The 71,848-nt window shown below is 47.1% G+C and overlaps 1 protein-coding gene across 1 annotated transcript; it reads left to right on the top strand.

Moving 5' to 3' along the window:
- The first annotated feature begins 22,878 nt into the window (after positions 1-22,878).
- On the top strand, positions 22,879-37,129 carry MEOX1 (mesenchyme homeobox 1). The gene is made up of 3 exons (XM_082194538.1): positions 22,879-23,621; positions 31,745-31,944; positions 34,166-37,129. Exons 1-3 carry the CDS (start codon positions 23,168-23,170, stop codon positions 34,286-34,288), a joined length of 777 nt encoding a protein of 258 aa, XP_082050664.1. The 5' UTR covers positions 22,879-23,167; the 3' UTR covers positions 34,289-37,129.
- The last annotated feature ends 34,719 nt before the right edge of the window (positions 37,130-71,848 follow it).

Raw genomic sequence — 71,848 nt, 5'->3', positions numbered from 1 at the left:
TCAGACAGTTAGGCAGGAAGACCAACAGTAGGGGGAGCCAGAACCAACAGCGGCTAGAGCACCGGTGGGCCCAGCCCATTGCTTGAGAAACACTGTGCTAGTGCAAATGTAAGAATTATAGACATGCCGACTTGACTGCTCTGATTTGCAGAGCCAGCACTGTTACTGGTGAAGTATGGCACCCATGTTACAGCTACAGGAAATCAGTCTTTCAGCATGATGGCACCCACACTTGGGAGCCCTGCCTATTGACATCAGGTAGGAAATCAATCTTCGGAACTCCCTGCCTATTGACACCAGGAAGACACTGTCACTGGGTTCTTTTTTGGTGCCTGCTCAAAACATTTTTGTTTTTCAAGCAGAATTTGACAGAAGCAACCCTCGAGTACCGCGTTTGGCAGCAAACATGACTATTCATTTATTTTTTAGCTGGGGCAATTAGAATTAGATCTACCATCTGACCAACCTGTTTGATGCCTAGTAAAGAAAGCCCAGGGATGAGGTTGGCGCTGTGGGTTAAACCACAAAGCCTAGGACTTGCCGATCAGAAGGTTGGCAGTTCGAATCCCCGCAATGGGGCAAGCTCCCATTGCTCTGTCCCTGCTGCTGCCAAGCTAGCAGTTCGAAAGCATGTCAAAGTGCAAGTAGATAAATAGGTACTGCTCTGGTGGGAAGGTAGACGGTGCTTCCGTGCACTGCTCTGGTTCGCCAGAAGCGGCTTAGTCTTGCTGGCGACATGACCCGGAAACTGCACGCCGGCTCCCTCGGCCATTAAAGCGAGATGAGCGCCACAACCCCAGAGTCGGCCACGACTGGACCTTTACCTTAAAGAAAGCACACTCGTCCATATGTTGTTGTTTTTTGTGGTCAAGGACAGTTATTCACTCTTTTATTTGTATCGTTGTGAACTTTCAGAACGCATTTTGTCTAGCCAACCCTCTAGCTATATCTGTATTTTATTGTATCTGATTCCTTTGCTACAGTGTGCGGCAGACGCAAATAAAGATTTTATCTCTCTCAAACATTTTTGTTTAGGCAAGTCTATCCAGCCACATCAATGCCAAGGAGCTTTAATCTTTTTTATTGTTAATTTTAATGACCTTTAAATGTTTTAAATCGGTTTTTAAACTGTTGTTATTGATGATTTTAATATTTCTTGTAAACACACTTGGAGGTTTTACAACAATCAACTGGCATATACGGTACATTTTGTGAAATAAAATGAAAGTTTCCCCTCTCATTTTTTCCATAGAGAAGTGCGGTATCTGTCCTAGATTAGAAAACCATTTACTGAGAGCACAAAGCAGTCTCTTGATGAAATTGCCTTCTTTATCCTACTTCTTTATCCTTTCCTGTGTGTGTGTGTGTGTGTGTGTGTGTGGAGGGGAGAATCAAGATAATTATTCCACGCTATCTAGGATGCTGTAAATCATCTCTATGCTCACAAAGCAATCCAGTTATTATCCAACATTTTCTCTTAATTTTCTCAAGTATCTTCAGTGGCACAAATGCACAAAGCCTCTGACTGTTCTACAGGCAAATTAGTAAATTGCCTTTATAAAATTTGTGCAAATTTAATCAGCTCTTGGGAGAGAAAAGCTGTTTTATACCAGGCGGCATATGGAGGCAGTGTGGTGTAGTGGTTCGGGTGTCGGACTAGGACCTGTGGAAACTACACACATATTTAAAAAATGCTGTGAAAATGCTTTTTAAAAAAAGTTCTGAAAAATACATTGAGTTTTGTGTAGCTCACAGTTGCCATCTAGTGTCACATTTGTACATTGCACGTTGTTGTTTAGTCATTTAGTCGTGTCCTACTCTTCATGACCCCATGGACACCTGGCACCCCTGTCTTCCACTGCCTCCCACAGCTTGGTCAAATTCATGTTCATAGCTTCAAGAACACTGTCCAATCATCTCGTCCTCTGTCGTCCCCTTCTCCTTGTGCCCTCCATCTTTCCCGACATCAGGGTCTTTTCCAGGGAGTCTTCTCTTCTTATGAGGTGGCCTCAGCTTCAGGATCTGTCCTTCCAGTGACCACTCAGGGCTGATTTCCTTCAGAATGGAGAGGTTTGATCTTCTTGTAGTCCATGGGACTCTCAAGAGTCTCCTCCAGCACCAGAATTCAAAAGCATCAATTCTTCGGCGATCCGCCTTCTTTATGGTCCAGCTCTCACTTCCATACATCACTACTGGGAAAACCATAGCTTTAACTATACGGACCTTTGTTGGCAAGGTGATGTCTCTGCTTTTTAAGATGCTGTCTAGGTTTGTCATCGCTTTTCTCCCAAGAAGCAGGCGTCTTTTAATTTCGTTGCTGCTGTCACCATCTGCAGCGATCTTGGAACCCAAGAAAGTAAAATCTCTCACTGCCTCCATTTCTTCCCCTTCTTTTTGGCAGGAGGTGATGGGCCCAGTGGCCATGATCTTCGTTTTGTTGATGTTGAGCTTCAGACCAAATTTTGCGCTCTCCTCTTTCACCCTCATTAAAAGGTTATTTGCACCTTAGAGGACATTTAAAACGTTTTATTTGCAACTGTGCAGCTGAGGACCAGGGTTTGAATCCCCACTCAGCCATGAAGTTCACTGGGTGGCTTTTTTGAACTGCTGACCCAGAGGAGGACTTGCAGGAGTAGTTTGGCGCAGGGATACTGAAGAAGAGCGGTCAGTTCTGATGCTTTATTAAAGAAAGGTGTAGACTTACAGCCTGCCAGGTCTCCTAGGCTTTGCAGATGCAAGACAGGCACTGCAGCAAGGAGAAGGCTTGTCTGCACTCAAGCAAACATTTGCACATTCTTTGTACACAAAGCAGCATACGTTACTTTGCCCAGGACTTCCTTTCACTCCACCTGCCAAGATGAGGGCATAGGATTTACATATAAGCTAAAAAGCCAGTCTCTTGGCCCCCCCCAAAAAAAATGTAAAGGAAAAAAACACCTGGATGAACATTTCCAAAATATAAGATAAAAAACAAATAAAATAAAGCCTACATACAGCAACAGTGTTTTGTGTTGTGTAGTGGTGTAGGATGCGGGTGGCGCTGTGGGTTAAACCACAGAGCCTAGGACTTGCCAATCAGAAGGTCGGCGGTTTGAATCCCCGCGATGGTGTGAGCTCCCATTGCTCAGTCCCTGCTCCTGCCAACCTAGCAGTTCGAAAGTACGTCAAAGTGCAAGTAGATAAATAGGTACCGCTCTGGCGGGAAGGTAAACGGCGTTTCCGTGCGCTGCTCTGGTTCTCCAGAAGCGGCTTAGTCATGCTGGCCACATGACCCGGAAGCTGTATGCCGGCTCCCTTGGCCAATAAAGCGAGATGAGCGCCACAACCCCAGAGTCGGCCACGACTCGACCTAATGGTCAGGGGTCCCTTTACCTTTACCTTTAGTGGTACCTTGGTTCTCAAACTTAATCCATTCTGGAAGTCTGTTTGTTGTAGACAAAGGACAGCTGGACATATAAAGGGCCCCATTACCTTCAGTAGCTTAGGGCCTTATCAAACCTAAATCCAGCCCTGGTGGCAATGCCCAAATCTTACAGTTTCCCTTTTCAGGGCTCAGAGCACGTTTCTCCCTTGCGTATTGAGGAAAGCATCCACACACGAAAATGTGCACATTAGTGCAAAATCAACTTGGCAAAATGAGAAAAGCTAGGAAGTGGAAGGGGGCAAGCAGAATATAAAATGGAAGAATGGTATAAAGTGTTGTGGGAAATAGCTATTCACGATAAATTAACATGTGCCATTAAGGTAAGATGGGGAATATGCAGGAGAAATGATTTTGAGGAGATATGGAAGGCTTTTGTAGGATTTGCACTGTTAAAACGGAAAGGGGCCAAACCATCACAGGTGGTGTTGAAATTCTGGGAGGTTGGATAGTTACAATGGAATGGTCTTGGGGGTGGGGTGCACATTTTTATTCCTTCTTATTTATGATTATTACTTTGCCAAAATAAAATAATAAAATAAAACATGGAAAAGGAAAAAAAAATGAGAAAGTGAGAGAGACCGACGTTGACAGGTCCTTCCATCCCTGTGTCTGTGTAAAATGCATAAGATTGCTCTGTAAGCCTGCACTTCCAAAACCCAATTGCTTTTAAAATCCTTTTCCCAAGCAAAGCCTCGCTTGTTAGATTTCCTAACACCCCCCTTGACATTCCTTGGATGACCTGCCCAGGCTGGAACACCCAGGTTTTCCTCAAGTTTCATTGTAGGCGAAGCTCGCTGGCAACTCTAGATCTTTCCCAGCCCACGGCCTGCGATCCTTTAACGGGAGGCAGTGCCAGAACTCCCAGTCTGGGACTTGGAATTGCAGAGCCAAGCCACAGAACGTTTGCTCTGCTGCTGATCCATAGGGACCCACCTCCAGGCCCTTTTAAAGTCTCCCATCACTTCACCCATAAGCAGATAGCAGTCGAGCATGAGACTATTAATCTCAGGGTCGTGGGTTCAAGCCCTATGTTGAACAAAAGATTCCTGCAGCGGGTTGGGCTAGATGACCCTAAGAATCAGGAAAGCAGGCTAGACTTTTAAAAAGTCACATTCATCTCTTCTGGGTTTCGCCGCTCACGCATGCGCAGACGCTCAAAATGACATCACACGCATGCGCGGAAGCGGCGCGACCTGCGTACGCACAGAAGCGTGTTACGTTCGCTTCAGGATGCGAATGGGGCTCCGGAACGGATCCCATTCGCATCCAGAGGTACCACCGTACATCATTTAAAAAAATAAAAGAGAATTCTCAAACAGGCCAAAGCATTCTAAAAGCAGTCACAACCGTTCTTGGTCTCTCTCTCTCTCTCTCTCTCTCTCTCTCTCTCTCTCTTTCTGAGAGACAATGGAGTGCGCCCTCTGGGAGCCAAGTCAAACCCACTGCATTAGCAGCACCGAAAGGACCTCTCCAAGGCACAAGCCTAGGCAGGGTGTGTGGACAACAACAAGACCTCCCTCTCGGCCTCGCTGACATGGTCCAAAGGAAAACAGAGCAATACGTTTGGCACCAGGTTGGAGTTGCCGGAAGGAGGCGTACAAGGTGCCACCCAACCATCTTAGTGAGTAGAGTTAACTCCTTAGCCTTTTCTTCTCATGAAGACATCCCACAAGGCAGCAGAGGTTTAGGATCAGAGTTTCACTTCAGATAAGTGCTGGAGATGCAATGAGGTTGAGGGAATGTTCTTTCATATGAAGTGGACCTGCAAAAGGGTAAGAGAGTATTGGAAAATGATCCATAATGAATTGGAAAAAAAATGTTTAAAAGCACTTTTCCAAAAAAACAAAACAAAACAGAGGCCATTTTGTTGGGGATAATTCAGACGGAAATTTACAAGTGTCAAAAAAGGTTATTTATGTATGCCACTACTGCGGCCTGTGTTGTGTTAGCCCCCAAATGGAAAAGGAGTGAGGTCCCAACCAAAGAAGAATGGCAACTTAAACTGATTGAATATGTGCAGCTTGTGGACCTAACGTATAGAATAAGAGAACAAGAAGAACATACATTTGAAGACGATTGGAAAATGTTTTTTGACTGTATGGGGGGTGGGAATTGTGTACACTTGAAAACGTTGGCAGCATTAAGATAAATTCAACAGTGTAAACAAGTGTTGATGGATGTAATAATGGAATACTGAATGGTATAGTTTATGTAAAATATGCAGGGATTTATGATATGCAAAATGAACCATGGGAAGAGAAGAAGGGAAGTCATTGATATTTCAAGGTTGCTTAAATGAATATTCTAAATTGTAAAACAGAACATTTAATAAAAATTACACACACACACACAATTTTATTTATACCCCGCCCTTCCCAGTTTAAAAACCAGGCTCAGGGCGGCGAACAGCAAATATAAAACATTGATTAAAATGCAACTTAAAAACAGCATAGAATACAACATAAAATGCAGCATCAATATCAATAAAATTCAAAAATTCAGGGGTCATTAATTTTTTTTGAGGGGAGAACCCCAGTCAGTCAAATTGAGCCCCCCTGACGATCGTTAGCGTTTTCTATGGGGAGGAGGTTTGGAGGCCAAAGCGATTGGGGTTTATGCGCGAGGCAGTCACATCCATTATCTTCATATCTCCACATTAGACATTTCATTATGTCTGTCCTTTTACTCTCTCTCTCGCTCTCCCCTCTCTGCTCAGAAACACTGGGATAATGATTTCTCTGAAGTGATGGCTTTAATGGAAGTGACCCATATGTCTCATTAATCAAGTTAACATCATTCTGTTAAAAAAAATAAAAATCTGGGTTCGGTTTGCCAATGTTATGATCTTCTTTTCAGATGTATTTTTAGCAAATGTTCCAACCATTACAAAAAAAAAAAAAGAGGGGGGAGGGAGAGGAAACATCCACCACATTTTTATTTTCCATCTCCCTTGCTTGAGTCTACTTGATACAAATAGTTCAGTTTTTCCTGCCCTCTACAGCTCTGTGACAAGAGAATTGTGGGCGCAGGAACCTGTTTGGTCTCTTGTAAAAGGTCAAGGTCAAGGACCCCTGGACGGTTACGTCCAGTCAAAGGCAACTATAGGGTTGCGGCGCTCATTTCGCATTTAGGTCGAAGGAGCCGGCATTTGTCCACAGACAGCTTTTCGAGTCATGCAGCCAGCTTCTGGCACAACAAGACACCATGACGGAAACCAGAGTGCATGGAAACATCGTTTACCTTCCCGCCAGAGTGGTTACCTATTTATCTACTTGCACTGGTGTGCTTTCGAACTGCTGGGTTGGCAGGAGCAGGGACCGAGCAACGGGAGCTCACCCCGTCGTGGGGATTTGAACTGCTGACCTTCCGATCGGCAAGCCCTAGGCTCAGTGGTTTAGACCACAGTGCCACCCGCATCCCTTGGCCTCTTGTACGCACCAAGGAACCCCCCGTGGTGAGGGGGAAGGGAAGGTGCTCTTCTGCACAGCCTGGATAGCTCAGTTGGTTAGAGTATGGTGCTGGCAATGCGAATGTTGCAAGTTCGATCCTCGCACGAGATGGCTGCATTGCAAGGGAGTTGGATTAGACAATTCTCTTCCAACTCTACAGTTCTACGATTCCAAGAGCTGCCACACGGCAAAATCATTGAGTGGGGTTCATCTGCATAGCGGTACCAGGTTACAGGATGCTGCCCACGTGACAGGGTTCGGATAGCCAAAGAGAGAAGCAACTCCGTGTGCAGAAATCCGGCTTGTATTTCCTGGCTTAGGGCAAATGGAGTAAGAGGAGACAAAGAAGGAGGGCATGTTGCAGGCAGGTGTGGCATGAGTGCATGGAATCCTTTTTAATAATAATAATAATAATAATAATAATAATAATAATATTTTTGTTTTGTTTTACAAGTTTATAATTATAATCATACCACATCAAATCCATGATTAAGATATTCCTCCGAATCTCTGGACTTCCCTGCTTCCCATCCGTAGGTTCTGTTATCACCCCTTTTCTGCTGCATCTTTTTCCAATAACCCAAATATTATTTTTTTTGTAATCCCATTACAGTGGTACCTCAGGTTAAGAACTTAATTCGTTCCAGAGGTCTGTTCTTAACCTGAAACTGTTCTAAACCTGAAGCACCACTTTAGCTAATGGGGCCTCCTGCTGCTGCTGTGCTGCACAAATTCTGTTCTCATCCTGAAGCAAAGGTCTTAACCCGAGGTACTATTTCTGGGTTAGCGGAGTCTGTAACCTGAAGCGTATGTAACCTGAGGTACCACTGTATGTCCATAGTTCTCGTAACATTACAAGTGTTATTGCAGTCCTGCTAATGTTTTCGACTGCTTGCAGTGGTCTTCTAGGTAAGTTACAATTTTTTCCCCATTCTGTATTAGAGTTTTGGTTTTCCTGGTTTCTGAGCTTTCCGGTCCGTTTTGCCATTTTGAGAGCATGGACCACATCAGTGAGTCCGAGAGGGGTGTCTTGTCGACTGGGCAGCCCAGGACTTCTAGACACACTGCCCTGACTTGGGCCCTGGGGAGGTCACTATTAACATAGCAAGAGCAATGCAGGAGGCAGCAGTCATGAGTTACTGGTTTCTGCAGCTGTGGCAGATGCCGTGATTCTCCAACCATTTGATTGCACCTCCAGAAGTTCACTCCATTGTTTCTCGAGACTGGCAGATGCCAACTGGGCCGGATTTAGGTTTGGTGAGGCCCTAAATTACTGAAGGCAATATGGCCTTTTATATGTCCAGCTGTCCTTTGTCAACAACAAATTGTCGTTGTTTTTTGTGTTGAATATACAGTGGTACCTCGGGTTAAGTACTTAATTTGTTCTGGAGGTCCGTTCTTAACCTGAAACTGTTCTTAACCTGAAGCACTACTTTAGCTAATGGGGCCTCCTGCTGCCACCCTGCCGCCGGAGCCCGATTTCTGTTCTCATCCTGAAGCAAAGTTCTTAACCTGAAGCACTATTTCTGGGTTAGCGGAGTGTGTAACCCGATGTACCACTGTATGATGCATTGTAATTTATGGACCTAGTAGGTATCTAAAGCCATTTGCACATAACAAAATATGTATTTTATCAAAGTAATTGTTGAACTGAAATACAATTAAGAAGAAGTATTTTAATAGTGAAATAATTATTAAGTTCTAACTTAAAACAATTGGGGGCCCATTACTTACATCATAGGAGCCTACACAACACAAAACAGAAACTGGGATGGCTACTGTAAATCTGGGACTGCCCCAGGAAAATTGGGACACTTGGACAATCTGGAGTTGACCAAGGATGAATCCAACCTGTAGGTAAAAAAATGTCACCTACAAACACACCTTAGAAGACTGAATCTGAACGCTTCATTGCAAAATGATTTCAGGAGAAAATGATGGTTTCCCATCCCACTCTGTCTCACACTGACTGAACTAAATTGAAACCCCCCTCACTCCCCCCCCAGTCCACCAGACATCGCCTCCCTGCCTAGACGGTCAGATGCACAAAGGAGCTCAGCTGTTTTGTCTTGAGTCACCAAAGTCTGGAAATCTTCCCCACATGCAGAAAAAGAAATACAATAATAATCTCAGCCCCTCCTCCCACAATTACAGAATAGGACAGAGTCACTCAGTATTAAGAGTGCATTTTGAAATCTGATACCGGTTGACTAAGCCAGGGGAGAACAGGAGGGCTTTTGGGCTGCAAGACAAAAACCATTATAAAATCCAACAGCTGGGAGGTGAAGTCAGACGAAAATGAGCCCTGAAATAAACCCCACTTCCTGGTGGAGGAGAATACATTCGCTCTGGAGCGTCTTACTTAAGGAAAGAGCGAGGGGGCGGGGGGAATATGCACGCCACCGGCCAATTTTTACATGACTCGCACCTGAAAGACTGCAAATGGAAGCTTAAGAAGTCCACACTCCATCCTGTGTCCTGTTCGGCTTAATACCATCGTTTCTGCACTTCCTAGGCCTCCCTCTCCAGACTGGTTTTTGTGTGTGTATGTGGGTGTATTGTGCAATATGCCATTGGCTGTGTACACCCCAAAGTTTTATGTGCATGTGGGTCACGCAGATCCAATTTCTCCATGTGCAGATCCGGCTGAACACAAATGCTTTCAGTTGCCACATCCCGGTGTTTTCCATCCAAACCATAGCTGTCAACCTTCCCTTTTTTTTGCGGGAAATTCCCTTATTCCAGCGCCATTTCCCGCTGCTTCCTGCTGCTATTCCGGATTGTTAGATATCCCATAGACTGTCCCCGGAACAGGTGAGGCTGCTGATCCCTTAATTTCGAGGCTACTGATCCCTTATTTTCAAATCTGATGTTGACAGCTATGATCTAAACCTGTGGGTAGTGCTTAAATGGGAAGTATTCACACTGCACGCTGTTACCCCCAATCAGTACTCCCTGAGTTTTGAAGCCTAAGGTGAATTGTGGGCATGCACACAAATATTTGTTTACCTGTGTGCATGGCAATTATTATTTTTTTAACTGTGATACCAAGCTTTCCACTATACCTGGGATGCGAGCGGCGCTGCGGTCTAAACCACTAAGCCTCTTGGGCTTGCTGATCAGAAGGTCAGTGGTTTGAAACCCCGTGACGGGGCGAGCTCCTGTTGCTCTGTCCCAGCTCCTGCCAACCTAGCAGTTCGAAAGCACGCCAGTGCAAGTAGATAAATAGGTACCACTGTGGAGGGAAGGTAAACGGTGTTTCCGTGCGCTCTGGTTTCTGTCATGGTGTCCTGTTGCACCAGAAGTGGTTTAGTCCTGCTGGCCCCATGACCCAGAATGCTGTCTAGCGTACTTTCGAACTGCTAGGTTGGCAGGAGCTGGGACAGAGCAACGGAAGCTCATCCAATTGCGGGGGTTCAAACTGCCGACCTTCTGATCAGCAAAGCCTAAGAGGCTCAGTGGTTTAGACCACAGTGCCACCTGCATCCCATTTTATTGTGCTATAGCACAACACAAGCAGGGCAAAACAAGCAAGCAACCAGAGGATTTGTGGTATGAAAAGTTACATGATTTCAGCAGGAAGCTGATTTCAGCGATTGAAAATGAAGCAGTACGTCTGCCCCAGAGCTTTGGCAGGAGAAAAACCTCTTAGAAGCGGGACTGCGCATGACTGCACCAATACCATCATAGCCACAGATTATCATGGATGTGCAAGGAAAAAGAAATTTGGAAGTGCCCTTGGTATGTATCATCAGTGGCGTAGCGTGGGGGGTGCAGGGGGGCCGGCCGCACCGGGCGCAACATCTGGGGGGGGCGCGCTCGCACTCGCAGCTCTCTGCCCCTACCTGGCTCACTCACTCTCTCTCACTGCAGTGCTGGCTGTGCGAATCCGATCCGAGCTGCTGGGTCGCCACCCACTGTAGAGGGGGGGTGCCAGGTGTGCGGTGCGGAGAGAGAGCGAGGGACTATCTGGGGGAGGGACAGTGCAGCGGCCGCCCAGCGCAGCGCTGAGCGCGGGAGAGAACCACACCAGACCAGACCAGGCAGCAGCAAGAAGAAGCTGGCAGCGGCGGCAGGTTAGGGGTTAGGGGGCGCAAATTACTTGCCTTGCCCCGGGTTAGGGGGCGCAAATTACTTGCCTTGCCCCGGGTGCTGACAACCCACGCTACGCCGCTGTGTATCATGACGAGGAGTGGCAAACCAGGCAACTGTTTAGGGTACCAAAATCCTAGGGATGCCTAACTTGGCTGCATCATATGAAAGTTGGATTGATTGTATCTGCATTTTACTTTTTAAACTTTGCACGCAAGCCACCTTGCATAATCATCATGAAAAGAGGATAGTGATTTGCATGTATATGTATAGACACACACTTCATACCCTCCAACATTTCTGTGATAAAATAGGGGTGCCCTATTTAATAATAATAATAATAATAATAATAATAATAATAATAATAATAATACCTTGTCCATCTGACTGGGTTGCCCCAGCCACTCTGGGCAGCTTCCAACATATATAAAAACAATATAAAACACTAAACATTAAAAAGCTTCCCTATACAGGGCTGCCTTCAGATGTCTTCTAAAGGTTGTATAGTTACTTATCTCCTTGACTCCATACCTTCCAACATTTCTCCAATGAAAATAGGGATATCTTAAAGAAAAGTGGGACGTTCAGAAACTGGGATGGCTTCTGTAAATCCAGGACTATCCCAGGAAAATAGGGACACTTGGAGGGTCTGCACACTTGTAAATATCACCATTATTTAAACAGAAATATAATGCATTCCATCATAGTGGGGAAGACGCCAGGGGACTCGAGTGCTCAGCTTGCAGGCCTGGTGCTTCAAACTGCTGGTGGGCAACTTCTGAGCACCTGCTCTCTCCATTGTAGCTCCTTATACAGTGGTGCCTCGCAAGACGAAATTAATTTGTTCCGCGAGTTTTTTCGTCTAGCGAATTTTTCGTCTTGCGAAGCACGGTGTCGGAAAAGTTTTGGAAAAGCTTCAAAAATCACCAAAAACCTCAAAAAAGGCTACCACACCGCGTTCTATGAGTTGCTCCTCGAAGTCAAGTCGCAACTGTATTAAGGGTGTTAAGAAAAAAGAAACAAACTTGCAAAAAAGCAAGACGTTTTCGTCTTGCGAAGCAAGCCCATAGGGAAATTCGTCTTGCGAAGCAGCTCAAAAACCGCAAAACCCTTTCGTCTAGCGAGTTTTTTGTCTTGCGAGGCATTCGTCTTGCGGGGCACCACTGTACAGTGGTACCTTGGGTTAAGTACTTAATTCATTCTACAGGTCCGTTCTTAACCTGAAACTGTTCTTAACCTGCAGCACCACTTTAGCTAATGGGGCCTCCCGCTGCCGCCATGCCGCTGGAGCACGATTTCTGTTCTCATCCTGAAGCAAAGTTCTTAACCCGAGGTACTATTTCTGGGTGAGCGGAGTCTGTAACCTGAAGCGTATGTAATCTGAAGCATCTGTAACCCGAGGTACCACTGTATTTAAACCAATTTGGGACTAGACAGCCCTTCAAACAGAAAAATAAGGAGTGTCCTCCTTTATAAAGGAGTGTCCTCTTGCAGGAATCTCAACTAAGGCATCCGTGACAGACAGCCATTTGATACCTTTAAAACAGAGGAAGCTAGGGGACAAGGGCAGATTGGAAATGAAGTAGAATGTCTACCCCAAAACCTTTTGCAGGTACAAACAGTATACCTGAAGGAGCGTCTCCACCCCATCGTTCAGCCCGGACACTGAAGTCAAGCTCCGAGGGCCTTCTGGTGGTTTCCTCCCTGCGAGAAGTGAGGTTGCAGGGAACCAGGCAGAGGGCCTTCTCAGTGGTGGCACCCGTCCTGTGGAATGCCCTCCTGCCAGATGTCAAGGAAATAAACAACTATCTCACATTTGGGAGACATCTGAAGGCTATATAGGGAAGTTTTTAATGTTTGATGTTTTATTATGTGTTTAATATTCTGTTGTGAGCCGCCCATAGCGGCTGGGGAAACCCAGCCAGATGGGTGGGGTATAAATAATAAAAAATTATTATTATTATTATTATTATTATTATTATTATTATTATTATTATTGTTATTATTTGCATGTGACCGCCCCAATAGCGTCCTGAGCACAAATCATCACAAATGCACAATAACAAAGGATGCCGGGAAATATCCTTGTTTCTTTGCTCTCTGTTCTCCAGCGAAGAAGACCCTCTCATGAACTTAAACTGTATTTCCATGTTTCCTGTGACTTTGGGGGTGTGGGAGGAGTGGAGAGAGAAAGGGAATTATAAACCCAAGCACATTTCATCAGCGTCGGAAGCAGTAATCCTGTGCGATAAGACGCACTGCCATAAAATTAGCAATATAGAAATATGATGTCAGAAAACTTAACAAGAGCCAAAGAGATCAGCTTGGGGTTGGAAGGGAAAGCAGGCGAGGATCCGGTTGTGGATGGGCTTGGGAAACGGAGCGTTATTCTTTTCTAAGAAAATGTGGGATTCTGGAGTGCTGAACATGCTGGGGGGAAGAATGAAGATTCAGGATCTCCCAGAATCTGAAAAGCAGCCTTTTATAAACACACTCAGTCGCCTTAAACAGGACATTCCCATTTTCAGTGCCACCCCATCTGTCAAATGTTGATGGTGCTACTGACTTACCTTGCAGAGTTGCTATGAGGGTTGAAACAAGAGACAGTTGTATCTCAGAAGTCGAATGGAATCTGTTCCGGAAGTCCGTTCGGTTTCCAAAACATTTGAAAACCAAAGCGCAGCTTCTGATTGGCCGCAGGAAGCTCCTGCAGCCAGTCGGAAGCCCAGTCAGATGTTCAGCTTCCAAAAGAATGTTCGGAAACTGGAACAGTCACTTCCGGGTTTCGATCGTTTGGGAGCTGAAACGTTTGAGAACTAGGCTGTTCGAAAACCAAGGTACGGCTGTAATGCCCAGGAACCACTTGGAAGATTTGAAAGCATTCTGTAAATGCCGAAGTACTGATACTGAGAAATGCTGCCTACAGCTGAAAACGCTGGCAGCATGACGATAAAATCGGCAGTGTAAATGAGTTCTGGTGGATGTAATAATGGAGTACTGAATGGTTTAGTTTACGTAAAATATGCAGGGATTTATGATATGTAAAATGAACCATGGAAAGAGAAGAAGGGAAGTCACTGATATCTTAAGGATGTAGAAATGAGTGCTTTAAATTGTAAAACAGAAAATGTAATAAAAATTATTCTCATATATATATATATATATATATATATATATATATATATATATATATATGCAGGTTTTGGTGTCTTCGGGTGTCTTCCCGTGTAAGAGTCGGGGTGTCTGTGCGACGTTTCGACGAGGTCTCACTCGTCATCTTCAGGCTGGTGCTTTCGGCTTCTTGTTACTGGAACAGAGCAGAGTCTGGTGTTTGAGTTCCTATAAATACTGTTGAGGGGTGTGGTGTATAGCCTCCAACGTTCTGGGCAGAGAGGAAGTTCCTAGATTAGTGTGCCTTTTCTTCTTTTGTTCCTTAATTACTTGAGGGATATCTTGAGTGATTTCATGAGTGATATTCTGAATACCACTGGGTGGGTCATTAAGTGTAGATTAGTTGCTAAAGCTTTCGTGTCTTGACCTCTTGAGCTTGTGAAGAGTTTTTCTGAGAAGATGGCTGTGCTGCATTTAGTTGTGCTCTGGCTTGGCTTCGTGTATAGGGGCGAGCTGTGGTTTTGTGCCTTGTGCCAGCCAGATCTGTGTAGGGATTGCAGGGGGGTGCAGCATCCGGAGGTGCCACTATAGTTTGGCTACTGGATGGAGTCTGTAATATGTCTGTGGAGAGGGTCTGGGTTTGGGTCTGGTGTGGTTGATTGGTGACGGCGTTCAGTGTGCCTCTGGTTCTGGTGTCGGTTTTTGTGGGGAGGAAATCTGGAAATTAGCCCTCCCCACAAAAACCGACACCAGAACCAGAGGCACACTGAACGCCGTCACCAATCAACCACACCAGACCCAAACCCAGACCCTCTCCACAGACATATTACAGACTCCATCCAGTAGCCAAACTATAGTGGCACCTCCGGATGCTGCACCCCCCTGCAATCCCCCCTGCAATCCCTACACAGATCTGGCTGGCACAAGGCACAAAACCACAGCTCGCCCCTATACACGAAGCCAAGCCAGAGCACAACTAAATGCAGCACAGCCATCTTCTCAGAAAAACTCTTCACAAGCTCAAGAGGTCAAGACACGAAAGCTTTAGCAACTAATCTACACTTAATGACCCACCCAGTGGTATTCAGAATATCACTCATGAAATCACTCAAGATATCCCTCAAGTAATTAAGGAACAAAAGAAGAAAAGGCACACTAATCTAGGAACTTCCTCTCTGCCCAGAACGTTGGAGGCTATACACCACACCCCTCAACAGTATTTATAGGAACTCAAACACCAGATTCTGCTCTGTTCCAGTAACAAGAAGCCGAAAGCACCAGCCTGAAGATGACGAGTGAGACCTCGTCGAAACGTCGCCCAGACACCCCGACTCTTACACGGGAAGACACCCGAAGACACCAAAACCTGCATATATATATATATATATATATATATATAACTTAATTAAGTAATTAAGTACTTAACCTGAGTGGTACCTCAGGTTAAGTACTTAATTCGTTCTGGAGGTCCGTTCTTAACCTGAAACTGTTCTTAACCTGAGGTACCACTTTAGCTAATGGGGCCTCCTGCTGCCGCCGCATGATTTCTGTTCTCATCCTGAAGCAAAGTTCTTAACCTGAAGCACTATTTCAGGGTTAGCGGAGTCTGTAACCTGAAGCATATGTAACCTGAAGTGTATGTAACCTGAGGTACCACTGTGTGTACATATATATATATATATATATATATATATATATATATATATGATACTGAGAAACGCTAACAAGTGGCGGGGACACAGGGAGCTGCTATATACTGAGTTAGCCAGGCGCCAGCAAACTTTTTCAGCAGGGGGCCGGTCCACTGTCCCTCAGACCTTGTGGGGGCCCGGACTATATTTTAAAGGGGGGGGGAACGAACGAATTCCTATGCCCCACAAATAACCCAGAGATGCATTTTAAATAAATGCACACATTCAACTCATGTAGAAACATGCTGATTCCCGGACCGTCCGCAGGCTGGATTGAGAAGGCAATTGGGCCGAATTTGGCCCCCGGGCCTTAGTTTGCCCACCCGTGAGTTAGACCATTGTTCCATCAAGATCAGTACTGTCTACACTGATTGGCAGCATAACTCTTGAGTTTTCATACAGGGGACCCTCCCAGCCCTGCTTGGGATGGAGCCAAGGGCCTTCGACACCCAAAGCAGGTGCTCTGCTAACTGAGCCCTGGAAAGAAACCGCAAAGGGGCATTCCTCTTCCCTTTGCTGTGAGCTTTGCCTACTAACAGAAAAGCAAAACAAACCTTAAAGGGCAAGCTTTGTCACATACAAACACACAGGGAGCGCAAAGCCAGGATCTGGCGTTCACGCTTGACCAGAAGAACGACTTCCAGCTGTCCTGCCGTGAACGCGGGAGATGGTGACTTTTCGGAGGTTAAAGGTGCCTATCTCTTAATGACAAATTGCTTTGCGCGAGTAAGGAGGAGAGGGGGAGGCCGTTTCTCCCCCCTGCCCCCCAACCACCCCCCAGAGAAAAGCGCTGCCCCCCTGCAGAGGAGATGCCTGACAACAGCAGCTGTGGAAGGGGTCATGGCCGGAAGGGGTCACGGGTTCCCATTACTGAAGAATGTGAACTGCCCTGTGTAGCCCTAAAGAGAAGCATAGGGCGGCAGAGGACATGTGTGTTTGTGTTTTCTGTGGAATGGCGTTTGCTCTGATTCAGGGGTAAACAGTGAGTTTTCCCAGGGAAAGAAGCAGGGAGAACACATACCCTCCAACATTTCTCTGATGAAAAACCTCTTGGACCAGAGGCGTCGTCTTCGCAAGGTGATCGAGGGGCCCCAGTGTGATGTCCTGATGTTAAGCGATGTTCTGATGCTGTGTGTGCAGTGCCAGATTTACGTACAGTGGTACCTCAGGTTACATACGCTTCAGCTTACAGACTCCTCTAACCCAGAAATAGTGCTTCAGGTTAAGAACTTTGCTTCAGGATGAGAACAGAAATTGTGCTCCGGCGGTGCGGCGGCAGTGGGAGGCCCCATTAGCTAAAGTGGTGCTTCAGGTTAAGAACAGTTTCAGCTTAAGAACGAACCTCCGGAACGAATTAAGTACTTAACCCGAGGTACCACTGTATAAGCTAAACAAGCTATAGCTGAGGGCCCCACTCTCTTGGAGGCCCACAAAAAAATTAAAGGATAAAAACACCTGGATGTACATTTCCAAAATATAAGATAAAAAACAAATAAGATAAAACCTACATACATCAGCTGTGTTTTGTGTTGTGTAGGCTCCTATTTGTTATGTGCAAATAGCTTTAGATACCTATTAGGTCCATAAATTACCATATAGCATATATACAACACCAAAAGAGTGACAATTTGTTGTTGACAAAGGACAGCTGGACATATAAAGGGCCCCATTACCTTCAGTAGCTTAGGGCCTCATCAAACCTAAATCCGGCCCTGTGTGTATGCAACATCTGAGGAGCCGGGTGGGTGGGTGTGGAGCTGAACGCCCTCTGAACATTGAGGAGGCCAAAACTGCCTCAGCCCGTAGGAGTTGATGTGTACGTCTTGGACCTGTGCCTATAAAGCAGCAGGGCGGACGAGCCTGATGTTGCATCAAAGCAAGCACTATACCGCATGTTCCAGTACATTTCTGCTTCACTTTCCTTACAGCAAAAAGTCCCAATCAACTATTCCAATCAACTATCGTCCTCCTCCTGGCGATGCAGCAATAAAATTGCTAGCACATTTGGAAAGCTAAGCAGAGTCCGGTATGGTTTCAAATTGGATGGGTGACATCCTGTTGAGATTACTGCATTGCTGCATTGCGGGTGTGTGTGTGTGTGTTTGTGTTTGGACTGGATGACCCTTGGGGACCCTTCCAAGTTACGGAGTCATAGAGTTGTAAGAGTATGTGATTAAATACCACCCAGAAATAGCGACAATCTGGAAGTGCCCTTATTCTCTCTGTGTGATTAAGCCCCTGCATTCAACACCCTCTTGTAATACAGATAATGTTTGTCCCGGGGTTGCCATCGGGCACGGATCATGTTCGCAACCCAAGTGCCCACTGTATAGAATTATAACAATACAAAAAACATATCCGTATTTAGAGATTTCTCCGAATCTCTGGACTTCCCACCTTCTCCTCCATGGGTCCTATTGTCAACTTTTTCAATTGCATATTATTTAGTAATCCATATTTTCTGTCTCTCCATTTTGCCCATAATATTTGCTACGTTACAAGCGTTATTGCAATCCTCCTAATCTTTCCTTCCATCTGCTTACAGTGGTCTCCCAGGTAAATTATAAATTTTCCCCATTCTTTATTAAAGTTTTGGTCTTCTTGGTTCATGAGCTTTCCGGTCAGTTTTGCCATTTCGGCATAGTGCGTCAGCTTGGTTTTCCATTCCTCTCTGGTAGGGACCTTGTCTTCTTTCCATCTCTGGGCAAGTAGTATCCGCGCGGCTGTCGTCGCATACATAAAAAGTCTTTTCTGCTTTGTAATCTCGGTCCGTACAATCAGTTGGCCTTTTTGTGTGTGCAACCCGGGCCATGGAGAAGCTTATACTCCTAATTTCTGCACACCAAGGCCTTGGGGATCGTCTTGTCTAGATCCCTGCCCGATGCAAGGATATTGACAAAGTCTTGGGAGGTGTGTTTTGCTGGTCAGTGGGCAAGCCTATTAAGGATTGGATTTTGCTGCTCAGTGAAGAGGTGACTCACGTCAAAGATCCTTCCCAGGGGCAGAGGTCAGACGATGAGCTCCTGGTTCCTTTCAGATCCTTTAATCTCGTTTGGATGGCTAGCAAGAGCGGATAATTCAGGGCACCTCAGTCAGCAGAGCATGAGACTCTTGATCTCAGGGTCGTGGGTTTGAGCCCCATTTTGGGTGAAAGATTCTTGCATTTGTCCTAGATGCCCATCGTGGTCCCTTCCAACTCTGCAATTCTATGAGATTCTATCATTCTTCCCTTGTTCTTGACTCCACTTCTTGGATTGCCCCGGGGCTCTCCTTGCCCCAGCCTCCTCTTCTAAGCCCGTGTTTACAAAAACAGACACGACTTCATAAATCAACTATCGATGTCTTGCCAGTGGGAACCATTTGGCGTGAGAATCCCAACAGAGAAGGAAAACAGGTTGTGTGAGGTTTATTTATTTTTTATTTTTTTTATTTTCAGGTTCAGCCACAGAGGGCTCAGCTTGGGACTACAGTGGCACCTTGGGTTACATACGCTTCAGGTTATAGATGCTTCAGGTTACAGACTCCGCTAACCCGGAAATAATACCTCAGGTCAAGAACTTTGCTTCAGGATGAGAACAGAAATCGTGCTCCGGCGGTGTGGCTGAAGTGGTGCTTCAGGTTAAGAACAGTTTCAGGTTAAGAACGGACCTCCAGACCTCCAAATAAAAAGTACTTAACCCGAGGTACCATTGTACAACTTTTACGCTGCAGATTGAATATTGCGGAAGGCAGAGAGGTCAGCGGTCACTAGAAGAATCAGGGAAGAGTTGTGGTCCCCTGCTTGCTGCCTCTGTGATTTTACTTGGGTGGGAATAGGGGCGCTGCTGTTTGATTTCTCTTGCAGGATCAATCCTTCCCCTGCCCTCCCAGTTTTGAGAATGTTCTCTCCAAAGGGATATGAAAAGAGTTCATTCAAATAACACTTGTAGGGAGGGTTGCTGAATTCTGATTTTAAAACCCCCCAAAACAGGCTCTCCAAGCAGGGACAGGAGCTAAAGCTACATTTAAATTGTAGGATGAGGACAAGCAGTTTAAAAAATACTTCTCTATATAATTTTCAGCAATAACACACATCATTATGCAAGCTTTACCCCCGCAGGTACATTTTTATACATACAGTGGTACCTCGGGTTACAGACGCTTCAGGTTACAGACTCCGCTAACCCAGAAATATTACCTCAGGTTAAGAACTTTGCTTCAGGATGAGAACAGAAATCGTGCTGTGGCGGTGCGGCGGCAGCAGGAGGCCCCATTAGCTAATGTGGTACTTCAGGTTAAGAACAGTTTCAGGTTAAGAACGGACCTCCAGAACGAATTAAGTTCTTTACCCGAGGTACCACTGAATTGCTTGGGTGGGGAATCGGACTGCAAAATTTGGAGAAGTGAATTTCAATGGATGGCTGTGTTTCAGTGTTTGCATACTGGTTTTAGGAAGTGTGAATTATGTAGGTTTGCCTTGAAATGTGAAATAAATCAAATTTCTCCCCAGTCCCTAGATGGAAACAACATTTCCCCAGTACAGTTAGCATCTGACGGGACATGGTTTTATAGCTCAGGCTCATGAAATATTGGCTAGCGGTCAACCTTAATCCGCAAGTGATTTGCACAATATTCAGTTTCCAGAAAGCGAGATGTTGCGTCTCAAATGTACCTAGAAGATCATATGAAATATTGTACTCTGCGCATGCTCAGGAGCTAGGGTGGCACAATGGCTCAGTGCGTAAACAGAAGGTTGGTGGTTTGAGTCCACCCAGGAACAGCTGTGGGCAGGAATACTGCATTGCATGGGGTTGGTGTATAAGGTGATGTTTTTTCATAAATCTCTTCATTCAAAAATTGGGGGTTGTCTTACATATGGATGGTGAATCCATAGGGGTTCAGTTTCGGGTCTCGGGCTCTTGAAATATGGCGACCTCCACAAACTCAACAACTTTGAACTTTGGCCAACTTCCCTCAAAAAAGCTCAACAGCTCTGGGCGACCTCCCTACAAAAAGCTCGACGTTGTTCCGTTTGATGTTTAAAATATTGATTTCTTAAATTTGGGTTCAAAAAAAATAGGGGCCGTCTTATACAAGGGGGCATCTTATATACAGAAAAATATGGTATATCTAAATTTGCACCTATTTAAGGTAGCATATGAAAATTACATGCAAATCTCAGTCCCATTTCATCTTCTTGTTTGGAGATGCATAAGTGACTACCCTAACAGAAGCTCTTTTCTTTGTGTGATTACATTAGATTTTGTAAGGCCAAACTGTAGCACTGCCGGCAAATGCTGGGGGACTGAGCCCTCAATCCAAGTATATCCCGCATTCATTTGAACAAAGCCGCAATACTTCCAGGCTTATGAATTCAGCTCAGGGCTCTTAGCAAAAGAATATGAGTTCAAGGGTTTATGGATGCTTTAATGAATGCTTCTGGTTTGGGTAATGTTATGACAAAGGATTCAATAAAACAGTTATCCAGTACAGAAACATCCACTGAATTTAAAATGCCTTTGTAAGATAACCAGAAAAGAAAGTTAAGCATATATATATATGTGTGTGTGTGTGTGTGTGTGTGTATATAGGCCTGTGACTGTCACAGACCCTCCAAGTTGCCCTATTTTCCAGGGATTTACAAAAGCTGTCCCGGTTTCTGATTTGATCCCAGAATGACCTGCTTTCCCTTAGGACGTCCCTCTTTTCATCGGAGAAGTTTTGGAGGTTATGGAGTCATACAGCCCCTTGAGCCAAGGAGATAAGTAACTAGACAACCTATAGAAGACATCTGGAGGCAGTCCTGTATAGGGAAGCTTTTTAATGTTTAATGTGTTATTATGTTTTTATATGTATGTTGGAAGCCGCCCAGAGTGGCTACGGCAACCCTTTCAGATAGGCGTGCTATAAATGATATTATCATTATTATTATTGAATAGGACTATTTTCATCGGAGGAATATTGGAGGGTATGGGGGACACCCACACACCTGTAGGTATTGAGAGGCAAACAGCCTTTCACAGAAGAGGCAAGTACATAACAGGTAAAGGTAAAGGATGTCTGGACGGTTAAGTCTAGTCAAAGGCGACTATGGGGTTGTGGCTCTCATCTCGCTTTCAGGCTGAGAGAGCCGGCGTTTGTCCACAGACAGCTTTCCAGGTCATGTGGCCAGCAGGACTAAACCACTTCCGGTGCAACAGAACACCATGACGGAAGCCAGAGCTCACGGAAACGCCATTTACCTTTCCGCCACAGTGGTACCTATTTATCTACTTGTACTGGCATGCTTTTGAACTGCTAGGTTGGCAGGAGCTGGGACAGAGCAACGGGAGCTCACTCCATTGCAGGGATTCGAACCACCAACCTTCTGATCAGCAAGCCCAAGAGGCTCAGTGGTTTAGACCACAGCGCCACCCGCGTCCCTTTTGGCAAGTATATAGGCTGCACACACACAATACTTTTAAAGGGAATTTGAAACACATTTCCGCCCTCAAAGAATTCTGGGTACTGTAGTTTCTTAAGGGTTGCTGGGCATTGTGACTCTATGGGAGGTAAACTACGGTGCCCAGAATTCTTTGAAGGAAAGCAAGTGCTTCATACTCAGCTGGAGCCATCACGGCTAGCAGTCCTTGTTAGCCCAAACCCTCCGTGTAGCAATTAAATTTACAAAGCAACTCAGGATTTCCGCTCTGCAGCTTTGCTTAGACCACTCCTGCAGTCTTTGCGCTTCACTCTCCGCATAAGCTTTCAAACTTTTAGGTCACGGCTCGAATTTTTAAATATCTCCCCTCTTTACCTGACTTCTTCTTATCTTGTCCCCCTTTGGACTGGCTCGTGGATCCTTTTCTGAAAATGGAAGATGGTTTTCTTTACCAGGGCAATAAAAATAACTCCAGTGTGTGAGAAGGAAACATTAAACCCTCCTTTTGTGTGCGTGTGTACATTTCTCTCCCGCCCCCTCCACACACACAAAAAGTGCAGACAATGTTTCTTTAAAAGTCTCCATCTGCAGTTCCCATTAGATGCGCCTCTAAGGTTTCGGGTGATTAATAGCTTGCATGCTTGGCTTGGGTTGGAGGGGTTGTGCAGGCAGGTTAAGCCCTCCCCCTCGCTCCTCTCTCACATTTCCCTTCCTAAGCTTGTCACTCACACCCCAGCAAAGTATTTAAAAAGTGTTTTCTGGGCTTCAGCACTTCACAGCAAGGAAGCTTCGGGCTTCAAACGCAACAGATGTGAAGTTTCTCCTGTGAAAGCTATGGAGAATTCTGCAGGGTTCCCCCTCACCGGCAAAGCCATGGCGGCGAGCTGGAGAGCTGTCTAACTGCAGAGGACCGGTTTCTTTTCCTGGGCAGAAAGTTAGACCACCGGGCTCCCTTTGCAACTGCGTTTGAAGAGCATCTCAAGAAACAAGGCACTCCTAGATGGATCCACCTGCTGCCAGTAGTTGCATGAGAAGCTCTCACCCGACCAATGCGCTCTGGGGTTGCCTGCGAAACCAGCATGCCGAAGGTGGAGGGACCACTGGGCCACACCATTACCCACAAGCCCCCTTTTCGTTCCACCACAAGCCGGACTTTGGCATCTACTCGGACTTCTCCAACTCCTGCCTGGCTGCAGCCCCCCAGAGCCTTCCCCGTGACGAGCGAGCTTTCGACGAGCACCACTCTTCCTTCCAGCACCCCGCGTGGCATTTTGCAGCCGCCGAAGGCAGGCGACGTTTGGCGGCTGAACTGGCTTTGGTCTCTGGAGAGCCAGAGGGCAGCGGCCCAAATGTGGTGGATGGCGCCATTGGCACGAGCGAAGACTACGTCCTGGCAGGGAACGTGGTGAGCGAAACGGAAAAGAAGACATCCAGAAGGAAAAAAGGGAGCGCAGGTAAGGTGGCGTTTAAGAATCCTAGGCTGGTAGAGTTACGTTTCCTCTGAAGGGGCAGGTTCATAGCTTGAGGGGTACTCCTGGGTCCTTTGCTGTTGCTCGAGGCTCAGGGGGCCTGGAGTGCCTTCGGCTGGTGGCCCAGTTATGCCCCTATCTGGACTTTGTTTGTTTGCTTAGTCGCATCTGACTCTTCGTGACCCCATGGACCCGAGCACACCAGGAACTCCTGTCTTCCACTGCCTCCCGCAGTTTGGTCAAACTCATGCTGGTAGCTTCGAGAACACTGTCCAACCATCTTGTCCTCTGTCGTCCCCTTCTCCTTGTGCCCTCCATCTTTCCCAACATCTTTTCCAGGGAGTCTGCTCTTCTCATGAGGTGGCCAAAGTATTGGAGCCTCAGCTTCAGGATCTGCCTATCTGGACAGGGATAGCCTAACTACTGTTGTCTGTGCTCTGGTAACCTCAAGGTTAGATTACTGCAATGCGTTATACGTAGGGCTGCATCTGAAGACGGTTTGGAAACTTCAGCTGGTGCAGAATTCAGCGGCCAGGTTGCTCACCGGAGCAAGATGGTTTGAAGATATTACACCGATCCTGGTCTGACTGCCCTGGCTACCAATTAGTTTCCGGGCCAAATTCAAAGTGCTGGTTTTGACCTATAAAGCCTTAAATGGCTCAGGACTGCAATGCCTCAAGGACCGCCTCTTTCCATATAAACCTACCTGGACCCTGAGGTCATCTTCTGCGGCCCTCCTTTGTGTGCCTCCTCCCTGAGAGGTCCGGAGGGTGGCAACACAAGAACGGGGCCTTCTCTGCAGTGGCTCCCCCTCTGTGGAATGCTCTCCCCAGGGAAGTTCACCTGGCGCCTTCATTATACACCTTTATGCACCAGGCAAAAACGTTCCTTTTTAACCAGGCCTTTGGTTGATCCAATTTACATCCTATGCCCTTTTAAAATGTGGCTCTTGGGGGGGGTATTATTGGGTTATTGTTTTTATTTTGAGTTTATATATTGTGATCTGTTTTGTGAACTGCTCTGAGACCTCCGGGTATAGGGCAGTATATAAACAACAACAACAACAACAACAATAGTTGGAAGGTACCCCAAGGGTCAACAACAACAACAACAATAGTTGGAAGGTACCCCAAGGGTCTTCTAGTCCAACCCCCTGCATTGCAGGAAACTCAGGTCCATGACAGATGGCCACCTGACCTCTGCTTAAAAATTTCCAAGGAAGCAGCCCCCAAGTATATAAATATCTATGTGTGATTCCAGTTATGCATCACAGAAAAATGTGGACCACAAAAGGACAGATTTGCATAATTTACATGCATTTGCTAATTTATATGTAGAGATGCGAGTTCAGAAATGATTACTGTGCTTTGAGTGGAAATACATCTCACCCTGGCAGAGAAGACAGGGACCCCATCTGCCTGCTCTGTCTGCTGTCCACCTCAGCCCACAAACAGAGGAATTTGCTGCATACTGTCAGACCACTGGTCCAACTCATAGCTGTCAACTTTCAGATTTGAAAATAAGGGATCAGCAGCCTCACCTGTCCTGGGGATCTAACAATCCGGGATAGCAGTGGGAAGCAGCGGGAAACGGCACTGGAATAAGGGAATTTCCTGCAAAAAAAGGGAAGGTTGACAGCTATGGTCCATCTAGCTCAGTAGTGTATACAGTGTTTCAGACTTAGGTTCTCTCCCAGCCTTTCCTGAAGAGACCAGGGATCGAACCTGTGGCCTTCTGCTTGCAAAGGTGTGTGATCTGCCACTGAGCTATGTCCTTTCCTCTGATTTCCCTTCCTGTTGTTCTTTATCTTTAAGGTGCCCTTGGACTGGACGGTCCTTCAAAGAGAGGGCTGTTCTCTGTGAAGTAGGTCACATGGCCACTCTAGTATCTATTATTGATTTGTTTTCATCTGGTCCAGGAACCTTCCTTTCAAAAATAAAATATTTTTTTAAATTCATTTTTGCCTTTAACGATTACCATCGCAAATGAATCATAATCATAAACACATAGGCTTCTCTGAATCCCCTGACTCCCTTCCACCCCTTGTTACTCTTTTCCAACTGCATCTTATAATGTTCTCTATATTTTCTTAGTACTCTGTTCTCACCATAGTTCTCGCTACATTGCAAGTGTTTTCTAAAATCCTGCCAGTGTATTTAATTGTTTACACAGTGTTCTTTTAAGCACCGTATTTTTCGCTCTATAAGACGCACCAGACCACAAGACGCACCTAGTTTTTGGAGGAGGAAAACAAGAAGAAGAAAAAATCTGAATCTCAGAAGCCAGAACAGCAAGAGGGATCGCTGCGCAGCGATCCCTCTTGCTGTTCTGGCTTCTAGGATAGCTGTGCAGCCTCCATTCGCTCCATAAGACGCACACACATTTCCCCTTACTTTTTAGGAGGGAAAAAGTGAGTCTTATAGAGCAAAAATATGGTAACTTATAAATTTTCCCCCATTCTTTATTAAACTTGTTATCTTCTTGATTTTTGATCTTCCCGGTCATTTTCGCCACTTCAGCATAGTCCATTATCTTTGTCATTCTTCTCTTGTAGATACTTTATCTTCCTTCCATCTTTGGGCAGAAACCTTCCAAACAGTTTGGAATGTAGACAAAAAACTCTCTGGCATATTAATCATGGTGATGATGAAAGGAAACAAGACATCATAGAACAGAGATTAAGCAAAACAAGTGGTGGGAAATGCACTGAAATGAATTCCAAGGTGGGGAATCCTGCAGTCCTTCAGATTTTGCTGGACTCCATCTCCCATCATTCCTGACTGCAGCTGATGGGACCTGGAGTCCAAGAATGTCTTGAGGGCTCCAGGTTCCCTCAGCCCTGGCTCATGATGGAACAACAAGATTTATTTCAACAGGCCCATCTAAACGCCAGTCATAAGAGGAGGTGGACTAACGAGCTTCTTGGGGGAAAGGGAATTCCACAATGTGGGTCCCCTACATAGCTGTCAATGTTTCCCTTTTTTAAAGGGAAATTCCCTTATTCCGAATAGGATTCCTCGCAAGAAAAGGGAAACGTTGACAGCTATGGTCCCCTACAGAAAAGGGCTCTTTCTGGCAGCCCAGCCAGCCAATTGGATGGCAATGGGAAGCAGAGCAAGGCCTGCAGTGTCCAATGGACCACAAGGGGTGGGCCAGTTCCTGTGAGAGAAGGTAGCCCTGCCCGGCTTTGGACTGGTGTTGATATTGAGTCAAAGCGACCGGGCACCTCTTCGCGACAAACTGAAACAATTGTGAAATGGATTTCAAATGTGATGGCTTCTCTCCCACCAAGAGTCTTGGAAAGTGTAACTCTGAGATTATGCTCAGGTGTCCTTTCTAGAAGGTTCTAGAAAGGCGAATCTTCCTCTGTGAAATAGCTGCCATTGCAGATGTTGTTTCACATCGTGGAGATGATCGCAACTCCAGATTTTGCATACAAAGTCTAGTTAAAAGACAACAATAATAAAGCACAGAGTTCGGCTTATGAGCCAAAGGAGCAAGAAAGGAAGGAATTTTATTTTATCTAAAATAAAAACATCCCTGATTCCTTCTGGAGATGAGAGTGTGACCATCTCCAGCCTGCAGTCATTACAAATAAGCTTCCCAGGTTGCAACTCAAAGATGGTGTGTAACGTCCTTTAAATGTCACATGTTTTCAAGAGACCATGCAACCTTGGCTGGCCCTCCCCTCTTTTCCCATTGGTTCCCTTCCTTGCCTACTCCCTGTGCCTCCTTTGGGATGGAATCAGATTCCCGCTTGCTATAGCAGGCCCAGGAAGAGTGTGGGCAAGGGGACTAATGGCTGAGGAACCAGGTGCTGCTGGACTACAAGGTCCCGACTTCACTGACTATTGGCCATGCTAGCTGGGGCTGATGGGAATTGGAGTCCATCAACATCTGGAGGGCTGCAAAGCTTCCCCATCCCTGGGATAATGCATCAGCAGGACCAACAGCTGCACCATCCTACAAAGCCTCATGAATCATCCCCACCAGAATATGAGACATCCTTAGACCACAACTTGGCAACTCTAGTTACAGTACTCAATGCACACAGATAGATGCTGAGGTTGGAGCATGCCTTGAAAACATGCCCTCTGGCCTGGAAGTTCTGCCTGGCAGGACAGGCCAAATGCTCAAGCAATGCATTAGATGCCCTATCAGAATTGCGTAGGTCTGTTGAATGACGGCATCTGTCTTAGCTACATGGACAACCACACCTTGCCCCATAGCCTTTGAAACAATGCACAAGGAAGCAAGGAACCTGGTTCTTTCAGGGCAGACAAGACATTATCTCTTCTGCTGGCATCCAGTGAAGGCCCTGCAGAGCTGCTGCCAGTCAGAATAGGTGCTATAGGGAAGGGCTGGCACGAGCGCCTTGGGGAGCCCTGGCACGACCCGTTGGCATTGCTGCCTCCATGGCATTACCACCCTCTCACGGCATCATAAAAACACAGGACAAACTCTTCTCTCCCCTAATAAGCAAAAGCTCTTTGAGGTGAATTTTCATTACTCTGGGAGAATAACACCAGGTAACTAAAAATAATAACAATCACCACATCATAGTGGTAATAAAATAACAGCTTAAGACAGTGGTTCTCAAAGGGTGTGGCATACCACACCAATGGCCAGAGAGGATGGCAAGTGTGGCAGGAAAATCCATCAATATTAGAAATCGTGCGGCGGCAGTGGGAGGCCCCATTAGCTAAAGTGGTACCTCAGGTTAAGAACAGTTTCAGGTTAAGAACAATTTAAGTTCTTAAGCCGAGGTACCACTGTAGTTTCTGGGTGTCCCACGATCATATTATAAAGTTGTTGTGTTCCAGAACATGCTAAGAGTTGCTTCTTTCTGTTTCCCAAAAAGCAAACTGGCGTGCTGTGAGCAAATGTTTATTCTGAAAATGTGGGCCAGAGAAAAAAAAGTTTGAGAACCACTGGTTTAAGACAACAAATCTGAGTAGGCTTAGAGAAGTCCTATGAGCAGGTAAATTTATTTTTCTCTAGCAGTAAAAATAGCAGCTGGTTTTTGTGTGTGTGTGTGTGCAGGAAAGAAGTCAAAGAAATGCTACAGGAAGGAAGGGGAACCTATTTTCCCAGGTTCTGTTGCCCCAGTTCAATTCAGACCCTGGCCTCCTGGCAATGCACAGACACCTGATTTAAAACAGAGTATCAGGAGACCCAAGGGGACGCGGGTGGCGCTGTGGGCTAAAGCCTCAACGCCTAGGGCTTGCCGATCGAAAGGTCGGCGGTTCGAATCCCCGCGGCGGGGTGCGCTCCCGCTGCTCGGTCCCAGCGCCTGCCCACCTAGCAGTTCGAAAGCACCCCCGGGGGCAAGTAGATAAATAGGTACCGCTTACCAGCGGGAAGGTAAACGGCGTTCCGTGTGCGGCTCTGGCTCGCCAGAGCAGCGTTGTCACGCTGGCCACGTGACCCGGAAGTGTCCCCGGACAGCGCTGGCCCCCGGCCAATAGATGTGAGATGGGCGCACAAACCCCAGAGTCTGACAAGACTGGCCCGTTCGGGCAGGGGTACCTTTACCTTTACCTTTATCAGGAGACCCAAACATTAATCCTTGATCCAATCATGGGTTTCCCACACCAAATGTAGTCAGAACCCAATATGCCCTCACAAATGAGAAGTGGCTCAGGAATCTTGCAGTGGCAGGTGACTGATGTCCCCACAGTGCCCTGGGCCAGTGCAGGATTTGGGCATTGCGGGGCTGTTCCAATGAATGGAATGGGTGGGGGTAGATTATCTGACACGTTCGTTGATGCTACTGCTGCTCACGGCCACCATCACTGTTGGGAAGCCTGTTTCCTTCAGTGGGGTGGGGTGGTCACTGTGGAAAGGCTGGGGCCTCCCTCACACCCGACACTGTCCGTGAATTAGGTCTGGTATAAGGCAGCGTTCTTTGTTCCTTCCTAAATTCGATCCTTCCTCCTGGACGGAAAACACATGCAGTCATTTTCAGGGGATTTGGAGGCTAGATAGCATGAGCGGTCCTATCGTTTAATCCAGACCTGTACTGCAGGCCAGGAAAATACAGCCAGCAGCTCCCTGTGAGGCCCAGAAATGTTGCGGCTGAGAGGATGGTTTAGGCAGAAATCCCAGCCCAGGACCTGCATTATGTTAGAGGAGTGTTCTGCAGACAAGAGCGTTGCTTGACACTGAACTTGCTTTTGGGTCTCCCCATGGCATCTGCTTGGCTCTAGATCAGCGGTTCTCAACCTGTGGGTCCCCAGATGTTGTTGGACTACAACTCCCATCATCCCTGAGCTCTGGCCTTGCTAGCTAGGGGTGATGGGAGTTGCAGTCCAACAACATCTGGGGACCCACAGGTTGAGAAAGGCTGTTCTAGATGGACCACTGGCTTGCTCTAGCAGGCTTTTCTCGTGGTTGAGTTTGAGACTGATCCTGTTCTGGACACTGAGGTTTGGTTCTGTGGGATGGGTTGAATAGGTAGGAGAGGATATATGAATTGCAGTTTATCCCTCCAAGCACCCACGTGTGTTGGGTTGAACAGACTTTCAAAATCCTGTCCTTGGCAGCAAAACCAGAAGCCTAGGAATTAGGCTGCAAAGCCTCCTTTGAGCAAATCTAGCTACAAAGCAAGCTGGCTCCCCCCTCCTCACAAAGCTTGAGAATGAATAAGGCAACAATCTGGGGAGCAAGTTTAAAAATAAGATTTTCTTGCTCTATAATGATGCATTGGTCCACAGCAAAGGCAGCAGTAAAAACTATGCAGGCAAAATACTTACATTTGCAGCATAACCAGTGAAGTATTTGCCTATCAGCAATACAGCTCTGTGGATTTAACCCCTTCTCATGCTAACTAGCAAGAATACGCATTCTTGCTCGTTAGCGTAAGGTTTGGCTGCTAATCTCCCTCAGGTTCTGGAATATGTGCAATCCTGATGATGAAGAAAATGTATTGAGCCATAGAAGAGGGCCTTTCCCTCATCACCAAACATACCAGAGTGAATTCCCCATACAAGAGCCGCATACTGGGGGACTGAGAAGGTGGACTACTAAACCCACCTTCATCCCGTTCTTTAACCATCTTGATTTGTGAATGCTGGCTAAGACAGGAATGAGGAACCTGTGTCTGGACTATAAATGCCATCATCCCTGGCCACTGGCCATGCTGGCTGGAGCTGATGGCATGTTAAGCCTGTTAAATTCAATAGGACTACTCTGGGTAAAATTTAGCTGCATGCTACTCCCTGTTTTCCACCTAGAGACCCTACCAATGAACTGGGAATGCTTGATCTTTGCATTTCTTTCATTATCCTGCCCTTCATCCGGAGATCACAGGGTAGTTCACAGCATAAAAATACAAAACGAGAACACAAAATACATAATAAAAACAAGAACAGAAACCAACAAATATCCCCCACACAAATACATGTAAAATGACATAGAAGGTTAATTCGCCAAAGGCCTGTTTATAGGGAAACGCTTTCACCTGGTGCCTAAAGATATGTAATGAAGGCGTGAGGCGGGCCTCTCTGGGGAGAGCATCCCACAAATGGGGAGACACTGCAGAAAAGGTCCATTCTTGTGTTGCCACCCTTCAGATCTCTCGTGGAGGAGGCATGCGAAGGAGGGCCTCAGGTGATGGTCACAGGGTTTGGGTCGGTTCATATGGAGAGAGGCGGTCCTTCAGGTAATGCGGTCCTTGAACCATGCCAACTCTCTTTCCCCTAAAAGGTAAAGGTTAGGTCCAGTTGCGGATGACTCCGGGGTTGTGCGCTCCTCTCGCTCTATAGGCCAAGGGAGCCAGTGTTTGTCCGCAGACAGCTTCCGGGTCTTGTGGCCAGCATGACTAAGCTGCTTCTGGTGAACCAGAGCAGCGCACGGAAATGCCGTTTACCTTCCCGCTGGAGCAGTACATATTTATCTACTTGCACTTTTTCAAACTGCTAGGTGGGCAGGAGCTGGGGCCAAACAACGGATGCTAAGTCCGTTACGGGGATTCAAACTGCCAACCTTCTGATCGGCAAGCTCTAGGCTCAGTGATTTAGACCACAGCGCCACCCGCGTCCCTCTCATTCCCCTAGTGGGCTCACTTTGCTTCCACAAGGAATGTTTCTGTCCTTTCTCTCTTCCAGAAAGCCAGGACACAGGTGGCGGGGGCAGCAGCAGCAGCAGCACAAAAGCAGAAGTCAGCAGCTCCAAAGCAAGGAAGGAACGCACCGCCTTCACCAAGGACCAGTTGCGGGAGCTGGAGGCGGAATTTGCACATCACAACTACCTGACGAGACTCCGGAGATACGAGATTGCAGTGAACCTCGACTTGACGGAAAGACAGGTGAAGCTCCTCTGCTCCAGCAGCCCTTTGAGGCTGGGCAGCCTCGTCTCCAGCTTGGGCAACAATGCCTGGAGACAATGGTGGAGAGAAGAGGGAAAATATTGGGTGAATGTTCATTTTCTACCTGCTCAAGTACAGTGGTACCTCAGGTTAAGAACTTAATTCGTTCTGGAGGTCTGTTCTCAACCTGAAACTGTTCTTAACCTGAAGCACCACTTTAGCTAATGGGACCTCCTGCTGCCGCCGCACGATTTCTGTTCTAATCCTGAGGTAAAGTTCTTAACCCTAGGTACTATTTCTGGGTTAGCGGAGTCTGTAACCTGAAGCGTCTGTAACCTGAAGCATCTGTAACCTGAGGTACCACTGTACACTGATTCATTTACAAAAAACAAACCCCACAATCACAAGGCCAATTCACCCAACACAACACATTATTATTATTATTATTATTATTATTATTATTATTATTATTATTATTAATACCCCACTCATCTGGCAGGGTTTCCCCATCCACCCTGGGTGGTTCCAAACAGAATATATAAAAAAGCGACAAAACATCAAACATTAAAAACTTCCCTAAACAGGGCTTCCTTCAGATGTCTTCTAAAAGTCAGATAGTTGTTTATGTCCTTGACATCTGATGGGAGGGTGTTCCACAGGGTGGGCGCCACTGCTGAGAAGGCCCTCTACCTGGTTCACACTCCTGTGTGAGTGTCTGGGGACCCTGCTCCTTCCTGCCACTTACCACCTGGCCCAGTCCTCCTGGGCAGCAGAACGCAGCAGTCCCTGTGAAGCTTCAGGCCCCGCCCCAGGCCAGGTGGTAAGCGCCCTCAGAGGTAGACCTCAGTGTCTGGGCTGAACGATGGGGGTGGAGATGCTCCTTCAGGTATACTGGGCCGAGGCTGTTTAGGGCTTTAAAGGTCAGCACCAACACTTTGAATTGTGCTTGGAAACGTACTGGGAGCTAATGTAGGTCTTTCAGGGCCTGTGTTATATGGTCTTGACGGCCACTCCTATATAGAATCACAGAGCTGAAAATGGGAGTAGGCGGATCTGTGAATTTCAGGTCTGCTCTTTTTCTTATTTCACCAGCCTTAAACTCAGTTCTCCACATTTGCATCTTACTCGGGGGTTCAGTTCCCAGTGTTCCACATATTCACAAAAACGGCATGTACCCAAAGCCTTTGAGCTGCCCCCAAGGCTAGTGGCTGAGGGGAAGAGAGGGAATCCTCAGTGTTTCCAAGCTCTCTGCCTTGTTTGCATTTACAGTGGTACCTCCAGTTGCAGATGGGATCTGTTCCGGAGGTCCGGTCGGATCCTGAGGTTTCTGCAACTTGAGGACCACTTCTGCGCATGCGCAGACTGCTTCTGCACATGCATGCATGGCGAAACCCAGTAAAATACTTCCGGGGTTGCGGTGCATGCACCCCAAAGTTTATGGAACCAGAGGGTTACGTAAACAGAGGTACGACTGTAATTGGCACAATTACAACCAGTCTGTCTTCAACCGTGTATGGTTGAAATGGCGCAAATTAAACAAGTGTACAGTGGTACCTCAGGTTATGTACTTAATTCGTTCTGGAGGTCCGTTCTTAACCTGATGCACCACTTTAGCTAATGGGGCCTCCCACTGCCGCTGCACAATTTCTGTTCTCATCCTGAAGCAAAGTTCTTAACCCGAGGTAATATTTCTGGGTTAGCGGAGTCTGTAACCTGAAGTGTATGTAACCTGAAGTGTATGTAACCTGAGGTACCACTGTAAATTCAACAGCGTTTCAGTGCAGATTTCTCTCAATACGAACATTCTTGCAAGCAATTTCCCTTAATGTGATGCATGATTTATATTCACTAATACAGTGGTAACTTGGTAGGTGAACGGTTTGGCTCCCGAACAAATCGGCTGACAAATGCCGCAGACCCAGAATTGCGAACGTTTTCTGGAAGCCGGATGTCCAACATGGCTCCTGCAGCCAATCGGAAGCCGTGTCTTGGTTTTTGAACCTTTTCGGGAGTCGAATGGACTCCCAGAACGGATTAAATTCAAGAAGCAAGGTACCACTGTACATGCATTCTTATGCACACTCGACCCTAGCAGGTGCAATTTTTTTTGCACATGTGGGCTAGAGAACCGCATTGCAAAATTCGGAAAAGTGTGAATTTGCAAGGGCTGTGTTTTGCATGCGTGCAAGCTCACCTTAAGCCTCTCCCTCTTCTCGCACAGGTCAAAGTGTGGTTTCAGAACCGCAGGATGAAATGGAAACGTGTGAAAGGTGGGCAGCCGGTGTCACCCCAGGACCACAGCCTGGAAGACATGGACTCAGCTGCTTCTCCAAGCTCAGAGTAGCCCTGTACACAGTGTCTCAGAAGGCCTGGACCAATCTCTTGGCATCATCACAGCCCAGATCGTTGGCTCTCTCCCTAAGACTTTGCAAGAGTTGGCTGAAGAAGGAGCAGTTTCAGAAGAGACTTGGCCTTGCTTTCCCAGGTAGATCTGGGCTCTCTCCTTCCCTCTTATCTCTGACGGAATTGCTTTTCACAAGCCACCAACAAGGGAAATCAAGGCACGGATGGCATCCCAATCATTCTAATACTGCAGACATGACACTGTTAGAACCATGAAGCGAACATGTACGTTGTGTTTGCTCCCAACTTAGCATCCCTCTCCAGGATCACATTCTGGAAAACAGCAACAAGCCGAGGTTTCGAGTTTGCAGCAGAAGCAGGCTAGACCACCCAGGAGGTCACCGAAAAAATCTTACAGCCGGTCTCTCAAGCTCCCCAGAAGAAAAAGTGTGCATATAGAATTGCCTTAGGCAGTTTCAAATCCCACTGCGAAGTGTTATAGATCGCCCCAGTACTATATTATCTTCCGCCATTAAAAGAAATAAAATGATCAGTCCTTGCCAAGGGCTGGACAAGAATCTGCACTCCCAGAATGTGTCAAGAATTGCCACTTTCTTGCCTATGATTAATAGGCTGCTTTGTTGCTTGGAAGTGTGTGCTGTGAATTTTGATCCCTGCTGTTCACCGCACCTCCCTGCAAAAACCAGTTGAAGAGCTCAGATCTCTCTCAGTAATTACGGGGCAGCTTCAGTGGTACCTTGGTTCTCAAACTTAATCTGTTCCGGAAGTCCGTTCCAAAACCAAAGCGTTCCAAAACCAAGGCACGCTTCCCCATAGAAAGTAATGCAAACGGTTTAATCCGTTCCAGACTTTTAAAAACAACCCCTAAAATAGCAATTTAACATGAATTTTACTATCTAACGAGACCATTGATCCATAAAATGAAAGCAATAATCAATGTGCTGTACTATAAAATAAGATGGCATTGTAGATGATAAAAAATAAAATTATTATTTTTTCTTACCTGCACTGATGATAGTCATTGTTTGGATGGGGGGGGGGCTTTTATCCATTTCCGCAGCCATTCATTCAATCAATCAATCAATCAATCAATCAGTAGCTGAACTGGGTGCCACACAGTCACAAAAACAAATTAACCGAAAAAGCCTCAAAAACAAGAAACACAAAATAAATAGCAAAAACAAACACGCCAAACTTAATCCGTCCCGGAAGTCTGTTTGATTTCCAAAATGTTTGAAAACCAAGGCGAAGCTTCTGATTGGTGCAGGCGCCCCGGAAACAACAGCCAACAGCCGCATCGGACATTCGGCTTCTGAAAAAAATTCGTTATACCGGAACACTTACTTCCGGGTTTTCGGTGTTTGGGAACCAAGGCGTTTGAGAACCAAGGTACCACTGTACTTGATTGTGCAACAGTTCTGCAGATTTGGGGGACTTTGCATTTTGATTCCTTCTCTTGGTGGTCCTGTCCTTTCCCTGCTTCTAACATAAAACTGACGTCTATATACAGGAACTGAGATGACACTGTACTGATAAATTATAAAAAGGAGGATTGGGTTTGTCCATAGGTGTCTGTAGCCTGCTTCTGTTTGTGACATGAGCTGGCCAGTGCAGGGGTCCCTCTAGGCTGGTGTTTTACCGCGGTTGTATTCTGCAATACATTTCTGACACAAGGATAGTGTGCTGCACAATCACAGAATTGCCAAGCTGGAAGGGTCCCAAAGGTCATCTAGGCCAACCCCCTGCACTGCAGGAAATTGCAGCTAATGAGCGGTGGGTTTATTCTGCTCTAGTTTGTTCTGGTGATGCTTCCCCAATGCTATGACGCTATCCCTTTCTGGAAGGGGCTATAGGGCAACAAAAGCGGAAGAAAAAGTAAACTAGAAAGTTTGCAGTGTTAAAAGTTGTGGGATTTCCACAGTGTGACTGCCCAGTGCTGCATTTACGTATAAGCTAAGCAAGCTATAGCTTAGGGCCCCACTCTCTTGGGCCCCCCAAAAAAAATTAAAGAAAAAACAACTGGATGTACATTTCCAAAATATAAGATAAAAAACAAATCAAATAAAACCGACATACAGCAGCAGTGTTTTGTGTTGTGTAGGCTCCTGTGATGTAAGTAATGGACCCCGCCTGTTAGCCTGCTCCCTAAAATACCACTGGTTTGCTCATTTCTAACAGCGACAATTTGTTGTTGACAAAGGACAGCTGGACATATAAAGGGCCCCATTACCTTCAGTAGCTTAGGGACTTATCAAACCTAAATCTGGCCCTGTGACTGCCCCAAAACTTGTGCCCAAACAGTATTGAAAGCAGGATTGTGTGTAATAATAGCACCGTGCACGCAGATCATGAGTGCACCGTAAAAAGGATGTCTGGAGGGGCCCTGGCTATTTCTGTTTTAGTGCAGAGAACTTGTCACATCTTTGAATTTGTCGTGCCATTTGCTGATTCGGATGCTGCTTTAGTCTTGCCACATAACAGATCGCTTTGTCGCACCTCCACCAGTCTGCTTGTCGGAAGGCTTAAAAATAAAATAAAATAAAACCTAGCTTGCTGGCCACAGGGGACCACCGGAGAGAACAAACCTGACCATCTGCAGCTCGCTCTGTTGCTTGCATGGCATCGGAAAACCAGAACCGTCCCTGGTCAACGTCAGCCAGGGGTAGTTACGTGTTGCGCACAGAAGGAACAGCAGGAAAATGCTTAGTCGGCAAATAGCGTGGGATGACTCATGCAAGCAGAGATGGGATTGGGAAGCCAATAAGCCCCAAGGGTCACTGCTAGCTTGACCCAGGAGGAAATTACTTCCTGACCACAGAAGCATGTCAGCCCTGGAGCATGAGCAAAGCAAATTGGGGGGGGGGAAATGTAATGGGGTGAGTGCTCTGCGTACTACCAAAACCTGTCTCTTGTTGTAGCAGCCACAGGATGCTCCGGGGGTAGTCAAGGTGGTGCCCTCCATATATAATAATAATAATAATAATAATAATAATAATAATAATAATAATAATAATAATTTGTTATTTATACTCCGCCCATCTGGGTGGGTTTCCCCAGCCACTCTGGGTGGCTTCCAACAGAATGTTAAAATACAATAATCTATTAAACATTAAAAGCTTCCCTAAACAGGGCTGCCTTCAGATGTCTTCTAAAAGTCTGGTAGTTGTTTTTCTCCTTGACATCTAGTGGGAGGGCGTTCCACAGGACAGGTGCCACTACCGAGAAGGCTCTCTGCCTGGTTCCCTGTAACTTGGCTTCTTGCAGTGACGGAACCGCCAGAAGGCCCTCAGAGCTGCACCTCAGTGTCCGGGCAGAACGATGAGGGTGGAGACGCTCCTTCAGGTATACTGGGCAGAGGCCGTTTAGGCTTTAAAGGTCAGCACCAACACTTTGAATTGTGCTCGGAAACATACTGGGAGCCAGTGTAGGTCTTTCAAGACCAGTGTTATATGGTCTCGGCGGCCACTCCCAGTCACCAGTCTAGCTGCTGCATTCTGGATTAGTTGTAGTTTCCAGGTCACCTTCAAAGGTAGCCCCACATAGAGCGCATTGCAGTAGTCCAAGTGAGAGATAACCAGAGCATGCACTCCAAGTCCCACCAGCCTTTAGCCAGCGCAGCTGTGAATGCAAGAAAACACAATATATCCCACCTTTCCCCACAAGGAGCTTAAGGTGGCTTACAAAGAATTGCAGGGGGATCCGGAGGGTCATCCAGATCGACCCCCTGCAATGCAGGAGTCTTGGCTCATTCCTGGCGCTCCTCCTGCAATCCCCACAACTACCTTGTGAGGTAAGTCAGGCTGAGAGGCCATGACTGGCTCAAGGTCACCCAGTGACCTTCAGGGCCAAGTGGAGATTTGAACCCTGATCTCCCAAGGCCTTTGTCTGACACGCCAAACACTACACTGTGATGGGAATTTTGAGGTCTTAGATGTATGTTAAATGTTCATAAGTACCAAGCAAACACGTACATAGATATATAAACCACATGTCTGAAAACCCCACAAGAAAAAAGTCCTGAACAAATTGACCTCAATTGTATTTCTCTGCAAGGTCCAAGTAGGAAACCTCCCCATTGTCTTTTTCCTTCACATATCCTGTCTTAAGGGCACATTTAAGATATGAATTGGGATGCGGATGGCACTGTGGGTTAAACCACAGAGCCTAGGGCTTGCCGATCAGAAGGTCGGTGGTTTGAATCCCTGAGATGGGGTGAGCTCCCGTTGCTCAGTCCCAGCTCCTGCCAACCTAGCAGTTCAAAAGCATGTCAAAGTGCAAGCAGATAAATAGGTACCGCTCCAGCGGGAAGGTAAACGGCGTTTCCGTCCGCCGCTCTGGTTTGCCAGAACCGGCTTAGTCATGCTGGACACATGACCCAGAAGCTGTACCAATCGGCCAATAAAGTGAGATGAGCGCCGCAACCCCAGAGTCTTCCGTGATTGGACCTAATGGTCAGGAGTACCTTTACCCTTTACCTTTAAGATATGAATAGGGTGTGAGCCTGTGACCTGGCCCAGGAACTAAGCAATCCAATCAAGTAAGCAGGGTATCCAATCAAGTAACCTGCCAGACAGGAGATAAACAACATTAAAATTTCTGTTTTAGACCACTTTTTCTGTGATGTAGGTATCTGGGGGGTGGTCTTAGGCTACACCCCTTCTGTGATGTATGTATGATGTATGGAGGGGTGGTCTTGAGCTCCAGGGCAGGGAATTTAAAATGTCTATATAAGGCCTTGCACGCCATTTTTCTGGGTCCTCCTCCTCTCCTGCGGGTGAGGGGAGCACCCTGTTGCAACAGATCAATAAAGATCAGGCTTACTAGCTGCTTTGCTTCTCAATATTCTCTGGTTGGCCTCTGTTATTTTCTCCTACCAATAGAGAACCTACGTAAGGACTCTGTATGGGCTCTTGGATACCCCATAAAGGAAAAAGGGCGGAAGTTGTTTACAACACCACCATGCTGGCTCTCAGAGGTACATCATTACCTGGAGGGCACCACGTTGGCAACCTCTGCTCTAAAGGAAAGCGAGGGGTGGAATGCAAGGGCTTAATCTGAGCCAGAGCTCATCCCCATCTTCTGTTTTCAGGCTGGGACTGAGCCCTGAGAACTTCACATTACTGCCAGTTTGACAATTGAAAAGCGACTCTGCCAATTTTTCATCGATCCTTTGCCCAATAGGCAAGAACGCTTCACAGGAAGCCTCCGCCCCCGTCTCTTATTATTTTGTTTCCTCCATTTGCTTCCAAGCAGGTCCACAGTGCCAGCAGGAGGAGAGTCCCAAGGCTGGTTGCGGTTTGAGCTCCAGCCCCTCACTTTTGTAAGCACAAGTCCTGGGAGCATCGCTTTCGCTGCATCTCTCTGCCTGTGTGAGTTTGAGGCTGGCTTCCTTGGGGATATTCCAGGCCTGCTCCCATAATTTTCTTCTTTTAGACTGCTGGAGATGTGAGGGAAAGCATGCATATGCAAGGTTCTGGCCAATCGCTCACAAAGGGACAAATCCTATCTCTCCACCACCATCCCAGACTGGAGGGGATTTATTGTCGCTGATGGATCTGCCTTTTTCTATAGTGGTTTTTTGTTTGTTATTACAATTTGATTTATGACTTATTTATAGTGGGGGTTTCCTCCTGCGTGCAAATCCACCCCCTGTCTCCAGCAATAATAGGGATAAACAAACCAAAAGAGATCGCAGCTGAGACATCAAGCCCCAGAACTTAACTACAGAATGGCAGGTGTGCCTCTGAACATATACAGAGTGCCTTTCGTCTTCCACCCCACCATCTATTATCCACTTAATTTAACTAGAATGGTAATAATAATTTTAACATTGGTAAACTAAAGGCAGCTTCTCCTTCTATCATCCCAAATAACAATTGATTTAATTTGAAGCATTTTATCTTGCCAGATAAACTTTGACATTAACCTTTGCCCTTTTAAAAACCTGAACAGTATTTAATATATGATGATAGATTTTTTTTAAAAAGACAATCTCTGTAACATAAAGATTTGCTTTGGCATCGACACCAAACTGCACCACTGAAATTTAATAATAATAATTTCCCTATTCTTTCTGTTAGAGAATATCTCTCCTAATAACCATTCATAATTGTTCTTAGATACATAATTCAAGAATTTTTTTAACCCTATCCCCAGCTATTCCACTGGCTTGCTCCTGTCCCTCCAGTAAACCAAGGTATAACCAATTTCTTCTTTTAGCTGTTCTTGTTGAATTTATTTTTATTCCCAAAATTTTTGGTGGCCTTTTGGCCTTTAACAACAACAGCAGCAATGTACCGCTCTCCATTTAAAAGGCAAAGGAAAATCTGTTTTGAAAGAACTGCTCTGGGGAATAGGGCTGGAGTGGAGTTTGGGATGCCTGAAGTGTCAGACAGTCAGCAGCTGTGAACTGGCAAATTGTTTCCCCTAAACTTGATCCATATAGGAAATTGTAAATCTGCACTAGCCAAAACAGAGGAGGTGCCATTTTGGCAGGGGGGAGGGGGGCAGCGGAGAGGGGAATCCCCTTGCCAGACACACGTTTCCCCATTTCAGGATAAGTTCTGTGAAACAGGTCAAAAACGTTCTCCCATTCAGAACCAGGGCTGGAATCAGATCCGGCCCGGGACATTTTGGCACCTGAGGTAAAGCCATAGCTGTCAACTTACAGATTTGAAAATAAGGGAACAGCAGCCTCGAAAATAAGGGATCAGCAGCCAATATAAGGGATTTTCTGGGCACAGGTATGTTCAACTTCTGAGCCCCTCCGAGCCAAAGGCAGAAAGCCCAGCCAGCAGCCAAACGAAGCCTCAAGCGGTGGTTCCCACAGCGCAGCAACCCAGCAAAGGGGATGCAGCAAGGAAAATCACTATCACCTCTCCGCTGGGAAGCGCTGAGCAAAGGCGAGTCCCCAGGCAACGTGGCCGATTTGATCAGCACAAGGCATGCAAGCTCCACCCCCCCAGTCGTTCTTAGACTCCTTATTGTGTGAGCAACGCCGTCAAGCAACACAGTTGGCGCCTCCCTCCTCCCTGGCTGGCAGGGAGGGAGGGAGAGGAGCCGCTTCCTTTGAAACCCGGGAAATTTAAGGGACATCATCAATAAGGGGCAGCAGCGGGACACGGCGCTGGGATAAGGGAGTTTCCTGCCAAATAAGGGACGCTTGACAGCTATGGGTAAAGCACAAAATGGCGCCCTCCTCCCTGCCAGGGAAGAACCAGCGAGTGAGGATCTGCATCAGGAACAAGGGGGCGGAATAAAGACCTACATGGGGATCGGCTGCCTCTATGGACCCCAGTGCCTGAGGCGGTCGCCTCACCTTGCCTCATGGGCAGGCCGGCCCTGGCAGAATTATTGATGTCCCTCCCTCAGATTTGGCTTTGTTGGCATCATCTTGGGCAGCCTTATCTGACTGGCTACATGGTGCCCTGATGCCCTCACCGTGGCTATGGGGTGCCATGGGAAGAAGCCAAGTGATGTGGGAAAGGGAACACTGGGGGAAAGGCCTTTCAGATAACCATGCATTAACATTAAAATCAGTTTTAAAACATGCAATCAGAACCATGTTGTTGTTGTTTGTTTTTTAGTCGTTTAGTCGTGTCCGACCCTTCATGACCCTATGGACTAGAGCACGCCAGGCACTCCTGTCTTCCACTGCCTCCCGCAGTTTGGTCAAAGTCATGCTGGTAGCTTCAAGAACACTGTCCAACCATCTCATCCTCTGTCGTCCCCTTCTCCTTGTACCCTCCATCTTTCCCAACATCAGGGTCTTTTCCAGGGAGTCTTCTCTTCTCATGAGGTGGCCAAAGTATTGGAGCCTCAGCTTCAGGATCTGTCCTTCCAGTGAGCACTCAGGGCTGATTTCCTTCAGATCAGAACCATAGTTTGGGTTTAAACATCTCCCTCTCTCAGGTTTCAATGGGGTACAGAGAAATGTGTATCTTTATAAAATGGCAGTGCTTGTGACATTTGAAGGATGTACATATCAATGAAGGGCCTTCGGGAATGAATCTGTCACCCAGACTGCTCATTGGACCTCTCTGGCCAGAGAGAAATATAAGAGGGCTTCCTCTGTCAGACAAGACTTGCTTGAGCAACAATGAGCTCTCGCATGTTTTGCGTGTGTGTGTTCTTACTTTTCAGCCCTGATTTGCCCATGGATACCAATTGCTTCTTGGTCCTGACATCTGGCTTGCTCTTTGACCTTGCCTCTTGGTTTGTCCTTTAGTCCTGACTTCTGTCTTCTCCTATGGCTTCTGCTTCTTCAGCTCACCTCAGACTGCCCACCCCTGGTCTCATGGCTGGCCCAAGACATTTTCCTGACTGAGGAGACAGACAAGATGACACCCCCCCTTCATTCCATGTACAGAATTATTTCTTCTTCTTCTTCTTCTTCTTCTTCTTCTTCTTCTTCTTCTTCTTCTTCCTCTTCCTCTTCTTCTTCTTCTTCCACTTGTAGCCAAGTAAGATGATCTTCCATAAACATGGTTTTAACAGTGAGTCTGTAAGTGACTATGGAGGCCAATTCTGGATCCACACATCCTTCCACAGTGGGGACATTGGTTTCCGGGCAGGAGTCGATCATTTGCCAAGCGTGCCCTCCTCTTAGCACGTTTCTCCCTTGCGTCCTGAGTTCGAGCATCTTCAAAGCCCATGACACCTTTGGTAAAGGCTGTTCTCCAACTGGAGCGCTTTCAGGCCAGTGTTTCCCAGTTGTCAGTGTTTATACTACTTTTTTAAAGATTTGCCATGAGAGAGTCTTTGAACCTCTTTTGTTGACCATCAGCATTACGCATTCCATTTTCAAGTTCGGAATAGAGTAGTTGCTTTGGAAGACGATAATCAGGCAGCAGAGGGACAGACATGCATATCTCTGTGAATCTGTCTCTCTTAAAACCAGTGGCCACCAGCACACCTTGTGGCAGTGAGTTCCCTAGGTTATGTAGTGCCATATATGTATTATGCCAACCCCCAAGCTCCTGAAACAAATGTTGGAATGACAGATATAGGAGGCAAGAAATAATCCGTCGTAAATAATAACTGCTGGTTCGGATTGTCTTCCATAGAGTAGTTGCTTTGGAAGACGGTAATCAGGCATCCACACAAAATGACAGTAGTACACCGACAGTAGTACACAGAGCCAGTGTGGTGTAGTGGTTAAGAGCGGTAGATTTGTAATCTGGGGAACCGGGTTCACGTCTCCGCTCCTCCACATGCAGCTGCTGGGTGACCTTGGGCTAGTCACACTTCTCTGAAGTCTCTCAGCCCCACTCACCTCACAGAGTGTTTGTTGTGGGGGAGGAAGGGAAAGGAGATTGTTAGCTGCTTTGAGACTCCTTCGGGTAGTGATAAAGCGGGATATCAAATCCAAACCCTTCTTCACAGACGCGGCAAAAGACTTGACGCAACACCATCACCATCCGATCGCAGAAAATCAGGATGAATGCTCACCAGATAGCCAGTGGTATCTGAACTCCACACCAGTGAATGAGGCTGAATGCTCATGAAAGTGGTTTTCTGGAAGCGGTCTGTGTTGAAGGAAAAGCTGGAGGTACTGAGTTCGAGTGCACCTCTAGTCAAAGACGGCTCCCTAACACAAGAATTTCACACAGAACCAAAGCCTGGTTTGGCAGTGTCCCCCGGCTTAAAATGTAGAGGATGTTTTCAATCAAGAAAGTGAGCTTGGGGGAAGATGCTGGCCTCCAATGGTGGTTTGTAAAACCCAAATCTGAAGCAGCTGCTGCTTGGAGGACCCAGAGAAACACAGAGTTTCATCCCCACCCTCCCTCAGGCTCCCACTACCGAGATTTCGGAGGGTCTAATTGAAAGAGCAGGCCTGGTGCTGTCAGCATTACAAGCTTGTGAAAAGCCTCCGGAATGGATACCTGCCGGCGAGCGCATTGCTCGCCAGTTTCGGAGTCACAAAGGTGTCCAATAAAAACACGATGCTTCCTTTTCCAGGAGGCATTACTTAAGTGGATCTGACGGCATTTCATCGGGGAGCTGAGCCGGTAAGAAACCGAAGGCAGACGGTTCCGTTTTCCTTCGGTGCGCTTTCGAAACCTGTGACACATCCCGTGGCAAAGTTTGTTTAATCCACCTGCCGATCGCTTCTCCTCCTCGCTTTCTCCTTGACCAGGCATGAGGCAAAGCCCTTGATGAAGCTTAACCCGGCTCCACAACAGCCAATTGTCTCCTGCCCCACCAAATCCCTCTGATTTCTTCCACTCATCCTCCCTCTATGCCCTGAGGGAGGGGGGAGGAAAGCGTGGCGCTAAGGAACACAGCGAGCATGACAGAACATTCCAGAAGCTGCGCGTCCCTCAGATCCCCCTCCGCCAAGAAATAAAATAAAAATGGCCGCTCTTTTTATCCAGCTAAATTTGTTGCCCTTCTGGGATTGGGAAAACGAGTCCCTCCTCACCCGGCATAATATGTCTGGATGAACTACAATCATATGACACAACATTAAATTACTCCTTCCTCTCGGTTTCCTTTCCCTGAGCAGTAATGGATGCCAGAGTACGTCAAGGCAGACAATACTTCTTTTGAGCTGGGGTGGATCTGGGTCCGGAGAGCAAAACTGTTCCAGAAGGGGAGGGGTTGGGGCAGGGGAGAGGAAATTAGGCAATGTTTTTGCAATGCAACCTCAAACCCACTTCATCTATTTTTTTGTTTTGTTTTAAAAAACCCTGCTAAATGGTGATTGAGCATCCTAGGGAGTTAAGAAGTACAGTGGTACCTTGGGTTACATACGCTTCAGGTTACAGACGCTTCAGGTTACAGACTCCGCTAACCCAGAAATAGTGTTTCAGGTTAAGAACTTTGCATCAGGATGAGAACAGAAATCGGGCTCCGGCGGCAGGGCAGCAGCAGGAGGCCCCATTAGCTAAAGTGGTGCTTCAGGTTAAGAACAGTTTCAGGTTAAGAACGGACCTCCGGAACGGACCTCTGGAACAAATTAAGTACTTAACCCGAGGTACCACTGTATTGCAAGACCCACATGGCAAGTGATTCAACGAGGGGGAGTCAAATTGCCACCTCTTGTTTCGGGGGTGTCAAAGAAAGACAGAACATTTTTTATGTATGCTACAACAGCAGCAAGAATACTTATCGCAAAGTACAGTGGTGCCCCGCAAGACGAATGCCTCGCAAGACAAAAAACTCGCTAGACGAAAGGTTTTTTCATTCGCGATTTGCCTCGCAAGACGAATTCCCCTATGGGTTTGCTTCGCAAGACGAAAACGTCTTGCGACTTTGTTAAACGGTTTAAACCGTGCTTCGCAAGAAGAAAAATTCGCTAGACAGCAAAAATTGCGGAACGAATTAATTTCGTCTTGCGGGGCACCACTGTATTGGAAGACACAAGATCTACCCACCTTGGAAGAATGGCAGATGAAGGTGATAGACTATATGGGACTGGCAGAAATGACCGGCAGAATCCGAGACCAGGGAAAAGAGACGGCGGAAGAAGATTGGAAGAAATTTAAGAACTATCTTAAGAAACATTGTAAAATTAATGAATGTTAGAATGATGCTGGTTTAGAAATTAAGTGGATTACAGTTGTAAGGATTAAGTTAAAAGAAAAGAAAGGTTAAAAATTAGATAAACTTAAGGGTGAGGATTTGCTGAATTAAAATTTGAAATTGGAATGCAGAAAGGGGAGGTATGAGGAGGTCGGAGAAGTAAGTTATAAGAAAATAAGGGTTTGAAATTATACTTGTTCTTTTTTTGTTTGTGTTTGTTTGTATTGTCCTGTTTGTCTGTATAATTTGTGAAACTTTAATAAATATTTTATAAAAAAAAAAAAGAACGGACCTCTGGAACGAATTACCGTATTTTTTGCACCATAACACTCACTTTTTTCCTCCTAAAAAGTAAGGGGAAATGTCTGTGCGTGTTATGGAGGGAATGCCTATGAGTGGCATGCCTACGGATTTTCCTCCTCTAAAAACTACGTGCGTGTTATGGTCGGGTGCGTGTTATAGAACGAAAAATACGGTAAGTACTTAACCTGAGGTACCACTGTATTGCAAGACCCACATGGCAAGTGATTCAACGAGGGGGAGTCAAATTGCCTCCTCTTGTTTCGGGGGAAAGGTTATTTCAGCTCCATTTCCTTTCCAGGGCAGGAGCCCAAGGGGGAACTGTGCTTACCCTCCAACATTTCTCTGATCAAATTAGGGACTTCCCATTCTATAATAATAATGATGATGATGATAATTTTATTCTTTATACCCTGCCCATCTTACTCAGCTGCCCCAGTCACACTCTGGGTGACTTCCAACATATATAAAAACATAACAAAGCATTTTAAAACTTCCCTATACAGGGCTGCCTTCAGATGTCCTGTAAAGGTTGTATAGTTATTTATCTCCTTGGCTCAGGGGCCGCATGACTCCATATCCTCCAACGTTTCTCCGATGAAAATAGGGGCGCCCTAAGGAAAAGCGGGACAGTCCAGGATCAAATTGGAAACTGGGATGGCTTCTCTAAATCTGGGACTGTCCCTGGAAAATAGGGACACTCGGCGGGTCTGAGCATGTGATCCAACAATTTCCCTTCTTTGCTTTTTACTGTGCCACCTTCTGGATTTCCATTAGTGTTGCGTATGGGGTGGTCAAGTGGCACACTATACAGAGGATGTTCCTCTATTTGCAGTGTGCAGTTTGAAGGGACACGGGTGGTGCTGTGGGTTAAACCACAGAGCCTAGGACTTGTTGATCGGAAGGTCGGCGGTTCAAATCCCCGCGACGGGGTGAGCTCTCGTTGCTCGGTCCCTGCTCCCGCCCACCTAGCAGTTTGAAAGCACGTCAAAGTGCAAGTAGATAAATAGGTACCACTCCAGCGGGAAGGTAAACGGCGTTTTTGTGCACTGCTCTGGTTCGCCAGAAGCGGCTTAGTCATGCTGGCCACATGACCCAAAAGCTGTACGCTGGCTCCCTCGGCCAATAAAGCGAGATGAGCGCCACAACCCCAGAGTCAGCCACGACTTGACCTAATTGTCAGGGGTCTCTTTACCTTTACCTAGATGGGTTGGTAATTAACTGTTGAATGTTCTCCACTCTAGTCGTACCTTCAATCCCAAACGCCTTGTGACTCGAACATTTTGACTCCCGAACGCCGCAAACCTGGAAGTGAGTGTTCTGGTTTCTGAACGTTTTTTGGAAGCTGGCCATCCGACGTGGCTTCCGCAGCTTCTGATTGGCTCCAGGTATATTGTTGTTAAGTCATTCAGAGCACATCATCTGTAAAACCTTGAATTCAGCCCAGAGATTTATCAGGAGGCATGGGCAATTCTTTAAGAACCAGAACACAGTTCTGATAGGTGTCAGAACCTGTACTTAACCATGAAGTAGTTAGTGCCACACTTTTTAACAAAAACAGAAAGAAGTGCTGGTACTGCTGCTTCATAATAAGAGTGGCTCGCTTAAGCATACTTTTATTTGTTATAGGAAAATCCTGGGGCTCACTTGGATTACCAAACAAAGACGCCAGCCAGGAATATAGGAGCAAAACAGCAGCCAGTAGGCCTGGTCTTTATTTTAAAGGACTGTTGCAACAGGACTTCTACTCACCACACGGGAGAAGCAGGAAGAAGCCCAGAACAAAGGATGGCTCCCACTTTTATCAGTTTTACAAAGATACCCACAACACCCCTAAAATTACATCATGCATACATCAGAAATACATCACAAATTGGGAGGGTCTGGTGACAGAAACCTGAGCATCAGGTTTGCCCCCACCCTTCCCTTGACCTCCACCTCACACCCATCAAGTAAGACAAAAGAAATATTTACAAGTTCCTGGTTTCCCAGGCCAAGTTAATCACACCTCTTTGTCCCGACCAAGAACCTAATCCATTCCTGGTGGTTTGCCATTGTCCATGGGATGACTGCCTGTCTGACATCCATTTGCCAGGATGCCAGCGATTACCTTTTGTGCAAGAGGCTGCTGTGTACGTGACCCCAGGTTTCACGGATTATGGGCGCCTACATCCCAGAATCCCCGCTTCTTAGGCCATTCCTTTCCTGAACAGAACAAAGTTGGAATGGTGCAAATCCATACTGGAGCAATTTTATTTGACTTTCTAAAAAAATTCCCAGGGAGCCAGTACGTAGATACGCTTATCAGTGAATTGTTACGCTTGGTAATGTGCAGCAGAGGCCCTTTGAATGTTGTTGTTGTTTAGTCATGTCTGACTCTTTGTGACCCCATGGACCAGAGCACGCCAGGCACTCCTGTCTTCCACTGCCTCCCGCAGTTTGGTCAAACTCATGCTGGTAGCTTCAAGAACACTGTCCAACCATCTTGTCCTCTGTCGTCCCCTTCTCTTTGTGCCCTCCATCTTTCCCAACATCAGGGTCTTTTCCAGGGAGTTTTTTCTTCTCATGAGGTGGCCAAGGTATTGGAGCCTCAGCTTCACGATCTGTCCTTCCAGTGAGCACCCAGGGCTGATTTCCTTCAGAATGGAGAGGTTTGATCTTCTTGCAGTCCATGGGACTCTCAAGAGTCTCCTCCAGCACCATAATTCAAAAGCACCAATTCTTCAGCAATCAGCCTTCTTTATGGTCCAGCTCTCAGTTCCATACATCACTACTGGGAAAACCATAGCTTTTACTATATGGACCTTTGAAAAGAGATAGGAAAAACTGTGATGAAGTGTTTTGTGATTGTGATAAGAATTTTAGAGTCTTAGATACATAATAAAGGTAAAGGTACCCCTGCCCGAACGGGCCAGTCTTGACAGACTCTGGGGTTTGTGCGCCCATCTCACATCTAGAGGCCGGGGGCCAGCGCTGTCCGCAGACACTTCCGGGTCACGTGGCCAGCGTGACAACGCTGCTCTGGCGAGCCAGAGCCGCACACGGAACGCCGTTTACCTTCCCGCTGGTAAGCGGTACCTATTTATCTACTTGCCCCCGGGGGTGCTTTCGAACTGCTAGGTGGGCAGGCGCTGGGACCGAGCAGCGGGAGCGCACCCCGCCGCGGGGATTCGAACCGCCGACCTTTCGATCGGCAAGCCCTAGGCGTGAGGCTTTAGCCCACAGCGCCACCCGCGTCCCATAAATAAATGTACATAAATGTTCATAAATGTACCAACCAAGCACGTACATAGATCAGCACAGGTAGACCGACCTGAAACCATTTTTGATTCCCAAACTGACCAAATGTTTTCTCTGCAAGGAGGGAGAGGGTCTGGAAACCTTCCCATTGTCTCAGGAATTGGGAAATCACCATCTCAAAGGGGGACAGACTACCAGGAAAGGCAAACGGATAAGGCACTATCAGATAACCTGGCAGACAGGAAAAACACCACCTTTTCTGTGATGTATGGGGGAAAGGGCAGATTTTTGTTTACAAAATGGGGACACTTTCCGAAGTGATTGTGTTGATTTTGGTAGTCGGGTGTTTGTATGTGTATGATATGATATCTGCTGGAGGGGCAAACCCCCCCTCCCAACCTTTACATAAATCCCTGCAACATATTAAAAAACAAAAACTTATCATAACGTTTTGTTTGGCCCTCTGTTCCCTTCTCCAGGTGTTTATGGAAGCTAAATACTAACCAGGGCTTAACTGTCTGGGCTGCTGTTAGAAGTGACCCAGCAGCTGGGATGCAGGAGCCAGGATTTGTGTTGAGAACACTCAGGGGACACAGCGAGGAGTCGGAGCCAAGGAACAAAAACCAGGAGTCTGAACATAACCCAAACACGCCGAAGAGCCAGGAGAACCATTGTTTGCCAGACAAAGCCCCAGGACAAACAGGAAGCCCTGAAAACATCTTTCTGTCTAGGTGAGGGACCAGCAGTCCGCTTGGGTGGGCAAGGCCAGTCCGGACTCAGCCAAGAATACCTTGCCCCCCAGGAAGGTGCTCCATGCTGCAGTTCCGGTAGCTCGCCACAAGGGGTAGCTGCACAGGGAACTGAAGGTTGCTGGTTCAAATCCCAGCAGCGTTCTCGGAACTGGGATGGTGTTATCTTGATTCTAGTGCAGAGGCAGGAAAGCACGACGACGCCCTGCTGGGCGCTTACTGGGATAGTGGGTGTTGCCACGAATGTGTTTTGAGTTGCAGCTGCCCTGTGGGAGCCAGATCCATTGAGCAAGACTAAGCAATCTGAAGCTGGATGGAAAAGGAACCGCAGTTCAGAAATGGATACCAAGCGCCACATTCAGAGCCGGCAAACGCCATTCAACTTAGGCGTAGAAGGATTTGCCCATTTCACTTCTCTGGGCCTCTTGTTTTTCCAAGTCTTAAATTCAATTCTCCACATTTCTGCAGCAACGTGTGCGTGTGTGTGTGTGCGCAAGTGTGTGTGTGTGGTTGCTCATCAAGAAACTTATTCAGCATTTTGGTGCAAATTTCTCCTGAGACACATGCAGTTTTGACTAATGTGCGCATTTCTGCAAGCAACTTCTAATATGGTGCAGATTTGCATGCTATTTCCCGCCCCCATGTCTTTGTTTTCATCTGTACTTTGCCCTAAGGCAGGGGTCAGCAAAGATTAGACAATGCTGCACGAAAGCAAATCCCACGCTGCCACATGCAGTTTTCCAAGACTTTCCTTATGGCAAAAAGTCCGATCTTTGGGGGAATCAGTTTTGTTGTGCAAGATCTCCTAGTCAATTATAATCAGGTGGCACGAATTTGCTGGTATTCAATAGAATCCCACTCGAAAGTAGTGACAGACTGGGAGTGCCCTGTACTGCACACTGTTTAAATTGTGTTTTATATTTTTTTTATGAGGTTGATGATGTTTTATGGAATTTTGTCATTACCTGCCCAGAAACCTTTGGATGCTGAGCAGGATATAAACAACCTAAGTAAATAAATCAAGCATCTTGCACAAAATCCCACTGCTTCCTTCAACCTGCCCAGAGAGAGAGCTCATTTTAGAAATTACAGCCTCTATTCCCGAAGTCACTGGAAAGACCAGACTCCCCCTTTCCCTCTCCCCTCCCCTTAGATATGAATCTGTCTTATCGTATGACTGTCAAAGGCTAATGTTTGGTTAAGAGGGGCAAAGGTTAACGTGCAACAGGTGCTCGCATATTTCTAGGGAGAACCGATCTGCTCAAAGCGTGCAAGGCTCAAAATCTAGGGAAAATATTAGTCCTTCACTTGAAAGAGGGGAAGCCGCCGCCACTATTGAGAGAGGGGGTGTCCAGCAGAAAGACTGTTCACGTGATCTCTCATGACACGAGTCCCCTTCGCTCCCTTCTCGTAGAGAGCTTTTTAGAAACATTTGGGAATTCTTTTCAAGCATGCCTATATTACAGACATGTGCGATGTAGGCAAAGCCACATTCTTGCATCGGCAAATCTGCTTGGGTGACTTACATGCTGCCAGTTATGACCCGTGCTGGAGAACTTGCTTTGCATTCACAAGCGACCCAGCTATGCAGGTGCAAATAAAATGTTTTAAGTGCATTCCAAACTGCAATATACAGATGTGACACTAGATGGCGATGCTGAGCTATGGCAATTTCAATATATTTTTCAAAACGTTTTAAACGAAAGCATTTCCACAGCATTGGTTTTTATATATGTGTGTGTGTGTGTGTAGATTTCACCAAGGTCTCCATTCCTGATGTCTCCAACTAGCATCGTGAAAGAGCCCAGTCTGAAAGTTTGGAAAGCCACCGCCAGTCAGTTGAGACCTAGCTAGATCAGGGATTGGAAACCTTTTTGGTTCGAGGGTCCCATTCCCTCACAGAAAACCTTCTGGGAGCTGCATTCTGCTGCTGGTGGGCAGGGAATAGATCTGACTCTTATGAACTAGCCATAGGCTGCATTCCAGCCATACAGCTGGGCTTGCTGCAGGGTGTCTTCTCCTGATGGACTACCACTGGAGATAACTGGGGATGGAGGTCTGGGATAGCTCAGATAGTAGAGCATGAGACTCTTAATCTCAGGGTTGTGGGTTCAAGCCCCATGTCAGGCAAAAGATTCCTACATTGCAGGGGGTGGACTAGATGATCCTAGTGCTCCCTTCCGGTTATGTTTCCGAGCACAATTCAAAGTGTTGGTGCTGATCTTTAAAGCCCTAAACGGCCTCGGCCCAGTATAGCTGAAGGAGCATCTCCACCCCATCATTCAGCCTGGACACTGAGGTCCAGCTCTGAGGGCCTTCTGGTGGTTCCCTCCTAGCGAGAAGTGAGGTTGCAGGGAACCAGGCAGAGGGCCTTCTCGGTGGTGGCGCCCGCCCTGTGGAATGCCCTCCTGTCAGATGTCAAGGAAATAAGGAACTACCTGACTTTTAGAATATATCTGAAGGCAGCTCTGTTTAGGGAAGTTTGAAGTTTTATTGTGTTTTTAATATTCTGTTGTAAGCCACCCAGAGTGGCTGGGGAAACTCAGCCAGATGGGTGGGGTATTAAGTATAATAAATAATAATAATAATAATAATTATTCTAGGAACCGGAGACTCTCTGGCTAGGGCCCCTTCACTAAATCTGGGGCAGTTAGATGCGGAGATGGGGTTCGGTATTGAAACAAGGGCTGAGATTCATACTGCCCACATTCTGTCACGTGTCTGTGGACGTTCCCAGAACCCTTGCAAAACAGGACACTTATGCACGGCGATGCAGTGTGCTTTCTGAGTTCTGGTGTCAGCCGAATGAGCTCACCTGAGACCTCCAAGTGCCCTTATTTTAAATCTGATACGCCGGGGGGTTAGCAGTCAAAGATCTTGCCCATCTAGACTACCGGTGGGATTTTCCACTACTCTCCAAATGCATTGCACAATTTAAGGAGAGAGCCTCTCTGGGTCTCCTTTTCCTTTCTCCCCCCGTCTGTGCTGGTGGCTAATATGACATTGCCTCAACCACTAAATCATGCTGGGACTTGACTCCTCGCACCAGAGGGGTGCACGTGTGTGTGGAAGATAAGACCCTCCTCGAGAAAGAGGAGACATTTTCCTCTGGCGAGCCAGGCGTCCCACACAGGCCAAGGTCTCTGCAGCTCTGACGAAGAGTCAGGAAATGCCTTTCCTCCATTTTCACAATTCCGACACTGGAGGGGCTTCTGTCTGTCTGGGGCTTGCCAGGGACCCTGGGAAGTATTCCTCTCTCCCACTTCTCCAAACACCGCCCCCCCCCCCGGACAACCGCTTTTGGGGCGGCATGTCTGAATCACGGCGAAGCTGTTCACGGTATCTATTGCAAGGCTGAGCACAGGCAGGTGCAAACTAAGCCTTGCGGTTTCCTCTTCTCGGGTGCGTGGTTTTATTTCTGAGGTAAAAGGGAACAGTTCTGAGTCAGCCTTGGGCCTCTATCCTCCTCCTCCTCCTCCTTCAAACCCTTTTCTCTCTCTCTCTCCACAACAGCCAACGATCATTTCATTTCTCTGGGCCTGCCATTTCTCTTAGAGGCAATGTGGCGCAGTGGTGTAATACTAGGAACAGGTTAAGTGGGTTATGATACACTGGGCAAAGGAACTGGGACATAATATTCAGATGGCAGACTGGGAAAGGTTATGGAAATCAGATTTGAAATTTACGGCATGTTGTACATTGAAATACAGTGCTACCTCGGGTTACAGACGCTTCACGTTACAGACTCCACTAACTAGAAATAGTACCTCAGATTAAGAACTTTGCTTCAGGATGAGAACAGAAATCGCGTGGCGGCAGCGGGAGGCCCCATTAGCTAAAGTGGTACCTAAGGTTAAGAACAGTTTCAGGTTAAGAACGGACCTCCATAACGAATTAAGTTCTTAACCCAAGGTACCACGGTAAAACTATATGAAAATGATGTACCAGTGGTATTTGACTCCTACTAAGATCGCCGAAGAATTGATGCTTTTGAATTATGGTGCTGGAGGAGACTCTTGAGAGTCCCATGGACTGCAAGAAGATCAAACCTATCCATTCTGAAGGAAATCAGCCCTGAGTGCTCACTCGAAGGACAGATCGTGAAGCTGAGGCTCCAATACTTTGGCCACCTCATGAGAAGAGAAGACTCCCTGGAAAAGACCCTGATGCTGGGAAAGATGGAGGGCACAAGGAGAAAGGGACAACAAAGGACGAGATGGTTGGATAGTGTCTTCAAAGCTACAAACATGAGTCTGACCAAACTGTGGGAGGCAGTGGAAGACAGAAGTGCTTGGCGTGCTCTGGTCCATGGGGTCACGAAGAGTTGGACACGACTAAATGACTAAACAACAATAACAAAAGTTAGCAAAGATGTATAGGACAAGTTCAAATATCTGCTGGAAATGTAAAGAGGAAGAAGGTACCTTTTATCATATGCGGTGGATGTGTAAGGTAATAAAAGCTTTCTGGGAGATGACATATAATGAAAGGGGAAAAATGCTTAAAAGTTAAGAAACCAGAATTTCTTACTAGGAATTACAGGTACCAATATTCCAAAGGAGCGCAAACGACTCTTTATGTATGGAACAACAGCTTCCCGGATGCTATTAGCCCAGAGTTGGAAAGAAATCCCTATCATAGAAGAATGGCAAACCAAGCTGATGGACTATGCCGAAATGGCAAAACTGACCGGAAAACTCAGAAACCAATAATAATAATAATAATAAAATGTTATTTATATTTTATTTACCAAGCAATTTATTCAATAATTCACAGAGAGCGCCAAAGGAATGCAGCCTTCCCTAATACAGTAGAACCTCCGGTTAAGAACTTAATTTGTTCCAGAGATCTGTTCATAACCTGAAACTGTTCTTAACCTGAGGTACCACTTTAGCTAATGGGGGCTCCCGCTGCACCGCCAGAAGAAGAAGAAGAAGAAGAGTTTGGATTTGATATCCCGCTTTATCACTACCCGAAGGAGTCTCAAAGCGGCTAACATTCTCCTTTCCCTTCCTCCTCCACAACAAACACTCTGTGAGGTGAGTGGGGCTGAGAGACTTCAAAGAAGTGTGACTGGCCCAAGGTCACCCAGCAGCTGCATGGGGAGGAGCGGAGACGCGAACCCGGTTCCCCAGATTACGTGACTACTGCTCTTAACCACTACACCACACTGGCCAGAGCATGATTTCTGTTCTCATCCTGAAGCAAAGCTCTTAACCCAAGGTACTATTTCTGGGTTAGTGGAGTCTGTAACCTGAAGTGTCTGTAACCTGAGGTACCACTGTAATGGTGTTGCTCCAAGTAAAGTCCCGCCCCCCTACATTTTCCCCTATTAGACGTCACTCCTGTGCTAATCTAATTAACCTGTGGTTAATCTGACGTTTCTGCCTCTGAGCTCTCTGTTGTAATACCCTCAATGCCCGCCTGGTCCTGGGAGAAGGGGGGGGTCAGGAATGCATTCCAAGGTCACCGAGTCAGTCGGCTGTCTCTCCCTGTGCTGGTCCCGGGGGGTTACCGTGCAGCAAGGTCCATGTCCAGTCCGGGGTTGAGGGTGTGGTGTGTAAGCTGTCAGTCAAGGCAGAAGCAGGGTCCAAGGCAGGGAGTCGGGTGAGGTCAGGAACTCTGGAAGGAGAGCAGGACAGGGTGCAGGCAGGAACAGGCTACCAACAATGTTGCTCCCGCAACCTGGGACTGGGCTGGCTGGCTTTTATCTGCCCCAAGGCATAGGGCGGCCCCGGTCCACAGGTGACTCGCCTCTCCTGGCCTGGAGGTGAGCACTCCTCCTGCAGGAACTTAGTTCCCTCTGCCTCTCTGCCCTGAGCCTCTGCAGCTCAGGAGAGGCTGGAGGGTTATGAGACCCAGAGGCAACCTCAGCTTCCCCTGACGGGGCTGAGAGTGGAGCACCTGCAGGCAATGGGTCCTCCATCACCTCAGGAGCCAGAGCAGACTCAGCTGATGCCTGCAGCTGAGGACCCAGCACAGGTGAGGACCCTTCAGGCTCAAGCCCCAGCCCCGGCTCATCTGGTTCTGGAGGCAGGGACTCCTGTGCAGGCTGGGATTCCTCAGGTTCAGCCTCTGAATCCGAATCCCAGACCATCACACTCCCCTGGTGCTTTTTCTTCTTCCTGCTGTTCCTCCCCCAATATTTCCCAGCTTCTCCCCTCTGCAGCCTCTGAACGATGCCCTTCTTCAAGCCACTGTTCTAAATCTATACTGTCCTCCTGTTCTCGGGAAGGTTCAGGAGAGGGGGGGCACCTAAGGAGGGAGGCACGATGCTCACATGCATGACGTCGGCCCTCCCCATCACCCTCGCAAGCTGGTGCCTCTGGCCCTAACTGTTCCCCTGCGGAAAAATTCATTGCATGCCACTGTACACCACCCTAATTTCCTTGGAGACCGAAATGCAGCAAATAAGCAAACTTGTAACATTCCCCCAAACTCTCCATCTCACTGGACTGTTCTCCTCTAGACTGAGCATTGGTCCTGGTTTTCTTGCCCAACATTTACACTATGACCGCATGCACACCATCCCGTAAAGCTCACCCTCAAAGAATCTTGGGAACTGTTGTTTACCACCCCACACAGAGCTACAATTCCCAGAACCCTTGTCAAACTGCAGTGCTGAGATTTCTTTGGGCAGGGGGAAGATGGGATTTAAATGTGTGTACATAGCCATGCTGAGCATTCATTCTGATTTCTTTGCTGGGTGGTGATACATCTTCTTGCTCATTCATTCATTCCTCCCACACTTCTCACCATGTTTCCCCATCACTTTCCTAACTGCAAAAAGTCAGTCTTATCTGTTTTGAAAAACTGGAGGGCTGACATTCTTCTTTAGCTAATTTGTAGGGTTTTAAAAGGGAGCTTTATTAAGAAGACAATGTTGGATGGACAATAGAGAGAAACAAGCCTACTGTATATAGAATCTAGTCTACCGTGTATAAAGGTTAAAAATAACCTTTGTTGCTCCACCTATTTTTGCCTCTGGCCTCGCCCACCACTTCTGAAATATACTCAGAGTCGAGAGTGGATTTCATGCTCTTTATTCAGCTCATAGTGGTGAGGAGGAATGGAAGTTCCCCCAGAATGTCTGCTTTATATACATTATTTACACAATGGGCCCCAAGTGATTGGCTATTTCTGGGATTCTTCTGTAGGCCAATCAGATTGCGGATTCACTTCCACCTGGAGCTGGATTGGGATGCTCCTGTGGACCAATCAGACTGCTGCATTCTGGGTCCTATTGTTCTAGGACCAATCAGACTGCTGCCTTTTGGATCCTATTCAACTCAGTACATAACAACTTCCATGTGGCCCTTGAAAAGTCACCTAACAGGGAATGTGGCCCTCAGACTGAAAAAGGTTTCCTACCCCTGTTTCAATGCATCACTGAAACAAACGAATAAACGAATTTCAAATGGAGCAAAACGGAAAACTCCCCCCCCAAGCAATTCTGCAATGCTGCCAGATTTGTGCAGAAACCATAGCCCAGAAGCACTATTTTCTTTTTCACCAGGTCACCTATTCCTGCATTTAAAATGGGACCTAAGGCCTCCCTGACATTAGGGACGTTTTGATCTCTATTATTCACATGTGGAAAAGAGCAGCTGCAAGGAAACAAATGTGTGGGATGCTCTAAAAGCCGCAGCTCCAAGGCTGCTCCTTCTCCAGATGTTCACAGAGCTGTTTGTTGCTTTGCCATCTCTTACAAATGCCAGGAAAAAAAGAGGGAAAGAGAGAGAGAGAGAGGATGTAAAGAAGCACTTGGAAAACAATGCGGGTTTATAACATTGGATTTGGACGCAGACGGAATCCAGGAAACTGGCGAGAGAATCACTTTCCTGGCCTGGGACAGGCATCATTATAGGCAGCAAAATTAGTTCGTTTTCCTCCCAGTAAGAGAAATGAGCCAGGAAGAAGGAGGATGTTGCTGCAAAGTACCTACATTTCTAGTATTCTAAAGAGGGAACGGTGAATCTGTCAATTTCGATTTCCCTCTGCTTCTCACTTTCCTAATCTTAAATTCACTTTGCTACATTTCCCCATCCGTTTGTTATATTTTAAAGTCCTTGTGCAAAGCCATCAGCATTTCCATGCGAATTTTTCCCTAATAGACACATTTTTTTTGCATGCAAATGTGCCCAATTTTTGTGTGCTATGTTCCTTAAGAGTTGCAATTTTTATGCACTCCTTAAGGGTTGGAGAACAGCACCGCAAAATCTTGAAGATCCATTTCCAGGCTTAGACAGCCAAGGCATGACACATGTTCCAAGTGACTAGAACAGCTGGCTGCCCATTTGTCCCCATTGTCATCTACAAATGCCAGACTGTATGAAAGCCCATTGCGTATTTTGGTTGGCTCACGGTTGATAAAACCCCTGGTGCTGAAACGTGGGCTGGAATTCTTATTTTTTCAGTGAAGGTGGGACAATGATGGGTGGTCACAGGGAGAAGACTGGAAAGAGGAGGAGGAAAGAGCTGAAGCGGTTACAGGATTTAGTGAGCGGGGAGAATCTGTGGCAGACAGAAGTCTAGCATCAGAGGCAGAAGCTGAAGCAGGAGAAATGGGGGGGTGGGGCTAAGAGGCAGAGAAGGCTGGCTGCTGAAGAGTCACAAGTATCTCCCCCTCCTGCTGCAACAAGCTTTCCTCTTCTCTGGTCTCCCAGAACCAGGAGAGGCATGAAAAGGGTGGAGGGGAAGTTAGCTTCACATGGGCACAATCTCAGATTACTTGGGAAGGGCCCAGGAGATGAGGAGACTTAGGCAGCTCTGGGAAGGTGAGGAAAGGAGATTCCGACTAAACATACGGAAAAACTGATAGTAAGAGCTGTTCAACAGGGGAATGGTCTCTCTCGGGAGGTTGTGGACTCTCCTTCCTTGGAGGTATTTAAGCAGAGGTTGGGTGACCATCTGTCATGGATGCTTTAGCTGAGATTCCTGCATTGCAGAGGGTTGGACTAGATGACCCTTGGGGTACCTTCTAGCTCACAGTTCTATGATTCTCCGACCTTCAATCTCCACAACCTTCAGACTTACTGGAGAAGAGCGGCTGTGGTCATTGGGCCTGGCACTCCTGAGCAGATTCTGTTTCTTCCAGTAAAGAGTTAACTTCATGTAATCCGTGTGATTTATTGCAGGCTCGCTCACGACACTTATACAGGATCAGAGCACTGGTCCAGCCAGCTCAGTACTGTCAACACTAGGGGGATTTCAAGCTGGGGATTGTTCCCAGAACTCCCTGGAGATGCTGAGGATTGAACTTGAGACCTTCTACATGCGAGGCCAAAGCTCTACGACTGAGCTACAACCTCTCCTCCTAAATCGTGTGTGTGTGGTTCCTTTGTATATCAAGGTATATCAAGCGCCAAGCCAGAAGGTGTCCAGCTGCTAAGTGTGCTGACGGCCACTTCAATTCTGGTGTTGTACAAAAGCCTTTTCGGTGGCCCTTGGGCAGCTGAAGGAGGCCTTCCCCAGCTGCCCCGAATACAGCATCAGCTTCCCCACAGAGTTGCACAGCCCCATCTTTCCTGTTGAATTCCAGATGGATGACATTTTCCTGGCTGTCGGAATCTGCTCCTGGCAGCAGCTGCTGCAGCAGCAAGTAGCAAGCACTTCTTCCTCAGAATCACACTAAATCAGGGTTTGAGGTTTCATCGGCTGAAACCTACAACCGAAAAGACTCTCTGGGCAGGAGCTGCTTTTCTGTTTTTAAGGGGGGGGGGGGAGTTGGCATTCGCCAAATGGAAACCATGACTTCATCCCTGAGTAAGCCAATCTAGAAAGCCCCAAGTCCCTTTGTTTACTGGGACCGGGCCACCCTCTGGGTCGGGACCATCAATGGATGCTCTGCTGTCGCATGACATGGTATAGGCCTTTGACTTCTACATAAACCAACGTTGAAGGGCAAAAGAAGATCCTACTGCATCAGCCTCATCTAAATGGCTTCGGTCCAGTATATCTGGAGGAGCGTCTCCACCCCCATCGTTCTACCTGGACACTGAGGTCCAGCTCCGAGGGCCTTCTGGCGGTTCCCTCACTGCGAGAAGTCAAGTTACAGGGAACCAGGCAGAGGGCCTTCTCGGTAGTGGCGCCCTCCCTGTGGAACGCCCTCCCACCAGATGTCAAAGAGAACAACAACTACCAAGCTTTTAGAAGACATCTGAAGGCAACCCTGTTTAGGGAAGCTTTTCATGATTGATGTATTACTGTGTTTTAATATTCGGTTGGAAGCCGCCCAGAGTGGCTGGGGAAGCCCAGTCAGATGGGCGGGGTATAAATAATAAATTGTTATTATTATCCAGCATCCTGCTCCCAAAGAGGCCGAAAAGCTGTGGGAAACCAGGAAGCAGGATTCAAGCGCAAGAGCATTCTTCCTTCCTGTGGTTTCCAGTGAGCGGCGTTCGCAAACATGGCTGCCCCCAACTCACACACACCTCTGAGTGTCCTGATTTTCCAGGGACAGTCCCGGAGTTACAAAAGCCACCCCAGCTTCTGATTTGAACCCGGAATGTCCCTATTTTCCCTGCCAGCTTCTCCAGCTCTGAGTTCGGGGAGGAGAATGAGCCGGCGCTTGTCCTGAGTGGCGGTGGCAGCAGCGGTGGCTGCGAGAGAGCATCCCGTGGCCTCTCCATGGCCAATGCTGCCGGCCTCCTTCCTTGAGCAGCTCGTAGCAGCCGCTGGAGAGTGGACAAGGATGAGGAGAAGCTGCCACTGCGAAGGCCCAGCCCTACGTGACATGCCAGGTCTGAAAGGTAGGCAGTGTTGGAGATTCCATTCCACCTTTGGTTGCAGACATGGGATTGTTGCGTGTCACATGTCTGTTTACATTCCAGCACAGACTGCTGGGTCCCGTGAGCGGAACTTCCGCTCTGTGTATAGCTTTTGTTTTTGACTCTCTCTCCGAGAAGACGGCAAGGAGAGACGACATGTTTCTTTGTTCTGATTTATGTAAAATAAATCCGTCGTTTTAGTATGTATCCACAGCCTCAGCCTCTTCTGTTGTGCAGTTTACTCTGCTACGTATTGTGCGCTCAAGGCAGCAAGCTTGAGTCGCTGATTTACGTCAGAGCCAGAGGTTGATGAATCTCTGAAGGCTGAGAGGGAGACGATCTACCTGGGGCCTAACCAGCTGGCCTCTCGACCCCCGGATGCCGACATCCAGAGGGCAAGGGCTGCCCTGGGCATGAAGAAAGGGAGAGTCTTGATTTAAAAAGGGGAAAAAAAATCTTTGCGTGTCTGCATACATACATAAGGTAAAGGTAAAGGACCCCTTGATGGTTAAGTCCAGTCAAAGGCGACTATGGGGTTGTGGCGCTCCAAGGGAGCCGACGTTTGTCCACAGACAGCTTTCCGGGTCATGTGGCCAGCAGGACTAAACCGCTTCTGGCACAACTGACCAGCGTGATGGAAAGCAGAGTGCACAGGAGCACCGTTTATTTTCCCGCTGCAGCGGTACCTATTTATCTACTTGCACCTTGCCGTGCTTTCAAACTGCTAGGTTGGCAGGAGCTGGGACAGAGCAATGGGAGCTCACTCTGTGGTGGGGATTCAAACCGCCGACCTTCCAATCGGCAAGCCCAAGAGGCTCAGTGGTTTAGACCACAGCGCCACCTGCGTCCACATACATACATAACATGGTGGTGGGGTGGGGATTTCTGCTCCTATAATCCCTATCAGAAACGCTTCGGGCTTTCTCATTTTAAACATCTTGTGTTTTTCTTTTTGTCAATCAACCAAAGAATAAAATAAAATAAAATCAGGTCAGTTGGGGAGGGGGAGTGAGAAACGTCCCTATTTTCATTTGAGGAATGTTGGAGGGTTTCGCAGCTGCAAAGGCAGAAGCTTAACCATTGCGGCTAGTAGCCAGTGGTGGCTGTCTCCTCCATGAATTGGTCTGCTGTTGTTGTTGTTTAGTCATTTAATCGTGTCCGACTCTTCGTGACCCCATGGACCAGAGCATGCCAGGCACTCCTGTCTTCCACTGCCTCCCGCAGTTTGGTCAAACTCATGCTGGTAGCTTCGAGAACACCGTCCAACCATCTCGTCCTCTGCCGTCCCCTTCTCCTTGTGCCCTCCATCTTTCCCAACATCAGGGTCTTTTCCAGGGAGTCTTCTCTTCTCATGAGGTGGTCAAAGTATTGGAGTCTCAGCTTCAGGATCTGTCCTTCCAGTGAGCACTCAGGGCTGATTTCCTTCAGAATGGATAGGTTTGATCTTCTTGCAGTCCTTGGGACTCTCAAGAGTCTCCTCCAGCACTATAATTCAAAAGCATCAATTCTTCGGCGATCAGCCTTCTTTATGGTCCAGCTCTCACTTCCGTACACTTCCATTCTCTCACTTCCATTCCATCGGTCTAGCCCTCTTTCAAAGCCATGTGGGTTTCACCTGTGGACACATAAGGCCATTTGATCCCTGTTCATCTTGTGAGCATATTCGGGCCATCATTTGAGGGCTCCTTCTTTCCTTTCCCTACCTGCATCACCTAGCATTGCAGTGGGGTGCACTAAGTCATAGAACCATGCTTTTGCATACAGTCGTCCAGCCCGACCCCTTGCAATGCAGGCATCTCAACATGTGGCTCCCCATCCAATTTTAAACCAGACCGGACCCTGCTTAGCTTTGCAAGTGCGATGACAGTTTTATTGCTGCACCACTAGGAGGCTTTTTAAAATAAAATATTTATTAATTATTCTATTAAATACCACCCTCTCTTTTTGACAGAACTGGCTCATCCTAAGTTATTTGCAGAGCAACCTCAGCTATAGGAAGCTGGTGTAAATTAGGCTGGCATAGGTTACCCTAAAAAGACCCTGATGTTGGGAAAGATGGAGGGCACAAGGAGAAGGGGATGACAGAGGACGAGATGGTTGGACAGTGTTCTCAAAGCTACCAGCATGAGTTTGACCAAACTGCGGGAGGCAGTGGAAGACAGGAGTGCCTGGAGTGCTCTGGTCCATGGGGTCACAAAGAGTCGGACATTACTGAATGACTGAACAACAACAGGTTACCCTAAACTCGGTACAGGAGCCTCTATGAGGGGTGTGCTGGCAGGTGAGTGTGGGACCGAGTTGTGAGGTTTGGGTCACATGAACCCAGCTGAACAGAATTTGGAATAGCTATAAGTCTCTCCTTGCCCCTCTACTCCCCCAGAACACCCATTTTTGGAGGCTTAATCCAGCTTAAATTACACTGACAGTGGTGCCAACATGAATAAAATATTGGGGAGGTCAGGTGAGCCCTCGGCCCCTAGAAATTGGCTCCTATGCTGTCTGATATTCCAGTGTTATCTCTGGCTGAGAGGCTTTCACTGGTGTAGCCCTGGTTCAGCTGAGAAAGCTCAAGATCCACTGCGTCTAAACCTATCCTGGTGGGTCTTGGGTTCGAATTATGCTGCTGGGCAATCTAAAAATTAGCAAAGCTGCAACGGTGAAAGGTTAGGCTTTTCCAGAGGTTTGGAGCAAAGGGACTCTTCTTTTCCTTTTTTAAAATAAATCCCAAGCTGCAGCCTGTGACCCCAGAAACCTTCCTTCTCTCCCAGGCCTGCTGTTGCTGCTGAGTTCATCTGGTCTCTTTTCATAACTGCATCCACCCGCTGCCCCAGCTCAGCAGGCAGTTTGGCCTGTTTATTCAGCTGCTAGGAGTGGCGGTGCCCTGGGATCATCAATCATGTAGGTTTTGCTCTCAAGGGAACGGGGGGGGGGGGGACAGGGACTGTAGGGGTTGGCAGGGAAGGTTTAAACACAGCCCTGGTTTACACATCAGCCCAGAATCTAAGAACCCCTCCCCCCCCGGCAAATTCTGGCTGCACAATTAAAGGCGATTTGGAGCTCTTGCACAACAAATTTGCTCCCCCTCCACCAAATTGGACTTTTTGCAGTAAGGAAAGTGATGAGGGCGGTGGGAAAACACGCTGGGAAAATGAGGGATAACACTTGCTTGACGTAACGTTAGCCTCCCTGACAACCAAATAAGAATGAAGGTTCAATAAATAGCTGTCGTCATTTAACCTCCCTGCAAATCAAAAGCGCAAGCAAATGAGGAGGAACGCTCAATAAGCAGGTGGTCTGGAAACAACCGGGAATTCATTTGTCAAAATCTCCTTTGGTTTCTACACTTAATTTGGTTGTTCCTCTTTTCGAACTTCTGAGGGCATTTCTTTTTTTCCTGCTGCTGTTCTCAATTGCTTTACATTTTGTTAATTATAGGGTTTATCTAATGGAATGGATTTTTCTGCATTGTGTTTATCTCTTAATCTTGCCGGTGGTCTTGGATGGCTTGTGCTAGAAAGGGAGGGAGGAAATATTGGAAATAAATCAATATAAATCCTCACAGCCAAGGGCGCTGGCTCCTGGGCGCCAAGGCACTTTGGGGCCCCTCAATCTTTTTTATTTGTTTGAGGGGGCTGGTCCCCCCCATGTTCAATGGGCCTTGTGCGCAACGTCAGACATCGTGTGTCATTACGCACGAGTCAGGACATCACATGAGGTCCCCTCAATCCTCCGGAGAGTCTGGCGTCTCTGCTCACAGTACCTCTGAGAGAGAGAGGTCTGAAATTATCCCTGTTTTACAGATGGAGAACTAAGGCTGAGGCAGCAACTTATGAGGGACCACACAATGTTACTGCAGAGCAGAGGTGGGCCATAAACCCAGATTCTGCGTTGCCATGACCTTCCAAATCTAATACATCTGTATTTTTTAACAGTATCCGATACCAAATCCAGCATAAGCAGGACGCTTCATAATATAACTTCACATCTGGCAGGGAGAAGCCACCTCTTTCTTTGGAATCTATCAGTAACTTATGTTTTATTCTTGGCTTTCCCCCCTGCCAGATACATTTAGATATTGTTTTGTGCCATTCTTTAAAGTGCCCTGCCCCACTGATCACAGGTATTGATTGAAACAAAAATAGCATTCTTGGTAGCACATTCACTTTTATAGCCGATATCCTTCCCCAAAATGATAAATTCTTCCTTCCTCACACCTGTAGGTTTTTATTTATTTATATTTTTTGCAGTTAACCATAACCCTAGGTATTTGAACATCACTGTAATAAACTAAAACCTGCCCTTATTCCCTTATGGGGGACACAAGAGCCCTTATAGAGTCCTTTGTAGGTTCTCCATCGGTCGGAGGAAAAAAAACAGAGGCCAACCAGAGAATATTGAGAAGCAAAGCAGCTTGTAAGCCTGATCTTTATTGGACTGTTGCAACGGGGTGCTCCTCTCACACGCAGGAAAGGAGGAGGACCCAGAACCAAGGTGTGTCCGCCCTTATATAGACATTTTAAATTGTCCACCTTGAAGTCAAAGATCACCCCCAGATACATCATACCTACATCACAGAAAGGACATGCTAAGGCAGAAACCTGAGTGGGTTGTTTACCTCCTGTCTGGCAAGTTACCTGTTAATGTTTACTGGATTGATACCCTGGGGAGCCTGGCCAGTCTTTTGTAATGATAAGTACTTAGTTCCTGAACCAAGTCACAGGCTCACCCTATTCATACACAGACCTACTCTTAAGACAGCATTTGTGAAAGAAAAGACAATGGGGAGGTTCTTCCATTTGACCTTGCAGAAAAAACACCTGGTCAGCCTGGGAGTCAAAATGGCTTCATGGCTGCTCTCCTAAAGCCAAAATCGTGAGTTCAACAGCGGGTGAGATTGCCAGTCTTTCCCCCCGGACATCTGCCCCTTTCTGTTTCTTTTTTTTAAAAAAATTGCCAAAAAAGCTGAATGTGCATAAGTTACATGTGCTCTAATTTCTTACCTACCTGTCCCTGTCTGCTTCCTGTCACTTCCGATGCTGCCACCTCATGGCGACATATCACATAGCACCCTAATGTAATAGAACACTTGGTGTGACATTTGTCTAAAAATGTTTAGACTCTAAAAGCCTGGAGGGCTTAGGGCCAAACGAAACGAAACGTTAGGAGAACCATGATCAGATATGCATTTTTGAAAAGAAGAAGTTAAAAGCAGCCACAAGAGGGGGGCTTAGTTTGGGACTGCGACACCAGAGATGGGAGAAATGTTTTAATTCTTTTCAGTGTCTTGCTTTCCTGACCTAAATTTTAACTCCTGCCGCTATTTTGCCATGTGGGAAACGCCTTCAATGTATTCTGTGGGTACCTGTATATTTTCCTTGGTAGATGCTTGTGATATTTAATAATTTATTGATTTTTGTTAGAAAGTGCAAACATGTGGGGGGGGTTTGCTGTTTTGTTGTTTCTGTTTTAACTATTTATGTGTGCTTTTATCTCATGCCTGGCGTGCTCTGGTCCATGGGGTCACGAAGAGTCGGACACGACTAAACGACTAAACATCATCTCATGTTTTTATCTTGTGAATCGTCTTGAGATCTTTTGATCTTTATTAATCTTGATTAGGGCCGCAGCATCAAACACCAGCCGTTTTCCTATTTCTGCCTATTTCTTTCTTCTCTGCAGAGCAGAGATGGGGAACCTGCGGCTCTCTAGATGCTGTTGGGCTTCCAGACATCAGCCCCAGGCAGACACATGGCCAACCAGTCAGGGATGATGGGAGTTGTAGTTCCAGTAACATCTAGGCTGTGCTACAGGTTTCCCATTGCTGCTGTATAACTGTGTGTGAGAGAGAGGAGGAGAAGAAGAAGAAGAAGAAGAAGAAGAAGAAGAAGAAGAAGAAGAAGAGTAGTAGTAGTAGTAGTAGTAGTAGTAGTAGTAGTTTGGATTTGATATCCCGCCTTTCACTCCCTTTAAGAAGTCTCAAAGTGGCTAACATTCTCCTTTCCCTTCCTCCCCCACAACAAACACTCTGTGAGGTGAGTGGGGCTGAGAGACTTCAGAGAAGTGTGACTAGCCCAAGGTCACCCAGCAGCTGCATGTGGAGGAGCGGAGATGCGAACCCGGTTCCCCAGATTATGAGACTACTGCTCTTAACCACTACACCACACTGAGATGGAAGGAAGGAGGTAAAGTTAAAGGTAAAGGTAAAGGGACCCCTGACCATTAGGTCCAGTCGTGACCGACTCTGGAGTTGCGGCACTCATCTTGCTTTATTGGCCGAGGGAGCCGGTGTACAGCTTCCGGGTCATGTGGCCAGCATGACTAAGCTGCTTCTGGCGAACCAGAGCAGCGCACGGAAACGCCATTTACCTTCCCGCTGGAGCGGTACCTATTTATCTACTTGCACTTTGACGTGCCTTTGAACTGCTAAGTGGGCAGGAGCAGGGACCGAGCAACGGGAGCTCACCCTGTCGTGGGGATTCGAACCGCCGACCTTCTGATGGCAAGCCCTAGGCTCTGTGGTTTAACCCACAACACCACTGGGGTCCTTATTTAGTGGCAAGCACAGCAAACAAAAGTGGGGGTGGATATGACTAGCAGGCCAGCTGGGGTCACCCAAGGGCCATATCCGTGCTTTGCGTCCACCTCCAGTCTGAATTCTGCCCCCTTCTCCGAAAACCGAAAAGGAAAAAGTTACATTGAGAAATGAGCGCCAGAGCTCCGGAGAAAACGGGTGGAACTTAGACATTTGGACAGTACCCTCTTGTGGACAACCCTCGGAAATGCAACATTATTGGGTCTTTCCTGCGGACCAAGCCACATAGCACCTGCTTTTCCGATGCCCTCTCCAGGATGTGTGGCCCAGAGTGCTTCCTTCTTCCATTGAATGCACTCTATTCTTTCCCTTTTTAAAATAATTATTTTGACAAAGTAACAATCATAAATGGATAAGAACAAAAACGTGCACCCCAGCCCCCAAGACCATTCCATTGTAACTATCCAACCTTCCAAAATTTCAACACCTCTTGCGGTGGTTTGACCCCTTTCCGTTTTAACAGTATGAATGCCATCTAATGAGATACCCTCGCCCCTGGATGCTCTAAGCCAGGCATAGGCAAACTCAGCCCTCCAGATGTTTTGAGACTACAATTCCCATCATCCCTGATCATTGGTCCTGTTAGCTAGGGATGATGGGAGTTGTAGTCTCAAAACATCTGGAGGGCTGAGTTTGCCTATGCCTGGTTTGCCTGGTTGGAAGCAGAGGGAGCTTTCAAGTTGTCCCTCATTTCCAGTGGGATTTCACCAGATACCTTGGTTCTCAAATGCCAAATGCGGAAAACCTGGAGTGTTTCGGTCTTCAAATGTTTTGCAGAAGCCGAACATCCAATGCGGTTGTCGGCTATTGTTTCCGGGGCACCTGCACCAATCAGAAGCTGCTCCTTGGTTTTCAAACATTTCAGAAGTCAAACGGACTTCCGGAATGGATTAAGTTTGGCGCTTTTGTTTTTGCTATTTATTTTGCGTTTTGGTTTCTGAGGCTTTTTTGGTTAATTTGTTTTTGTGACTGTGTAGAACCCAGTTCAGTTACTGACTGATTGATTGTGTGACTGTGGAAATGGATAAAAGCCCCCCATACAAACAGTTAGTGCAGGTAAGATATATTTTTTTAAAAATAATTTTTATCATCTACAATACTATCTTATTTGTTTTATAGTACAGTACATTGATTATTGCTTTCATTTGCTGGAGCAATGGTCTCGTTCAATAGTAAAATTCATGTTCAATTGCTGTTTTAGGGGTTGTTTTTAAAAGTCTGGTACGGATTTATCCATTTTGCATTACTTTCTATGGGGAAGCACACCTTGGTTGTGGAACGCTTTGGTTTTGGAACGGACTTCCGGAACGGGTTAAGTTTGAGAACCAAGGTACCACTATACTGCCAAATTCAGGATGCGTGATTCTAGTCGCTCGGGAGGCCTTCTGCAACACAAACCCACTTTCCCCAAAAGTTCCGACTTTTTGCAACCAGGGAAATCAGTGGAGAAACCCACCAGACACTGTGAGGCAACAGTTGGCTTGGATGCAACATCCCCACACCTTTCTGCCTACAAACAAGAATGAAGGCTCACTCAATAGCCAGCATTGTCTAACCTCCCTGCAATCAAATCAGAACAAACAGATCGTCTGGAAGAACAGGGGCTTTCCTACGCCAAATGCACCTGTATTGGCAGCTCCCTGGGGCTCTGAGAGTTAAAAGCCTGCTTGCGCCGTTTGGTGGCTCCTTTCCAAAGAGGTTGCTGTTAAACCAAAGGTCCCCCCATTGCTCACTCTCGTTAATAGATTTCTCCCATTGATTTCTCCCTTTATTGACTATCACTTCCTTTTTCTGCAGGGGAGCTATTAGCTGGGTTGCTGATCCACCGCAACTTAAAAGGCCGTCCATTGATTGGGTTTTATTGGCGGCTCCTCCAAGTGTGTGTGCATGGTGTGTGGTGCAGGAACGTCGCTAAAGACCCAAACACCCTTGGCTAAGACACTGGCTGCCTCCCCACCTGCTCCCGTGGCTGGCGTGTGGGACTCTCTTCACCATGGGCAGACTGCAGGGCCGGATTTAGGTTTGATGAGGCCCTAGGCTGCTGAAGGTAATGGGGCCCTTTATATGTCCAGCTGTCCTTTGTCAACAACAAATTGCCGCTGTTTTTTGTGTTGAATATATGGGTTAAACCACTGAGCCTAGGGCTTGCTGATCAGAAGGTCGGCGGTTTGAATCCCTGCGACGGGGTGAGCTCCCATTGCTCGGTCCCTGCTCCTGCCAACCTAGCAGTTCAAACGCACGTCAAAGTGCAAGTAGATAAATAGGTACCGCTCTGGCGGGAAGGTAAACGGCGTTTCCATGTACTGCTCTGGTTCGCCAGAAGCGGCTTAGTCATGCTGGCCACATGACCCGGAAGCTGTACACCAGCTCCCTCGGCCAATAGAGTGAGATGAGCGCCGCAACCCCAGAGTCGTCTGCGACTGGACCTAATGGTCAGGGGTCCCTTTACCTTTTCCTATATGCTATATGGTATTTTATGGACTTAATAGGTATCTAAAGCCATTTGCACATGTTGCCATGTAACCAGTCCATGCAGAATGTAGGCACCCTATATATAGAAAGGAGCAAACCAGTGATATTTTAGGGAACAGGCTAGCAGGCACGGCCCATCACTTACGTCATAGGAGCCTACACAACACAAAACACTGTTGCTGTATGTAGGTTTTATTTTATTTGTTTTATAGCTTATATTTTGGAAATGTACATGCAGGTGTTTTTTTCTTTAATTTTTTGGGGGGGACTCCAAGAGAGTGGGACCCTAAGCTATAGCTAGTTTAGCTTATACGCAAATCCGGCACTGGACAGGCACCTCCAGATGATGAAAATGTCGGGTGCCACTCTGGCACCTGGGCATCCGCACTTGTTCGCAAGTGGCCAATAAATAGGTGCAAAATGTGCCTGGTGGATTTTGAATGCTGGCTTTACTCCAGGGGACCTGATTGCACCTGAAAGCTACACAACCCATTCACAAATGTCTCAGTGTCAGGGGCTGGACTGAGGAGGAATAGTGGGAACTGCCGCCCCCCCCTTCCTGCACCTTCCTGAGAAGCGGAGGACAGTATAGATTTAGAACAGTGGTTTGCCGAAGGCCGTAGATCAGAGGCTACAGAGGGGAGGAGCTGGGAAATATTGGGGGAGGAACAACAGGAAGAAGAAGCACCACCAAGGGAGAGACAGCCGACAAACTCAGTGTCTCTAGAAAGCATTCCTGACCTCCCTTCTCCCAGGACCCGGCTTGCATTGAGAGTAGTAGAACAGAATACTCAGAAGCAGAAAGCACAGATCAGCTGGCACAAGGGAGTTGTAGAATAGGAGGGACTGAGAGGGTGGGACTTTACTTGGAGCAATGACATTATCTAAGAGAGACTGCAGTTCTTAGTCTCTCTATGTGAATACGGAATAAAATACCATGGTACGAACATCTTGTTTCCCCATTGTGATGGCCTGGGACTCAGGCTTGGACTCTTCACCGGATCCTTTGCCTCAGGCATCATCTCAACCAAGTCTGGGGCCTGATCCTGAAGAGTCCCAGTCTGCACAGGTTCCCCTTCAACAAGCATCAGCTGGGCTGAGTCAGGGGCCTGAGCCTGCCCTGGCTCCAGATGCGGGGATCACCTCATTGCCTTCAGCTGGGCCATCACTTACAGCTGCTCCACTACCGGTTTGGTCAGGGGAGGCTGAAGCGGCCCCTGGGTCTAGTGACCCACTGACGTCTCCCGAGCTACAGAGACTAAGGTCTGAGAGAAGGAGAGACCTGAGTAATCGCAGGAGGAGTGCTCGCCTTCAGGTGAAACAGGGAGGTGAGTCGCTGGGGGATCAGGACCGGCCGCTACCCTGACAAAGATAAAAGGCTGTTGGACCCTGCCCCAGGTTGCGAGAGCAACATTGCTGTATGCTAGATCCTGCCTGAGATCCTGTACCTGTCCTTGCCTGGTTTCCTGCCTTGTGTCCTGCCTTGGCCCTGTTGGACCGACTCCCAGCAGAATCTTCGGATTCTGGACCAGTCCTGGACCGCGTTTCATGGGTTACCCCTGGGTCCAGCACACCCATTTCTGGCTGCCAGCTGTGAGGAAGGGGGATCAGATTCCCTGAAGCCTTGGCACTCAAGGAGTTAGGAACTGCCCTGGTTTGGTGGGTCAGATCAAAAGCCCTCAAGAGTGGCACACCTGTTGCTCCCATGATGCTCTCCAGCAAGGTGTGATAGTAGTGTCCACCCATTTTGTGTTTGTCCTCAGCAGTTGGCCACTAAGGATATACTGGCTTGACAAATGGAGATCAAACGTCTATCTTTCCTGCCCAAAAAACATTGAGAAAAACCTCAGAAATGTTATGGGGTGTTTTACTGAACAAGCCACGTTTGGAGT

The sequence above is a fragment of the Podarcis vaucheri genome (assembly GCF_965113315.1).
Source record: "Podarcis vaucheri genome assembly, chromosome: 13".
Taxonomy (NCBI): Eukaryota; Metazoa; Chordata; class Lepidosauria; order Squamata; family Lacertidae; genus Podarcis; species Podarcis vaucheri.
This window is presented reverse-complemented; position numbering and strand designations above follow the sequence as displayed.

Bases quoted from the DNA above. Each gene is read 5' to 3' on its own strand.
- MEOX1 (XM_082194538.1), top strand. From the start codon at position 23,168: ATGGATCCACCTGCTGCCAGTAGTTGCATGAGAAGCTCTCACCCGACC. The intron at 23,622-31,744 runs GTAAGGTGGCGT...TCTCTCTTCCAG, and splicing joins AAGGAAAAAAGGGAGCGCAG to AAAGCCAGGACACAGGTGGC. The intron at 31,945-34,165 runs GTGAAGCTCCTC...CTTCTCGCACAG, and splicing joins TCGACTTGACGGAAAGACAG to GTCAAAGTGTGGTTTCAGAA.